This window comes from Nicotiana sylvestris, chromosome 5, assembly GCF_000393655.2.
Source record: "Nicotiana sylvestris chromosome 5, ASM39365v2, whole genome shotgun sequence".
NCBI classification, from domain to species: Eukaryota; Viridiplantae; Streptophyta; class Magnoliopsida; order Solanales; family Solanaceae; genus Nicotiana; species Nicotiana sylvestris.
Window position 1 is genome coordinate 123214642 of NC_091061.1, and position 72089 is coordinate 123286730.

The 72089-nt window shown below is 40.3% G+C and overlaps 2 protein-coding genes across 2 annotated transcripts; both read left to right on the forward strand.

The window, feature by feature from the left end:
- The first annotated feature begins 18914 nt into the window (after window positions 1–18914).
- On the forward strand, window positions 18915–19376 carry LOC104227634 (uncharacterized). The gene has a single exon (XM_009779917.2). The coding sequence runs from the start codon at window positions 18915–18917 to the stop codon at window positions 19374–19376; it is 462 nt and encodes a 153-aa protein (XP_009778219.2).
- Window positions 19377–41257: 21881 nt separating this feature from the next.
- On the forward strand, window positions 41258–44393 carry LOC138869254 (uncharacterized). The gene is made up of 3 exons (XM_070146857.1): window positions 41258–41581; window positions 41830–42672; window positions 44289–44393. Exons 1-3 carry the CDS (start codon window positions 41258–41260, stop codon window positions 44391–44393), a joined length of 1272 nt encoding a protein of 423 aa, XP_070002958.1.
- The last annotated feature ends 27696 nt before the right edge of the window (window positions 44394–72089 follow it).

The window sequence follows — 72089 nt, forward strand, 5'->3', positions numbered from 1 at the left end:
TGCACACTTTGAAGGCGGACGAACAGTTGTACCTCTACTTGGAGGTTTCTGAGGTGGCAGTAAGTGGTGTCCTAGTTCGGGAGGAAGAAGGTACACAATTTCCTATTTATTATGTTAGTAGAACCCTAGGTGATACCGAAACTAGGTATCCTCACCTAGAAAAGTTAGCGCTCCCCTTACTAAGTGCTTTCATGAAACTAAAATCGTACTTTCAGTGCCACCCCATATGTGTCGTGACCTCTTGCCCGCTAAGGAATGTCATGCATATGCCCGAGATCTCGATCCGATTGGCCAAATGGGCTGTAGAGATCAATGGGTACGATATTGAGTATAAATCTCGGCTGCCATAAAGTTTCAGATTTTGGCAGACTTTGTGGACGACTTTACACCGGCCTTGATACCCGAGGTCGAAAAAGAATTGCTCCTCACTTCGGCGGATAATTTAGGGATCTGGACCTTATTCAGGGACGATGCCTCTAATGCGAAAGGGTTTGAGCTCGGTATTGTTTTAAAACCACCTGCGGGTAGCAAAATTAGACAGTCCATTAGAACTGTAAAATTGACTAACATTGAAGCCGAGTATGAAGCTATGATTCTAGGTTTAGAACTGGCTAAGAGCCTCATGGCCGAAGTGATCGAAGCCAAATATGACTCCGCCCTCATCGTAAATCAAGTCAACAGAATGTTCGAAGTAAAAGAGGAATGGATGTGGAGGTACTTGGAAAATTACAGGTAACCCTACACCAATTCAAGGAATGGACTCTGCAGCATGTACCTCGAGATCAAAACAGTGAGGCTGATGCACTGGCCAACTTGGGGTTGTCCATCGACTATGATGAATTCAACTTGGGGGCAGTGGTGCAGTTGATAAATTCGATGGTAGAAGAAAGTCACACCGAAGTAAACTCGATAAGGTTGACTTGGTATTGGAGAAACAAATACATAGACTACCTGAAGACAAAAAAATTACCATCAGATCCAAATGAATCGAAAGCTCTGTGCACAAAAGCTTCCAGGTTTATCTTTATCGAAGGGAAAATGTTCAGAAGGCTCTTCTTCGGCCCACTGGTAAGATGATTAGGTTTGGGAGATATCGAATACACCACGAGAGAAGTCCACAATGGCACTTGCAAGAACCATTCGGGGGAAGAATCCTTGGTTCGGAAGCTAATCAGAGCCGTCTATTAGTGGAATGAAATGGAGAAGAATGTGAAAGACTTCATATGAAAATGCAATGAGTGTCAAAGTCACGGGCCGACGATTTATCTACCAGGAGAGATGCTTCACTAGGTCCTTTCGCCATGACCATTTTTGAAGTGGGGAATGGATATCATTGGTCCCTTCCATGGGCTCCCGGTAAGTTATAATATATACTACTCATGACCGACTATTTTTCCAAATAGGTTGAGGCTCAGGCGCTCAAGAAGGTCCAAGAGAAAGAAGTCATCTACTTCATCTGGGATCACATAATATGTCGGTTTGGAAAACAAAAAATAATTCGTCGGCAGCAAGGTAAGTAAGTTTTTCGAAGACCACAAGATCAAGAAGATATTACCAACGTCTTACTACCCTAGTGGGAACGGGCAAGCGGAATCAACGAAAAAAACTATACTCTAAAACCTAAAAAAAATATTGGCCGATTCAAACGGAAAGTGGAAGGATATCTTGCCCCAGTCTTGTGGGCATACCATACGACTTCGAAGTGGAATACCAGAGCGTTCCCATTCTCTCTAGTTTATAGAGCAGAGGCCTTAATACCAGTCGAGGTAGGAGAATCGAGCATCACGTTCTAGTATACTACAAAAATGTCAAACGGCAAGGCCATGACCACGAGCCTGGAATTATTGGACGAAAGGCAGAAAACAGCCCTAGTCTGGTTGGCCGCCCAGAAGCAGTGAGTAGGGAGGTACTACAACTGAAGAGCCAACCTTCGATATTTTCAAGTGGGGGACTTGGTGTTGATAAAAGTAACGCTACACACCAGGAACCCAAATAATGGGAAACTGGGCCCGAACTGTGAAGGGACATATAGAATTGCCAGAATAACCGACAAAGGCTCGTATAAACTCGAGTCAGGAAACGGTGTACAACTACTGAACAACTAGAATATGTCACACTTGGTGCTACTGATAAGGTACAAATTCAATTCCCTTTTTAATTTCGTTATATTACAGAACAACTTATGCAGATACTCGGCCAAGGGAAAATGTGACTATTAGGTCTGAAAGAACATGTTGTACTCTTTTTCCCTTGAACCGGTTTGCCCCAATTGAATATTTTGGAAAGGTTTTTAACAAGGCAATAGTAAAACGTGCTACCTTAGTCATGAAGACTGGCCTTAAACCGGAATTGTAGATCATTTGCACCAAACCAATAATATTCGAGCCCTCACAAATTCGGCCTCAAATGTTGGGGGAAATTACCCCTAGGTCCAGGCTCATAAAGTTCCCTTGCCTCGGCCTCAAACCTCTTGGATTCTTCAATCTCGACCGAAAGATCAAATTCTCGGGCATGAATTTCCTCGAGGGTCTCCCTCCGGGACAACCTCTTTACATACTCGGTTTTTATCCTTAAATGGGCCTCGGCTATGTCCACATCAGCCTTATATTGGGCCATCAGTTCCTCAACTTTGGAGGAATCAATCGAGGATTCTTCTAATTTGGACTTCAGCATAGTATATTCCTGGCCAATGGAATCCCGTTCCGAGGCAGCTGAATTTAGTTGTGCCCGGAATTTTAGCCGTGACCATTAGTCGGCCTTGTCCTTTGCCACCCCGAGCTGATCCTTGAATGATACAAGCTCCTATTTTGTAGTCTCCTTTTCCGAAGCTAACAAGTCTATCCTACCCTTCAACGCCTCGGTCATGGTCTTGATCTCATCCATCTCGGCCCGAAGCTGGTCAATCAAAATCTATCTTCTCTTGGACGTGCGAGGTTACATCTTTAGTCATCATGAATAGCTTCTCGTTTTTAGCCTCAAAGATACTTACCTTCTCAACCATATCGGCATGCTCCTGTTTCACAGATGAGGCCTCATTTTGTGCCTTTTCCAGCTCGGCTCATAGAATTAGGAGGTTCTTGAGAGCCTCGTCTTGTTGTTCACTAAGAGCCCTATATATGTCCTTCTTCCGGACCTGCTCCTTGAGCTCGAACTCAAGCTGGATAACTTATATTCAAGACCAGAGGAAGCTTTCATGGTGGAGTACCGAAGACTGAAAAACAAACTAACAAGGTCGTTAGAACATGCTTAAACTAAGCAAGATTCGCAAAGGGTGCAAGGAATAGGAAGCTTACCCGGTTCAATGCCTCGTTGAAGAGGCTCGATGTGCCTGCTTTATTTTTTTATTCCTGGCCCTCCTCAGTCACTAGGCAATGAAGATAGCTGACCATACCCACTGGAGCAAACAACATCCAGGTGTCCACTGGGATAGTAAGCACAACCGTTATTTTATGGTCGGGATCAAAACTCGGAGCAGGGAACTGCCTCACCATCTTTGGACTCGAGCTCGGCTCGCCTGCTCCTGATAGCATGTCCTTCTTCGGGACATCCAAGTGACCAAGCCTGGAGTAACCTCCAATGCTCTCACGTTCATGCCATCAAAAAACATGTTAAGGGCCTCATCTGCATCCCGTGCCATCTCATTTGATTTCTCTTTGCTGGTTTGAGCCTCATCGAACATAGACTCTATGTGAGATAGAGACTCTGTAATGTCGATGACACCGACTATTTTCCTCATAGCAGGGATAGTCTCTCGAGAGGCTGTAGCCTCTGGTTCTCCATTCGTTTCCAGAGATGAAGAAGGATCGGCCCCTCCTACTGTAGCCGCATTTCCTCCTCATCGTTGATCATCCCATGGATGACGAATTACAGGTCGTCATGTTTAGGTTAATCCTTGATCCAGAAGAGAGATTCAGAGCTCGGTACCCTTGCTCGGGTACTGCTCTTGGTGCTTTTCCGAACCTGGATCACTACCCTCTTCTTCTTGACCTTGGCGTTCGGGGAGCCAAAGTATTTATTCTTTTTCTTTTTCACTTCCCGTGCACTAGATCCGGGATGTCCCGAAGCATAGGTTTCAGCAAGTGAGGAAGGAGACGCATCCCCATCTAATGGCCGAAGATCAGTGGTCTTGTGCAAACCTAAAAAAAGAAGAGACTTAGCAGGAACAATGGAACGGGCCTACCACTTGCCCTTTGAAACACTGCACCATTCGCGCTCAAAATATGACATTTGTTTGCAGATCTCGTTGATACACTCGTGGGGGACTTCTTTAGGAACTCGGGCGACCGCTGCACAACGATAGGCACAGACAATGAGAAAAAGAACGAAGAAAGTCCCAAAATACTCAGTAACGAAAAAAAATTTAAGGTCTAAGTTCCACTTTTTAGGGAACGATAAAAATTTGGGGGGAATGAGGTCTTCGGTCTTCACCCGAATGAACCTCCCCTGCAAACCACGATCTCAATCTTCATCGATGCTCGAGAATGGTGCTTTGCCTTCTCGATGGACGACCTTAATCAACCCCCCTTGGAATACTCGGGGACTATAGAGACGAAGCAAGTGGTCAAGGGTAAATCGAGGTGCTTCAGTGTTGTTGATGAAATGACGGAGGAGGAATACGATCCTCCAAAAGAATGGGCGAATTTATCCAAGGCAAACTTCGTACCTTTTGTAGAGGCTAAGTATTACAGGGTCCACCGGGGCAATCGTAAAAGGGTAAGTGTAAACACGTAAATACCCCTCCATGTGGGTAGTAATATCCTCATTTGGCCTAAGGATAACCACATCCTTGCCCTCCGAGTATATATTCGGTCTTGCTATGGGGAGTATATCTTCTGTAATGGAGGATATGTACCTCCAAACCCCCTATCCTCGGTCTTGCTTATTGGAGGCTTTCTCGACTTTGAATTCGTTCTTGGTAGAATAGCCCCCGGGGATAGAACTCTTCAAAGGAGGCTCTGGGGCCATCTTAGGAATAGACACCTCAGCATCTGATTTGAAGTTTTTAGCCATCGGATTCTAAATATTAAGAAGGTTTGAAGGCTTGAAAATGAGGATGAAGATTTGAAGGTAGAGATGAAGGTATGAAGGTTTGACTTGAAGATTTAAAGAAAGTGTATGAGGATTTGAAGATGAAGATATGAAGATTTGGAAAACAATATATGAAAATTTGGAGAGATTAGAGTTAAGTGAGGAATTCGAGAGTAAATCAATGAGCTCTAGGATCGGAAAGTAAAAAGGTGAAAAAGAGGTTGGAGCTTTTATAGAGAAATGGTAATCAATGCATGACGTTTCACATTCAGGGACAGTTAACCAGCGGCTGACACGTATCCGAAGTAAGAATGACGTGACTGATAGGACGTTTCACTGACCCGTCAACTAGGTTGAAGCGCACGAAAGAAGGAACCAGAGGTTAAATGATCGCTTTCCATCGCTTTGATAAATCTACCCTTCGGGAAATGAAGGGACTATCTGTACACAGGTAAAATCGGGGGAAGAGCTTTCCCCGATTAGGAAACAAAGTGGAACCACGGCTCGGCGTGATCACAATTCAGGCCCTGAAACTACTCATATTGAAACCTAGGGGGAGTGACGGTGCCATTGAGACTGGGCATGGTGGGATAAAGGACTCAAACCGAGTATAGCTCGGGACCTCGGGAAACACAGAGAACGATTATGCATCGTGAGTAGAGGACCGTAATGCTCGGCCCCAACCGAATATCACGGCACGAATCCCATTCAATATCAACCGTGGATCGAGATTTATCAGAAAAAGAATTTTTTTTTACCTTATTTAGACTTGTATTAGGATTGAAATTCTATTAATATATAAATTAAAGGGTAAGGTCATCTTTATTTTGACAGATGGTTACACACAAATCAAAGCAATAAAAGTTTGTTTTTGTCTTCTAGCTATTGTTCAAAGCATTGTTCATTTGTTCTTTACTTCGCCCGCGACTGAGCTTGTACCGGGGGTCCAATTGAGGACGAATTCCATTATTCAATCTAAGATCAGGCTTGGTTACTATATTGGTATTGGTTTGATAATTTATTTTATTATTAACTCATTTAATGGTTGTTCTTGATTAATAGTATTGAATCAAACCACATATCCTTTAAACCGTATATAAATTCAATTGTTACTAATTTTTGGGATAAACAATCTATATGAAATATAAGAACATAAACCTGATATATACTCCACGTACACCAGAAATACACTCATATATACCTAATATACAGTTTACATACAATGGACATACACTTATTCGACAATCAATAACAAACACACATAAGATACAAATAATATATACTCGATATATGATTATTCTACCACTAGAAGAATTATTATATTCATCACCAAGAACCATTATAATCATCATTCCTCCCACCATATCAATACAAACACCATTTATTTACCCAAAAAAGAGTTTTGCTAGAGCTAGATTCGTCTAGATCCGATTCACCTGAGCTATTTCGTCATGGCATCGGAGGTAAGATTTTTTTGTCAGAGTTGAATCTATCCACTAGGGCGACACCACCATGTGAAGTACTAGACAAAGTCATTGCCGAGTTACAAGGATGAAGTTGGCAGTTACCAAAGTTCAGTGGCGATTGGAGTAGAGGGAGAGGATGTGACGTCGACTAAAGAGCTTAGACATCATGTGTAGGGTTAGGTGGTAGGGAGAGATTTAATATGTAAGCCTAAATTTAAGGGACCCCCTATTTCCTTAAGTTGTTATAAATGGTAAAATCTTGTTATGTTAGGTAATTAGGTGAGAATGTTTATAATAGTGGTAATTAGGAGCCTAATTTTGATAACTAGAGTAAAATTTCATGTCGCTAATTTTAGTTAACCTCTCATCCGAACTATATTAGGCAAATCGCAGAAAGTAAATTAGTCAATTATGTTTAAAAGCTAGCACCACTCTAGCTCAAATATATGCTTAGGAAGAAGCACCAATGAAGGAGAACCTTTATTATTTTGTTACATATCCTCTTTGAACCGATCAAAAGAAAGGCAATTTCTCTTATACACGAATATAGAGATCCTAGACTAAGGTTATTTTAGAGGTGTTCAATTAAATTTCTAGAATAATAATAAGTGATTCTCACTAATAGCTGAAGCGATTTTTCATTGTAGTTTTTTCTTACAAGAAAAAACTATAAACTATTTTTTTTAAGAATAAATTATCCTTATGAAAAATACACATATATCAAACTATCTCTTCTTAATTGAATCTTTTTGTCTCTTATATTATCCTATACTTCTAATTTTAACTTTATTTTTATATTTTAATTAAACAAAATAAACACTCTCTCGCAATAATACTTAAAACTATTTATCCAGTTAAATAATTAAATTGAATTGTTCATGTCCTCTTTCTTGTATTTTTTATACCTAAAAGCTATTTTCCGAAAAAATTGGATAAATATAATTTTTTCTCTAATAATGACAAGAGTGTTTCTCAAATAGTTTGACCAAGCCCGAAGTAATCCTCCAATGCGCTCACGTCCATGCTATCTAAAAACATGTTGAGGGCCTCATCCGCGTCCCGTGTCATCTCATTTGATTTCTCTTTGCCGGCTTGAGCCTCATCGAACATGACTTCGTGTGAGACGGAGACTCTGCAATGTCGATGACACCGACTATTTCTCTCAGAGCAGGGATAGCCTCTCAGGAGGTTATAGCTTCTGGTTCTCCATCCGGTTCTCGGGCTGAAGAAGGATCGTCCCCTCGGTCGCTATCTATGGTAGCCGCATGTTCCTCCTCATTGTTGATCAGCCCATGGATGATGAATTCCAGGTCATCATTTTCAGGGTAATCCTTGAGCCGGAAGAGAGATTCAGATCCCGGTGCCCTTGCCCGGGTACTCCTCTTGGTGCTTTTTCAATCCTGGATCGCTACCCTCTTCTTCTTGACTTCGGCGTCCGAGGAGCCAGAGGATATAATCTTTTTCTTTTTAAACTCACATGCACCAGCTCCGGGATGTCCCGAAGAAGAGGGTTCAACAAGTGAGGATGGAGCCGCATCCCTATCCAATGGTCGAAGCTTAGTGGTATTGGGCAAACCTAAAAAAAGAAGAGACTTAGTAGGAACAATGGAATGGGTCTCCCACTTGCCCTTTGAAAGACTGTGCCATTCATGCTCAAAATATGGCATTTGTTAGAAGATCCCCTCGACACACTTCTTGAAGCAGGGGACTGCTTTAGGAACTCGGGCGACTGCTGCACAATGATAGGCACAAGCAATGAGAAAAAGAACGAAGAAAGCGCCAAAATACTCAAAAACGAAAGAAAATTTTCGGGCTAAGTTCCATTTTTCAGGGAACGCTAAAAATTCGGGGGGAACGAGATCTTCGGTATTCACCCGAACGAACCTCCCTTGCAAACCCCAATCTCAATCTTCATCGATGCTCGAGAATGGATCTTTCCCTTCTCAATGGACGACGTTGATCAACCCCCCTGGAAAACTTGGGGACTATAGAAACGAAGCGAGTGGTCGAAGGTAAACCGAGGTGCTTCAGTGTTGTTGATGAAATGACGGAGGAGGATTACGATCCTCCAAAAGAATGGGTGAATTTGTCCAAGGCAGACCTCGTACCTTTTTCAAGGGCTGGGGATTACAGGGTCCATCGGGGCAAACATGAAGGGGTAAGTGTAAACACTTAGATACCCCTCCACGTGTGTAGTAATATCCTCATTAGGCCTAAGGACAACCACATCCTTGCCCTTCTAATTGGAGTCCAATCGGACTGTGGGGAGTGTATCTTCAGTAATGGAGGATATGTACCCCCATACCCCCTCGCCTCGGTCATGCTTATTGGAGGCTTTCTCGACTTTGAATTCGTTCTCGATAGAACAGCCCCCGAGAATAAAGATCTTCAAAGGAGGCTCTGGGGCCATCTTAGGAACAGCTACCGCGATATCTGATTTGAAGTTTTTTCCGTCGGATTCTAAAAAATATAAAGGTTCAAGGTTTGAAAATAAGGATGAAGATTTGAAGATAGGGATGTATGTATGAAGGTCTGACTTGAAGATTTAAAGAAAGGGTATGAAGATTTAAAGAAAGGGTATGAGGATTTGAAGATGAAGATATGAATATTTGAAAAAATATATATGAAGATTTGGAGAGATTAGAGTTAAGTGAGGAATTCAAGGGTAAATTAATGAGCTCTAGAATCGGAACGTAGAAAAGTGAAAAAGAGGTTGGTTATGGAGAAATGGTAATCAATACATGAAGTTTCACATTCAGGGATGGTTAACCGGCGGCTGACACATATCCGAAGTCAGAATGACGTGACTGATAGGACGTTTCACTGACCCGTCAACTCAATTGAAGTGTACGGAAGAAGGAACCAAGGGATAAATTATTGTTTTCCATCGCTTCGATAAATCTATCCTTCGGGAAATGAGGGGACTATTTGTACATGGGTAAAATCGGAGGAAGAGCTTTCCCCCATTAGGAAACAAAGTGGAAGCACGGGCTCGACGTGATCATAATCCAGGCTCTGGAACTTCTCATATCGAAACCTGGGGGGAGTGAAGGCGCCATTGAGACCGGGCATGGTGGGATAAAGGACTAGATCGAGTATAGGTTCGGGACCTCAGGAAACACGCAGAACGATTATGCATGGCGAGTAGAGGACTGTAATGCTCGACCTCAACCGGATATCACAGCGTGAATTCCGTCCAATATCAACCGCGGATCGAGATTTATCAAAAAAGAAGTTTTTTTTGCCTTATTTAGACTTGTATTAGGATTGAAATTCCTCTATTATAGGAACTAAAGGGTAAAGTTTTCTTTATTCTGACTGATGGTTACACACAAATAAAAGCAATAAAAGTTTGCTTTTGTCTTCTAGCTATTGTTCAAAGTATTGCTCATTTGTTCTTTACTTCCCCCGTGGCCGAGTTGTACCGGGGGTCCAATCGAGGAAGAATTCCATTATTCAATCTAATTCAGGCTTGGTTACTATATCGGGATTGATTCGATATTTTATTTTATCTTTAACTCATTTAATCGTTGTTCTTGATTAATCGTATTGAATCAAACCACATATCCTTTAAACCGCGCATAAATTCAATTGTTACTAACTTTTGGGATAAACAATCCATATGAAATATAAGAACATACACCTGATATATACTCCACGTACACCAGAAATACACCCATATATACCGAATATACAATGTACATACAATTGACATACACTTATTCCACAATCAATAACATATGCACATAACATACAAATAATATATACTCGATATATGATTATTCTACCACTAGAAAAATTATCATATTCATCACCAAGAACCATTATAATCATCATTCCTCCCACCATATCAATACAAACACCATTTACCTACCAAAAAAAAAAAGAGTTTCGCCAGAGCTAGATCCGTCTAGATCCGATTCACCTGAGCTATTTCGTCATGGCATCAGAGGTAAGATTTTTTTTTTGTCAGAGTTCAATCTGTCCTCTAGGGAGACGCCACCATGTGAAGTACTGGACAGAGTCATTGCCGAGTTACAAGGATGATGTCGGCAATTACCAAAGTTCAGTGGCGATTGGAGTAGAGGGAGAGGATGTGACGTCGACTAAAGAGCTTAGACATCATGTGTAGGGTTAGGTGGTAGGGAGAGATTTAATATGTAAGCCTAAATTTAAGAGACCCCATATTTCTTTAAGTTGTTATAAATGGTAAACTCTTGTTATGTTAGTTAGGTAATTAGGTGAGAATGTTTATAATAGTGGTAATTAGGAGCCTAATTTCGATAACTAGAGTAAAATTTCATGTCGCATAATTTTAGTTAACCTCTCATCCGAACTATATTAGGTCAATCGTAGAGAGTAAATTAGTCAATTATGTTTAAAAGTTAGCACCACTCTCACTCATATATATGCGTAGGAAGAAGCACCAATGAAGGAGAGCCTTTATTATTTTATTACATATCCTCTTTGAACCGATCAAAAGAAAGGCAATTTCTCTTATATACGATTATAGAGATCCTAGACTAAGGTTAGTTTAGAGGTATTCAATTAAATTTCTAGAAAAATAATATATAATTCTGACCAATAGCTGAATCGATTTTTCATTGTATATTTTTTCTTGTAAGAAGAAACTATAAACTATTTTTTTTAAGAATAAATTGTCCTTATGAAAAATATACATATACCAAACTATGTCTTCTTAATTGAATCTTTGTGTCTCTTATATTATCCTATACTTCTAATTTTAATTTTATTTTTATATTTTAATTAAATAAAATAAACACCCTCTCGCAATAAATACTTAAAACTATTTATCCAGTTAAATAATACAATAAGTAAATTGAATTGTTCATGTCCTCTTTCTTGTATTTTTTATACCTAAAAGCTATTTTCCGAAAAAATTGGATAAATATAATTTTTTCTCTAATAATGACAAGAGTGTTTCTCAAATAGTTTGACAAAAATCAAACTGCCAATCTCTCAAAATATCTTTATTTTGAACTTTTTGTTGAAAAGAAGTAATATCAGAATAAACAGATTTGAAGTTTAGACAAATAAGACTTAATTTTTGGGATCTTTGTAAATTTTGTCGGTCAACATTGTGGTATTGTTTAGTGGCACCAATGGATATTTAAAAATCGATTAAACTGATCCAACCGTACGGTATCAATAATTAGGGTATGTTTTTAATTTTATAAAAGTAAACCAAAAAATACCGAACCGTACCAAATAAATTTATATGTGAAAAATATATTTATATATTAAGCTTAAAAATAATAAAGCATTAAATTTTACCCCGCGCCTTGGAATTATGAAAATGGTAACAAGTCAACAAGTAATTAAAACTCAGATATCCTTATTCCTAAACTTATTATACTACTCCTATTGAAACCAACTTATTTCCAACATATTCACTAGCAAGACACAAGGTATTCTAGCGATTATGAGCATCAAACTACAATGTATCGAATATGTTTTATTTCGTATGATTTAAATTTATCTTTTTGAATATTTATAGCCTGTTTGACCAAGCTTCTTTTTGGCCAAAAATTGAGGTGTTTGGTCAAGCTTTTGGAAGGAAAAAAATGCTTTTGAGGAGAAACAGAAGCAGTTTTGGAGAAGCAGAAAAAAATAGCTTATCTCCAAAAATACTTTTTTGAGAAGCACTTTTGAGAAAAATACACTTAGAAGCAGTTTTTTAAAGCTTGGCCAAACACTAATTGCTGCTCAGAAGTATTTTTCAAACTAATTAGCCAAACACAAAATGCTTCTCACCAAAAGTACTTTTGAGAAAAGCACTTTTGAAAAAAAGCACTTCTCAAAATAAGCTGATTTTTACAGCTTGACAAAACGGGCTATTAATCTTTTATAGACATTAGTCTTGGGTTCCAACTTGGTTAATATGTTCAACTCGTGTGATTTATATTTTTTTTCTGTCTTTGCTTAATTTCTTTTATGTTGCTGTAGAATAGTTGATGGATCTATACTCTGGCCATATTTTACGTTTTCTTAATTCATCACCATTTAAATAGTAAAAATGTTGAGAGTATTTTGCTAAGTCCCATAAAAGTACGTATGTTTTTGCATTTTACTTCTGCTAGTGACTTTTACATTATATTTAAAATAAATTACCGACAATTAACTGAACTGTACCAATACCGAAAAGAAAATAACATGATTGGACAATTTCGAAAAGTCTAATTTTGATTATACATAATAAAATAACCGAAAAATTTATATGAATCAAATTTTATAAAATAATCGGCCGAACCGAACCGAAGCATTAATACTATTACTATCGCATAACGGAAAAATACCATTCACATTTATTAGCCCAAGAAATGCATCTTCAAGCCTTCATCGACTAATTACATCACTCCTGAAATCAAAGACCAACACATTAGCTCTCTTTTGGTCACAATTGATATCTCATTTTGTGATCCATATCAATACCACCAATCATCTGCATTTGACAATCTTAGGTCCCAGTCCAAGTGATTCTTGTCACAATCCAAAATTCACTATAAGTTGTGATGGAGCCCAACGTTGTCCTTAGGTAAGTTAACAGAGTGCTATCAAATTTGTTATTCATTTTATTATTTTTGAAATTATGAATTTTTATTTAATGGATAAACTAAGTATAAAAGATCATGAGGAAATAACGCAAAATAAGACATAAAAGTGAAACGGTAATAATCTCAAGCAAAAAACATAAACATCTACTAGAAATTTCCAAAATTGGGTGTCACAAGTGCACAAACAATCTAGTAGAATATACAAATCACTACAACTAGTGTCTGAAATGAAATAGACAGAAAAATAAAATATAACACAAAGGATACTCCGAGCGTTGCGGATAGGAGCATAGGGGAGCAACTTACCACTAAGCCCTCGGATAATGTGGATACATGCCTGAATAGATACCAGATGTACCGCCCTCAGTACCTATACAATTTGTGCAGAAGTGTAGCATGAGTACATAATCAATGTGTACCTAGTAAGTATCTAATCTAGCCTCAAAGATATAGTGACGAGGGGTCGACATCAGCACTTACTAGTGGTTAATAAATTATAAATAGACATAAAATATAACAATGACAGTGAAATAAGAATAACAAGTAACGTGATCCTTTAACAAACTATCAATTTAAAATTTCCAAATATAACATTCCATCTCAACAAATAAAAATCATCAAGTAAATATCAAACCTCAAGTCATGAAGGAAATATCAGGTATATTCGGACTCCTAATGATTTTACGCACGAGTTATTGTAACAACCCGATCGGATATTTTGAGAATTAGCATTTTCATTCGGTGGCTTAAGATCTCAAGTAGCTTTGTATTGTGTATTATGACTTATGTGTGTGGCCGAATTCAATTTTTGGATGATTCGGGATTGATTTGGAAGAATGATTCTTGTTTTAGAAGCTTAAGTGGCAAGAGTTCGGAGTTTGACTTTTGTGTAGACAACTCCAGAATAGTATTTAAATGATTCCTATAGCTTTGTATAGTGATTTTGGACTTAGGCGTATGCGGGATTTGGATTTGGAGGCCCGTATGTTGATTTGTTGCATTTTGGCGAAAGTTGGAAAGTTGAAGGTATGGAAGGTTGAGAGGTTTGATCGGGAGTTGACTTTGTTGATATCGGTTTTGTATTGCGATTTTGGGAGTTGGAATAGCTCTGTTGTGTTATTTGGGACTTGCATGCAAAAATTAACGTCATTCCGGGTTGATTTAATATGATTCAATGCGAGTTGTAGAAGTTAAAAGTTCATAGTTCATTAAGCTTGAATTGAGGTGCGATTTGTGGTTTTGATGTTATGTTTCAGGATTTGAGGCCTCGAGTATGTTCATGATATATTATGGGACTTGTTGGTATGAATTGACTGGGTCCCAAAGGGCTTGGATGTATTTTGAATCATTGGTTGAGAAAATAGTTAAGTTAAGAAATTTGGAGTTTGACCATAGTCAATATCGGGTCAAGAAGGCCTCTTTTCAATGTTTTGAATGCGCGAGCAGCTCCCTAGTATATTTTATGATTGAAATTCATGTATGGTTTGTGTCCTAGATGTTCCGTATGAGTTTCAGGGTGGTTTCAGATCATTTCAGTGAAGTTTGGGATTGCTGGTGCTGGTACTTCGCAATTGCGAACTACTGCAATTATGAACTTTTCGTCGCAATATCGAACCTTGTTCGCAACTGAAAATATGTGATCTCAATAGTGAACATCCGCAATTGTGAACCTTTGGTCGCAAATGCGAACATCCACAATTGCGAACTTTTGGTCGCAAATACGACAACTACAGGTAGGTTAAGAGTTGGAATTTTAGCTCATTCTTTCATATTTTGAACCCTAGCCTCAGTAGGAGGAGATTTGGAGAGGGTACCTTTATCTACAATCATTGTGTAAGTGATTTTGATCAATTTCTAACTATTTTACATGATTATATATGAGATTTAACATCAAAATTATGAGAATCAAAGAGAAATTTTGAGAAACTTTGTCTATGTTTTGAAAAACAAAAATTTGAGATTTGAGAGTCGAATTGGACTCAACTTTTGAAATAAATTACATGTATAGACTCGTAGGATTATGGGTAGTCAGAATCTACCCTTGGACCCGGGTTACCAAGCGAGCACGGGGTTGACTTTGTTGACTTTTGAGAAATTGTGTAAAGATCATATATTTATTTATTGGAATTAATTTCTCTTGAATTATTTGATGTTATTATGTTGCTTTTTGTTAGATTTGAGCCAAACGGAGGTGAATTATAAAGGAAAAGCTATTTTAGAGTATTGATTGAGGGCTTTTGAGGTAAGTATCTTGCCTAACTTTTTGGGGAAGGAACTACCCCATAGGAATTAGGTTGTTTGCACTATTTGAACTATGTGAAAGACATGTACATAAGATGACGAGTGTGTACACAACTTATATGTAGAAATTTGACAATTTTAGACTCTTAGATTTCTTGTGCACATTAAAATAAAGTTGCCTTATTGATGTCATGTGATAATTCCATATATTTTGACGTTATTTACCCTATTTTCTTGTTGCTTGGATGCTAATTTATGCAACAATTACGCTTAGTAGAACTTATTTCACGTGTAGAAATGTTTGGACATGAATTGGACAAAAGTTGCACGAAATGGTATCTTAGAGCTACAAAATGGATCAATAAAAGAAAACATGCAACGCAATGAAAAGTCTTGGCCATAGATAGTGCAAGGCCTTGTCCAAAGCTTTGTCATTGGAGCCCCAAAAAGTGCCTCGCGTAGAAACAATGGCGCCTCAAACAGTGCCTCGTACAGAAATATTGGTGCCCCAGACAGTGCCTCGCGTCAACGATGCTATCTGAGAAAATTTTAATTCCTCACTAGTTTTGGACATGTAGACTTCGGACCCTACCCTATAAATACCTCTTAAAGTTAGTTTTTGAAGGGGGATACATCATTAGAGGGGCAAGAGGCTACAAAACACCTTGGAAGCATGAATCACTCAAGTTTTTCTCTCTACTTTCTTTTAATTTGTAGTTCAATGCTTTTAATATTACTATGATTATTTACAAAGTTACGAGTAGCTAAACCTGTCATATAGGGTTGATGGAACTAATTGTTGGATGAAGTCTTGATTTCCTTTTGATATAGTTGAGTCATTCTTACTCTTTATATGTTTAACTATGTGTTTATTGTGATTAATTGAAGGGTCCTTGATTAATCGTGTCTAGTTATCTTGTGTTACTTGAGAAAGAACACTTGATTAAATTGTTATTGAACAACGCCACTTTCAAATAAGTTAAGAGATTAATTACTTGAATTTAAAAGCGGGATTAGAGATAACAAAGCTTTGGCGCGATATTTATGAGTTGTACGAATTGTCAACTAGAGTAGTTCGAGAGAATACTTCTAGTAAATTATCGTAAGTGATTGAGAGATAATTGTGGTAAGCAAGAACTCATCATATTTAGAGAGTGTTGCAGCGAGATTATAACTAACGTGTTAGGAATTAATTCGACAATTGAGAAAATCGTAACCTAGATCATTTTATCCTTGATTCAACCTCATTTTGTTAATTGATAGTTTTATTGTCATTTTTCCTTAGTCAAGTAATTGTTTTAATTCACAAATCAATTCTTGAACTTTGAAAGTTGTCTAAGCTTATCATTAGTAATACTTAAAAGTAGTAGCAAATAGGTTAGTTCCATGTGGGATTCGACTTCGGACTCTTGAACCGAATTATTTTTGCAGCGACCACTTAGTCATTTTTATAAGGCATAGTTGAGCGTGATCAAATTTTGGTGTTGTTTCCTGGGGAACTAACGGTGTTATTCGTTACAACTTAAAAGAATTGCTAGGATTTTTAGTTTAGATCAATTTTCTATGGTGCTAAAAATATTTCTATTGAAATTCTCATGTTTGAATTCTTTTGTGCCTTAGATGCATGCCTAGAAGCTCCTTGAGAACTGTTGAACTATTTGAAGGTCTAACAAATCCTGAGAGAGCAGTCAGGATATTGAATCGGGCTAACAAGAAGGGCAAACAGATAAAACAAAATGAACAAATCAAAATTGAAATGGGTGACGTCGAGAACGTAAACGGGAACAATATAAATAATCAAGTTGACCCAAATATTAGAGTGGTATCACCTCTGGTACCGGAGGCTGCTATATATGATTGGGCGCCACCAACTGCTGACAATCTGACTACTGCAATTGTAGTCCCTTCAATACAAGCGGATACATTTCAAATTACAAACAACACTATGCACTTGTTGCAGAATAAATGGTTGTTCTCCAGGTCGTACATCGAAGACCCATAGCAACATATGAAGAATTTCCTATCAATTTGTGTTACTCAAAGACAGTCGAATGTGACATTCGAAGCAATCAGATTGTTACTGTTTCTATTCTCAGTGACTGGGGAGGCTCAAACTTGGCTGGATTTTCTCCCAATAAACTCTATTCCTACATGGGAGGAACTAGTCAAGCAGTTCTTAAACAAGTTCTATCTACCTAATAAGACTGCGAGGCAAATTGATGAGATATTACAGTTCAGGCAGAAACCAACTAAAACTTTGCAAGAAACTAGGAGAGGTTTAAGGGCCTGTTGGCGAAGTGTCCACACCATGGCATCCCGGATCATATGCTAGGACATAGATTTTATATGGGTTTGGCTGACAGTCTAAAGGCCAATGTAGATGCTTCAGTTGGGGTGTATTGTTGAGAAAATTATTCACATAGTGTAAAATTCTTCTTGACAAGATGGCTCAAAATTCAGGTTGGATTATGAGGGATACAACACTCACTCTAATAGTGCATTCTGTTGTTCTTGACCCGAACCATATAAATGCAGAAAACATAGCCACCCTCATGACCTAGATGAGCTTGTTGACAAAGAAAATTGATGAAATGGGCACGGAATAGGTTCATATTTTTGACACAACAAATGGAGGCCTATGCACTCCCTGTATCAACCAGTCGTATGTTTGCTCATTGAGTGGAGAAATGATAACTAGGGCTTCAGAGAAGACATGAACTATGTAAATAATTTTGGGGGTCAAAGGAAAGGTGGACAATAATGGGGACCATAGAATCAGCAGTACAGACCAACCCAGCAACAGTGCAATACTAATCCTGGAGAGCACGACCACAAGGCCAAGTTATGCCCTATCAAAGGCAGCAGGGTTACAATCAGCAGCACCAATAACAATTGGCTTACCAACAGCCTCATCAATAGCATGTGGCCAGATAGGATGACAGTAATATAATATAAATCAAGGGCATGTTGCAACAAATCATTGGGACAAATGGGAAGGATGGAAGAAAAGTTAGTCGTAAATGACTTGGCTATTAAAGGCATTGAAACTCGGTTAGGCCAGTTGTCCATGGCTTTGAACAATCGCCCACAACGTTACATGCAGACACAAATATCAATCCAAAAGAGTAAAACCTGAATCAGTTAATGGTAGTGAGTCTCAGGAGAGGAAGGGATTTGGATAGAGAGCAAAACATTTCTCAATCTAATAGAAATGTAGTTCCACTTACTCTAGTGCCATTTGAGATCGATGAGTTGACGGAGCTCATAGATGTTGTAATTGAACAAGCACAAGTTGACAAAGGTAAGGAGAAAGAAAGTGAACAGTTACCAAAATAGGTAGTGGAAAAGACACAAAGTAGTAGGCAACATCTACTTCCAGCCCATTTCCCTTAAAGGTTGGAAAAGCAAAAGAAAGATGATCAATATAGGAAATTCATGGAAATGCTCAGACAGATTCAATTGAATATCCCGTTAATGGATTCTTTGAGGGAAATGCTAAGCTATGCGAAAATGATGAAGGATTTGATGTCTCAGAAGTTTTGACTTCCAGGACCTATCTACTGTAACTCTGACTCAAACTTGTAGTGCGGTAGTGACAAGACGTATGGCTCAAAAGTTGTCTGATCCCGGCAGTTTCACTATCCTATGCACAATTGAAAATTATGCTTTTGCTAAAGCATTGTGTGACTTGGGAGCCAACATTAACTTGATGCTCTTGGCAATCTACATAAATTTAGGCATTGACAGAGCTAGACCAACCTCAATGTTGCTGCAACTAGCTGATCGCACAGTGAAAAGTCCAATAGGAATTCTAGATGATGTGCTCGTCCAAGTGGGGAAGTTTGTATTTCCTGCTAATTTTGTTATACTTGACTTCCAGGTTGATGGAGAAATACCCATAATTTTGGGTAGGTCGCTCTTAGCCGCTGGGAGAGCGTTGATTGACTGTGAAACCGGAGAGTTGAAAATGAGGTTGAATAATAAAGAAATAATATTCAATGTTCAACAATTTATGAGGAGGCCAAACAAATTTGCAAATTGTCGCCAGTGGAGGCAGTTGATGTGATACTACAAGAGGAGGATGAGACTCTTAATGTCAGAGACCCATTAGAAGCTTGTTTGATGAATTTGTGAGAAGTGGATAGTGAAGAGTTGGCAAAGTAGGTTATTGCTCTCTAAGGCCAAGGGTTCTGGAAAAGGGAACCCTAATTCGAGCCACTACACTTAGAAGAAAGAGAAACACCACTTGTGATGCTGTCAATAAAAGAGCAACTAGTTGGACCTGAAACGCTTCCAACTCACCTCAGGTATGTTTTCTTAGGGCCTAACTCTACTTTACATGTTATTATCTCATCTGGTTTATTAATTGTGCAGGTAGAACAACTCCTACATGTGTTACAGAAATGTAAGACTGATATTGGTTGGACCATGCAGACATTAAGGGTATCAACCCGATCTTTTGCATGCACAAGATTCTCTTGGAAGAGGGGCACAAACCTTCTAGGGAATATCAAAGAAGATGGAACCCGAATATGAAGGAAGTGGTAAAGAAGGAAGTGATTAAGTGGTTGGATACGGGAATCATCTTTCCAATTTTAGATAGCGTCTAGGTAAGCCCAGTCCAATGTGTTTCGAAGAAAAGTGTCATGCCTGTTGTACAGAATGAGAATAATGAGTTGATGTCTACTCGTACAGTCACAGGTTGGCGAATTTGCATGGATTACAAAAAATTGAACACTACCACCTAGAAAGACCATTTTCCCCTGCCGTTCATTAACCAAAGGTTGGATAGATTGGCAGGGAGGTCTCAAATCACAATAGCACCTGAGGATAGAGAGAAAACATCATTTACTTGTCCATATGGCATCTTTTCCTTTCAAAGAATGTCGTTTGGCCTATGCAATGCACCGGCCACCTTCCAAAGGTGTATGTTAGCCATTTTCACTAATATAGTTGAAGATGTTATGGAAGTCTTTATAGATGATTTCTCAGTGGTGGGGAATTCATTCGATGATTGTCTTCACAATTTGAGAATAGTGTTGAAAAGGTGTGTGGAGACAAACCTGGCGCTGAACTAGAAAAAGTGCCATTTTATGGTACAAGAAGGTATAGTTTTGGGGCATCAAGTGTCAAGTAAGGGTATTAAGGTTGACATGATTGAGAAGTTTCCACTGCCCATTTCGGTCAAGGCAGTAAGAAGTTTCCTTGGGCACACCGGTTTCTACAGGCGATTCATAAAGGATTTCTCTAAAATTGCTAATCACTTATGTAAACTGCTTGAAAAGGATCACCCCTTTGTGTTTTCTGAGGATTGCAGGTTAGCATTTGAGGAGCTGAAGAAGATACTGGTGACTGCACCAATCATCGTTGCACTCAACTGGGAGCTGCCATTTGAGCTCATGTGTGATGCAAGTGACTATGCTATAAGAGTAGTTTTGGGGAAGCGAAAGGACAAAATGGTGCACCCAATTTACTATGCAAGTAGAACGTTAAGCGGTGCACAACTCAATTATACCGTGACTGAGAAAGTGATGTTGTCTATGGTGTTTGCATTCGACAAATTTAGGTCTTATTTTATAGGTTCAAAAATGATTGTTTATACTGATCATGCAACACTAGAGTACTTGATAGCAAAGAAAGATTCAAAGCCACACTTGATCTATCGGGTTCTTTTGCTACAAGAATTGGATTTGGATATCTACGATAGGAAAGGAACGAAGAACCAAGTGGCAGACCACTTTTCAAAGTTGGAGGGAGCTGAAAAGAAAGTAGAGGTCAAAGATATAACAGAGACATTCCCAGATGAACAATTACTAGCAGTGGAAATAGAGGAGACGCCTTGGTCTGCTGATATTGCTAACGATTTGGCAAGTGGTATTGTACCTTATGAACACTCTTCAATTCAAAAGAAAAATTTCTTTCGTGATTGTCGGTCTTATTACTAGGATTAACCTTTACTTTTTAAAATATGTGTGGATAACATGATCCAGAGGTGTATCCCCGAGATAGATCAATATTTTGTTTTGCAGGCTTGCCACACTTCACCATATGGTGGGCACTTTAGGGAATTCGGATAGCGGCGAAGGTGTTGGAGTAGGATTTATATTGGCCGACTCTATTCAAGGATTACCATGCCTGGGTGAAAAGTTGTGATGAGTACCAAAGAACTGGCAGCATATCTTGCTGTCATGAGATGCCAATGCCTACAATTCAAGAGGTGGAAGTGTTTGACATGTGGGGGATCAATTTTATAGGACCATTTGTCAGCTCGCATGGTAACAAGTACATATTGGCAGCAATTGACTATGTCTCCAAATGGGTTGAAGCGGTGGCTCTTCCAACAAATGATGCCAAAAGAGTGATAGGATTTCTAAGAAAAAATATTTTCACACGGTTTGGCACTCCGAGAGCTATAATCAGTGATGGTGGAACTCATTTCTGCAATAAAGCATTTGCAAGGCTGTTAGAAAAAGTATGGAGTTCGCAATAAGGTTGCCACACCTTACCACCCACAAACGAGTGGGTAAGTGGAAGTGTCCAATAGGAAAATTAAAAGTGTCCTAACCAAGACAGTAATGCGACTCGGACTGATTGGACAAGGAAGTTGGATGATGCATTATGGACTTACTGAACAATATTTAAAACTCCAATTGGTATGTCTCCGTACAAGTTGGTGTTTGGAGAAGCATACCATCTTCCGATGGAGCTTGAGCGTAAAGCCTTACGGGCACTGTGGCAGTTGAATTTGGATATGGAAACCGCGTGCACACGTAGAGTTATAGAGTTACATGAACTCGAGGAGTTCCAGTTCCAGATATTCGAGAGTACGAGATTGTATAAAAGAAGGATGAAGATGATGCATGATAAGCACATTCTAGATAGGAACTTCACACCCGGAGATCTAGTATTGTTATACAACTTGAGATTGAGATTATTTTCGGGTAAGTTGAAATCTAGATGGTCAGGACCATTTAGAGTTATGCAAGTGTTGCCAAGTGAGGTAGTAGAAATTGAGTTCGAAGATAGAACGAACATGTTTAAAGTGAATGGGCAAAGATTGGAACACTACCTTGAAATGATTAAAGAAAAAAGGGGAGAAAGATGTGATGTACTTGGAAGAGCCCCAATATGTGAGCGAAGTGTAATCTTGAAAGCCTGTGTCGTGACGCGACTTTAAACCAGGCGCTTCTTGGGAGACAACCCATGGTCGTGTTGTATATGGCATGCCATAACGTTAAATAAGGAGCTTATTGGGAGGCAACCCAATTCATAGCGTAAATTTCATTTAGTTTTAGTTTTTGTTTGATATTGAGGCAGACTAACAAGTGATTTTTCTGTGGATTTGTCATGTTTTATAGGTAGTGGAGCTAGGTGGAAGGAAGATGTGCTCGGGTGTCCTAAACAAGCTAAAAGGGTGCAAAACAAACAAGAAAACATCGAGCCATCGCAGGGCAAAGTCCAAATGGTAAGTTTTGCACGCCTCATGTTGCCTAGCGAGACACCGCCCCAGACCCCGCCCCGCACTATATTTTCAGTGCCCCTCACATAGTGAGGCAGTGTCCAGTGCCCTAAGGCCAGCGCGCCTGCCAGCACGCCGTGTGACCTCACTACCGCTACTCATTTTACCTTGCTTAGTCCAGCTACTGCTCCTCACGTCGCCTTGTGCCAAGGCCTAGGTAAGTCATAAATTTTTTATTTAACCCACCACAACCTAATTAAAATAACACCAACATTAAAACCCAACCCCCACTCCCTAGCATCTAAAACACAAAGAAAGAAACCCCCTCTCCCTAACTCCCAGCCCCACTGCCCCGTTCCTAGAGAGAGAGAATCCAAGTTTCTCAAGTTGCATTCCCACCCCACTGTCTCATCTCTCACTCAAGCAATGGGTATGATTTTCTCTTTCTCGCTCCTCTATTCTCTCTTTTTCTATGTAAATGCTAATGTTGGGTAATATGCTCTACAAGGTACAACAATGGTGCAATGTGCTAAAAAAATTCCAAGCCCAAATACCCCTTGTAGTGAGTGTTTCACACTCAATTCCCAAGCCAATTTGGGAGGGTGGATCAATCCTTCACCCACAAAGCAACTCACACACAAATAATGCATACAAGGTGTTCGATAAATTGCCTCATTGGCAATTTTAGTCCCAATTGGAGCCCGAGTCTTCGGGATTTGTTGTTTTGTGTTAGAAGATCATAATTGATATAAAAACATAAGTGTGGGATGACTCTAGAGAGTCGAGGTGGATTGATAAAGTGTATTTACAATGACATACGAGCTATGTTGTGAATTTAGTTTAATGCTGCTAAAGTCGCCCATGTTCTTGTATGGGCTCAATCAGTGAATCCCCTATCTTCAGCTTATGATTTTTTCTTTGAAAGGCTTGGGCTCCCTTTGGGCCTGAAACTTAAGGCTATTGTGAAACAAGGAGACTTGTAACATTGCCACCCCATTAAGCTTGTGCTCGACCCCTTTGCCTTCTGCATTAATGTGGAAGTTTTCAATAACTATTGGGCCGGCTGCCAGGCCCAGGCCTTTGAATAAATATAGAGAGGATCTCCTTTAACACTAGCTTTTTTTGATTAATGAGTCGAGTTTGAACATTAGCTGTTAAAAAATAATAATTCGAATCCCTTTAGGCTTTCTTGAGTTAATTAACTCCTTTTAAAATTAGATCCGAGGCGTGCCATATTAAGTGAGCTATAATTTATGGCCCTCAAAACCAAGTTCAGAAACCATTTAATAGAAAATTCGAGGCATGCCATGCCAAATAAAATCTCAAAACCCATGGCCCTCCATTAATTATTTTAACTCTTTAGAAATCGAGGTGTGCCGTTAGTCGAATCTTCCATGGCCCTCGCAAATCTTATCATTGTGTAGTTGCTTTAGGCGCGTAATTTAAAATAATTTCCTTAAACTCGGGTGTGCATTTCATGTGACTCAACTCCAATTCTCAACAATGTTAAATAAAATGTTTCATGAATCGTGGGTGCATTTCATGTGGTGTGGTTCAAGGCGTGTTTTAAATAACGTTGAATCTTTCCTAAAATAATTAAAAGCGGTTAATAAGTTAAAATATACCATAGCCTAAAACATGTATTAAAAAAAGATATAGGCCAATTATAATAGTTTATGCGACTGTGCTAGAACCACAGAACCCGGGATGCCTAACACCTTCTCCCGGGTTAACAGAATTCCTTACTTAGAATTTCTGGTTCGCAGACTTCAAAAATGAAAGTCGATTTTCCTCGATTTGGGATTTTAAAATAAACAGGTGACTTGGGACACCAATTAAAATATTCCAAGTGGCGACTCTGAAGAATTAAATAAATAATCCCATTTCGAATAATGTCACTTTAATTGGAAAAACTCCCCTTATCTCCCTCGGGTGGGTAAAAAGGAGGTGTGACAGCTCTGACGACTCTGCTGGGGATAACCAACCCAGAATCTCTGGTTCATGGTTCAGAATTCGAGCTTAGAATAGCTGTTATACTTGGCTTTATTTATTATCTAATTTTACATGTTTGAGCTTAATATGCTAAATGCCGCTTTTCACCGCTTTGATATTGTTTTGACTGTATATAAACTGTTACGAAACCCTTCTTCTCCCTGATTCTTTTAAATCATCTGGGAGTGTGCACTTTGTTTGACTTCTTTTCTGTTAGAGTCTTATCCCAATTTTCGAACGAGGTTCGGACAAATTGCAAAGCCGGTGAAGCTTCTGTATTCCCGATACGCTGCTCCCCCCCGGCTCGAGCTGTCCGCTCGGGTAAGCCAGGTCTAGAACAATACACCCAGGTTTTAAACCTAGTATAACAAAGCTTCATGTTGGATCCCTAGTAGGAACGTTTGTTTGCATCACGTGCATTTAACTTTGGAGACTCAACACAAGGGTTGGGTCTGTCTAGGACAGGTGTACCCGAAATGAAAAGACCTTCCAGATGCATTCTACTTGCTACTTATGTATTTATTTGCTTCGGATTTGCATGTTGACCGGCTTATGAATGATTGAGAAAAGTTGGGAAAAAAGAAAAATCGATGTGAGGGCTAAGAGAGATAATTACCCGTTTTTTTTAAAAAAATCAAAAAAAATATACCAAAACTCTGCCAAAATTTTGAAAAAAAGGAGAAAAAGAAAATCTTGTTTTTTTAAAAAAAATAAAAATATAGTTAGTGTTGTTTTATTTTGTCAAATCTGCCCGAACTACGCTAGTTTGATTCTTACTAGATGTGGGATACGGGCAACCCCCATCGGGTCCAACTTCATTTTTGCAAAAATAGCCCAAAAAGTACAAAAAAATTTATTATTTTGTCATAAATAAGTAAGGTGATGCCATTCTTGTCTAAAATAGTCGAATGTCCCCAAAAGGGCACCGGAAGGCTATTTTTGCAAGAACAACCACCTATGATCTCTTTTTCAAATTTTTTTGCCGGTTAGCAAACGCAGCCCTAAAATCTTCTTCCCCGAAGTGCTGAAGGGCCGGATTTTTATTTTTGAAATGAATTTTTTTGAAAAAATGGTGATAATTTTTTCTTGAGTCAAAATGAATCATGATCCTTTAACTAAATCACCCTAATAAATGTGCAGGATGAGCACAAATGAAAATGAACCCTTCACAGCTCTTGAGAAAATCCCCTTACAACTCCACATGTGGTGGAACGATTTAGGAAAAGGCAGTAGAGGGACCGTGGTAAAAGTTTTGGGTGGTCTCGTGGGACTTTTGAAAATCAAACCAAGATTGGATGTGATTGAAGCCTTGACATCTTTCTGGGACCCGACTCACAATGTGTTTCGCTTTTTTGATTTTGAGCTCACCCCCACGTTGGAGGAAATTGCGGGCTATGCCGGCCTTAGCAAAAACCATAGAAGTCGGTACCCGGTGTCACCAAGAACAATGTCTCCTCACAAGTTTCTATATATGTTGAGTATTAGCCGGGAGGTTCAGGATGGGAATTTATCCAAAGGGTTTTGCACTTTCCAATTCTTGTACCAGCGCTATACCAATCCCCAAGGTTTTGAAGTGTCGAATACTAGTCTGACCCATGCAGGAAACAAAGATAAATGGGAGGCACGACGGGGATTGGCCTTTATAGTAGCATTCTTGGGTGTCATTATTTGTCCGAGAAAAGGCGGCAACATAGAATTGGGTCGTGGTAATAGTTGATGTCATGATCAAGAAAGCTAATGGCACCCTGGTTCCAATGATCTTATCTAAGATTTACCGAGCTTTGGCCATCTACCGAGAAGGGAGAAAATTCTTCCAGGGCTGTAACCTACTCCTACAATTGTGGATACAAGAACATCTCTGTCACCGAGTCGAGTATATGAACTACGACATGACTGGTTTGAATTACATCGAAGAGTTTGAAAACCAAGTGGTGGGTGTTGAATTTCCAGAGGGTACAGAGGCTTGGTTTGCGCACTAGATTTTTTTAACTTCGGACAAAATTGAGTGGACTTTCGGATGGCTCCCTGTCATTGAAGTCATATACATGTCAGCCGAAATATGTTATCTTCTCCTAATGGGTCTCCGGAGCATTCAGCCATATGCTCCTCACCGGGTTTTGCGCCAACTGGGCAGGTTTCAAACTATTCCCCATGATGAAGATCTGAGCCGACAAGTCATTGAATTGGGCCCAAAGGCTGTATTTCCAGAAGGAAGAGTTCGTCAAGTTTTGAATGAGTACAGATTTCTAGAACCTAAGACTCTGGTGCGGGATCTAGCTAAGGGTGAGGTAGACCCTAATTACATAAATTGGTTTGGTAAAAGGTTTCAAATCCCTCGAGAGCCCGAAAGGCCTACTAAAATACCTCACGTCTAGCAATTCACTGACGACTCCCGGGAGCAATGGGACTGGTTGATGAAAGAAGCAAGCTATAGGGCCAAAATAAGTAAATTAGAGGGACAAATCAGGAACCTCAAGTTTGACAATATTGTCCAAGCTGCTGTAGATGAAAGAGAAAAGAAGAAGCTGGCTCAGGAAAACGAAGCCCTCAAAGCTCAGATTTAGAAAATGAGAATAGTTGCCAATAACCAGGAAAGGAGCCGAGCAGATGAAATGCTTATAAATGGTCTCAGAAATAAAGTAATCGAGTGTCAAGATGATTTAGAAAAATCTGAGGCTAGTCTAGCAAGAGTCCGAGCACAACTAGCAAAGAATGCAGAAGGGTGGGCAGAGTTTGTGCAGCAAATGAAAAGAAAATATGAGGGAACAATCATAGACTTGAAGAGAAAGCTAACTACCCTTGAAAATGAGGTGGCCAAACAGGATAGGAACTTTAAAGTCGAAAGGGAACATTGCTATGCTTTGATGGCCCAGATGGAGGAGGATAAGCAACAGTTGCAGAATCAAAATCATCATGACACCCAAGTGTTGGAAGCTCGGAATCAGCAAATCGGGCGTTTGCACCAAGAAAGGGGTATTATCCGAAAGAGGGTTAGAGCAATTGTTGACTACATCATCATGAAATGCCACGAATGTGAGGACACGACTCAATCAACTTTCTTTGCTACAGTAATGACATTTGTCTGCCAAATAATGAGTGATCTGGAGCAGCTTCTTATATTTTTAATTTCTAGCTTCTTATTTTCTTTATTGATAGTTTCTTGTTTTATTATTTTAGGATACTTTAGAATAGTATTGGATAGTGTAGTAGTTTTTGTTTTTATTTTAATTTAATAAATGGACTTTTTCCGATGATGGATCTCCTTGTTACGACCATAATTTCGGATCCGGTCGTGATGGTGCCTCTCGTGAAGACAAGGCCAGCCGACACAATCCCCCAATTTAGTTAAACAATTATAATAATTCAATTTAAGTCATTAATAAGAAATAAATCCCAAAAATTAAGTGAAATAGAACAAGTGCGGAAATAGATACAGCCCGACATCGGGGTGTCACCAGTCATGAGCATCTAACAATCGCTTAAAAGTAGGAAGGGTCTACATAGTCTGTTATAGAACTAATACAAGGAAAATAAGATAAGAGGGAAAAGCACTGGGCTGCGAACGTCGAGCAACTATCTAGTGAACTATGAACCGCCTGCTGGAAGCAATCAGCACTCGCTAGCGGGACCCGAGGTTCCTGAATCTGCACACAGGGTGCAGGGAGTAATGTGAGTACTCCGACTCAGTGAGTAATAAAAGTAAAAGCAGCTGAGAGATAAGAAAACACATAAAACACATCAATATGCTACAATGATGCAGTCTAAAACCAATACAATGCAATAAAATAGTGAAAACTGATAAAACACCTTGGTTCAGTGAAAACCTTTTTAAAACATCTTTTAGCAGTTTAAACGAGTGAATGAAAAATAGTGAGAAGAGATAAACACATAAAACCAGCCCCTCGAGCAAAGTACCAATAGAATCAGCCCCTCGGGCTATCTCACAATCACTCGTATCAGCCCCTCGGGAAATAACATGGAACAACATGAGCCCCTCGGGCTATATCACATATCATACTGGGTACCCGCACTAACTGGGGGTGTACAGACTCAGGGAGGGTCCCCTTACGGTCCAAGCGCAATATCAAGCCATCTCGTGGCATAATCAATAGGCTCTCAGCCTTATATCAAGCCACCTTGTGGCGTACAACTCAGGCCATCGACCTCATAATCTTGAATTAGCTCAGTACCGTTGTGGCGCGTAGCCCGCTCCCATAATAACCTTACAACACAGTCCCTCAGCCATACTCAGTCAGAAATCTCTAAAAGCAACTTGGGCACAATAAAATATTATGCTCAGCTCAAAATATCATTTAAGATGTTAAAACAGAGTAAACATGGCTGAGTTATGAAAACAGTAGAATATAGCATGACTGAGTACAAGTATAAAGTCAAAACAGTGAGAAATAATAGTAAAAATCCCCTAAGGGTTCAATCAGTTAGCACGAGGCTCAAATATGGTATTTAGCCCAAAACATGATGATACCAAACAATTCTCAATCAAATACGCAGTAAAATAGTCATACGGGACGGACTAAGTCACAATCCCCAACGGTGCACGACCCCACGCTCGTCATCTAACGTGTGTGTCACCTCATAATAGCACAACAATGAGAAGTCCGGGGTTTCATACCCTCAGGACAGCATTTACAATCATTACTCACCTCTATCTGGTTCAAGCTCTACCCCGCGATGCCTTTGCTTCTCGAATCGGCCTCCAGATGCTCCAAATCAATCCAAAATCAGTACATAACCATCAAAATATGCTAAGGGAACAAATCCCACTTGAAAGAAATCAAATTACAACATGAATCCCGAAATTAACCAAAACTCGACCTCCGGGCCCACATCATCCGACAAAATTTACATCAATGAAATCCTTATCACTCCACGAGTTCATTTATATCAAAAGTCCCAAATCCAGTCACAAATGATCCCTCAAACCCTCACTCAAAGGTCTCTAACACCAAGCCCTAATTCCCACTTTTTAACCCTTAATTTCCATTAATTTTAAGCCAAATCAGTGAAATAATGCCGTAGAAACGAGTTTAGGGTCCAAAAACCTTACCTCTATGAAATCCCTATTCAAAATCTCCCAAAAAGCTCCAAGGCCGACTTAAAAATGGTGGAATAACAAAATATTCGCGAAGCAAATCTTTTGTACTTTCTGGCCTAGGGTTTTCGCACCTGCGGCCCTTTTCCCGCTCCTGCGGTCCCGCTTCTGCGTCCTAGCCCACCGCACCTGCGGTTTTCACTTAAAGTCCAAGTCCCGCATCTGCAATGAAAATCCCGCACCTGCGATAGCGCAGGTGCGCTTCCTTAACTGCTTCTGTGGTTCCAGCTGATGCCCTCCATGGCCGCTTTTGCGGCTTGCTTCCGCATCTTCAGAGGGTCGCACCTGCAGCCTCCCAACCGCAGATGCGGTTATGATAGCAGTCCTAAAACTTCAGCTGCAAAAATCCCCCCAACTCAAATCTTCCGTTAACCGTCCGAAATCACCCCGAGGCCCCCGGGATCTCAACCAAAAGCATAAACAAGACATATACCACTATACAAACTTGTACCAATCTTCAAAACACCTCAAACAACCTCGAATTAACCAAATCACATCGAATTCAAGCCTAAGGTTCCAAAATCTTCCGAATTCTGCTTTCGATCAAAACGTTTATCAAACCATGTCCGAATGACCTGAAATTTTGCACACACATCCTAAATGACACAACAGACATATTGCAACTTCTGCAATTCCATTCCGACCCCTATATCAAAATCTCACCTATCAACCGAAAAACGCCGAAATTCTAATTTCACCAATTCAAGCCTAAATCTACTTCGGACTTCCAAAACACATTCCGATCACATTACTAAGTCCCAAATCATCTCGCGAAGCTATCCGAACCTTCGTAATTCACATCCAAGCCCTTTATCATATAAGTTAACATCTAGTTGACTTTTCTAACTTAAGCTTACTCAAAAGAGACTAAGTGTCTCAAACCTTACCAAAAGCTCTCCGAACCCGAGCCAACCAACCCGATAACACATAATACCAATAAACACAACAATAAAAAGAAAAATGGGGGAAACAGAGCGATAACTCATGAGATGACTAGCCGGGTCGTCACATCCTCCCCCTCTTAAACAAACGTTCATCCTCGAAAGAGTCAAGAAACATACCTGAAGCCTCAAATAGGTGAGGATATCTACCCCGCATCTCCCACTCGGTCTCCCAGATAGCCTCCTCCATGGGCCAACCTCTCTACTGCACTTTCACTAAAGCTATATCCTTTGACCTCAACTTTCGAACCTGATGCTCCAAAATAGCTACTGGCCACATCATAAGTCATATCATCATCCAACTAAACCGTGCTGAAATTCAAAACATGAGACGGATCACCAATATACTTTCAGAGCATAAAAATATGAAATATCGGATGCACACTCGACAAGCTGGGTGGAAAAGCAAGCTCGTAAGCCACCTCCCCAATCCTCTGAAGCACCTCAAAAGGCCCAATGAACCGAGGACTCAATTTACCCTTCTTCCTGAATCTCATAACACCCTTCGTGGGTGAAACCTTCAATAGAACCTTCTAACCAACCATGTAGGACACATCCCGAACCTTCTTGTCAGCATAACTCTTTTTCCTTGACTGCGCTGTACGAAGCCTCTCCTGAATCACCTTCACCTTATCCAAAGCATCCTGCACCAAGTTTGTACCCAATAGCCTGACCTTGCCCGACTCAAACAACCAACTAAAGATCTACACCGCCTCTCATACAAACCTCATATGGAGCTATTTGAATACTCGACTGGTAGCTCTTACTATAAGCAAACTCTGCAAGCGGTAGAAATTGGTCCCATGACCCTCCAAAACAAGCACGCAACATATCCTTCAATATTTGAATAGTGTGCTCGGACTGCCCGTCCATCTGAGGGTGAAAAACTGTGCTTAACTCAACCTGAGTACCCAACTCTCTCTGCACGGCCCTTGAAAACTACAAAGTAAACTGAGTACCTCTATCTGAAATGATGGAAACTAGAACACCATGCAGACGAACAATCTCTCGGATATAGATCCCTACCAACCACTCTGAAGAATAGGTAGTACATACCGGAATGAAGTGCGCGGACTTGGTCAGCCGATCCACAATCGCCCAAATAGCGTCAAACTTCTTCAAAGTCCGTGGGATCCCACCTATAAAGTTCATGGTGATCTGCTCCCACTTCCACTCTGGAATATCCATCTGTTGAAGCAAGGCACCCGGTCTTTGATGCTTATATTTCACCAGCTGACAATTGAGACACCAAGTTACAAATCCCACAATGTCCTTCTTTATTCTCCTCCACCAATAATACTGTCTCAGATCTTGATATATCTTCGCGGCTCCCGGATGAATGGAATACCGCGATCTATGGGCCTCCTCCAGAATCAACTCCCGAAGTCCATCTACATTGGGCACACATATCCGGCCCTGCATCCTCAACACCCCATCATCACCAATAGTCACATCTCTGGCATCATTGTGCTAAACTCTGTCCTTAAGGACAAGCAAATGAGGATTATCATACTGGTGCTCTCTGATGCGATCATATAAGGAAGACCGAGAAATCACACAAGCAAATACCTGACTGGGCTCCGAAATATCTAACCTCACGAACCGATTGGCCAAGGCTTAAACATCAACTACAAGAGGTCTCTCCCCAACTGGAATATATGCCAAACTCCCAATACTCGCCGCCTTCCTACTCAAGGCATCGGCCACCACATTGGCCTTTCCCAGATAGTACAAAATAGTAATATCATAATCCTTTAGCAACTCCAACCATCTCCGCTGCCTCAAATTGAGATCCTTCTATTTGAACAAGTGTTGGAGGCTACGATGATCAGTAAACACCTCACCATACATGTGAGCATGTGATTTTTGCCTCACATGAATTACTCCTACAGAATTCCAAAGAACTAGATTCTTCTTTTAATTAATTGTTATTTTAGGAATTATTGTTGAATTTTTCTGATTATTTGCATTTTTGTGTGCATGTTTAATTTTATTTAATTCAGGAAAAATACAAAAATACATTGCATTTGCATTTAGATTAATTAATAAATTAGTTGTTTTATAAAAATGGAAAAAATCACAAAAAATAGCTCTTTTTGGCATTTTAACTCTTTGATTTTGAATTTTATAAGTTCTTCTTTAAATTTAGGACTTAATTAATTGTTGAAAATATTATGTTGAGTATTTAATATAATTTGATAGGTTAAGAATTAATTTCGATTTTTATTTTTAATTTGGAAAAGAAAACAAATTAGAAAGAAAAAAAGAAAAGGAAATAAAAGAAGGTCTGGTTTTGGGCCATTCTAGTTAAATACCCCAGGCCCAAATGAATTGTACCCAAGCCCGTCTCAAAATCCGGCCCAGACCACCCTATACCCGGTACGCCCCTTGAATTGACCAAACGACGCCGTTTTCAATCCCTAATCGAAGCCGTTGATCTCTCTTGATCAAACGGTCAAGAACTGGCTCGTTTGACAATATATAATTGTCTGAATGGATCGACCCCCACCCCCCCCCCATTTCCATCTCTCTCACTCATCTTCTCTTCAGAAACCTTCAAAGAAACCCTAGCACCACCATTAAAATCCCCAACCCTCTCCGGTGCCGGCGGCGCCTCAAATCGGCCCAAAATTTACACCACATAGCCCTTCATCTTTCCATAACCCAAAAACACATCCTTCGAAGCCCTCTACATCTCGTCGAATTTCAAATCTGAGGTGGAAACCCTAAATCCCAAATCTTCCAAATTGGTAGTTTCAGCGAAGGATTTGAGGCTGAAGTTGATTTTATTCGTGCGTTTTCATTGAGAACCCACAATTAATGTCCATTTCGGCCAAAATCAAGAGTTCCAGGAATCGTTCAAGATCTTGTCTGCCTGGGTTTAGGTATTTCAATTTCTCTTTTTTTTCATTTTTCTTTTCGTTTTCATTCCTATTCCTTCATCTTCTTCTGTTTCTTTTCCTTTTCTTTCCTTTTTATTTTAAAATCTTTTCTGCATGTCGATAATTCTAACCAGTATATTTTGTTTCTTTTGTTTTAGTTCTCGCTTAAATTTGCCTCCTGTTTGTTTTGCTTTATTTGGAATCTTTAGTTCCACTAGTTCACATAACTCCGAGTTTCCTTTTCTTGAATCTCTCTATTGGTTTTCGATTGAATTGGGCTCTGTTAATTAGAGGCCCAAAGAAAAGGGGATTAGCTCGGGTTTGGTAAACCCAAGTATGGTTAGTCTTGGGTCCAAATTGACCCATATCTATGTTGGGGTAATTAACAGGGGTTACAAGGGTAATTCAGGGTTTTAAGGTTAGAGAATCTCTCATAACTGATTGGGAAACTTCTAGGAAGATGGGGTTTGGGACTGTTTTAAAAAACAGAATTTAAATGTAGGGACTAACTAGCAAAAATGAGAATTTAAAAAGGAGTAAAGGGCAATAACTTGACTCATTTCTGCTGCCCTAAAGCTTTCCTATAAAAGGGTGTAACTTCTTAATCAAGAGAGAATGATTAGAGACTGATATACTGAAAATTTTAGAAGCAGCTGAGTCTGAAGTTATTAATTTTTTTTTACAATTTTGGTGAAGAATCTGGTTTTGGTTTCCTATTTCTTTCTCAAATCTCCATAGTGGAACTTTCCTCAATAACGGTTGTTCATTATGGGTTCAAAATTTTAAAAGTTTGGTTTGTTGCTGTTTGATTTTGCTGGAGCTATTGTTTCCCCTCTTGTTGAGTTACTATTGTTACTTCTTCATAACCTCAGGCTGTTGTGTTGTTTATTTGATGTACTCAGGTACATATCTTTGATTCTGAACATGTATGAATGGCTCGTTTGGCTTGAAGAAATGAAGATCTCCACATTTACTCGATGCTTTCTCTTTTCTTTTCATTCAACTTGTTAATTCATTTATTTTGTTTTAGCATGCTAAAAAGTGATATTATGCCATGAACATTTGAGACTTATGCTGAGGGTTGTATTTGGACTCTTATTTGTGCTCGTAATTTCAGCTTGTTTTGAATACATTCTCCTGAATTTTGGATAGTTATACAGTCATGCATGAGCTCAATGTGAGATAGTTAATACCACTTTAGGTTTTCTTTAGAGTAAGATGTTGCATTCTTAGTGATATTCGATTTCAGGTTATTCTTCACAAATGACTAAGTAAATGATTTAGTCTGTTTCGAGCTCATGTTGAAGGGTTTACTTTTTTTTTTCTTTTTTTTTTGAATAATATATGACCTGGAGGTTTAGTATATTTAATAATGCAGTCTTTAACGTGTATGTTGGGATTGATAGAAGTTTAATAGTTTGTTACATGTCACAATATTAATTTTAGATGATTTAAGGTTGGTCGTGGCATGTTTTGAATGTTATATTGCCTTACGTGAAGGCTGATTGCCTATGGCTTATTGTGAATTTAGTTTAATGCTGTTAAAGTCGCCCATGTTCTTGTATGGGCTCGATCAGTGAATCCCCTATCTTCAGCTTACGATTTTTTCTTTGAAAGGCTTGGGCTCCCTTTGGGCCTGAAACTTAAGGCTATTGTGAAACAAGGAGACTTGTAACCTTGCCACCCCGTTAAGCTTGTGCTCGACCCCTTTGCCTTCTGCATTAATGTGGAAGTTTTCAATAACTATTAGGCCGGCTGCGAGGCCCAGGCCTTTGAATAAATATAGAGCGGATCTCCTTTAACACTAGCTTTTTTTTGATTAATGAGTCGAGTTTGAACTTTAGCTGTTAAAAAATAATAATTCGAATCCCTTTAGGCTTTCTTGAGTTAATTAACTCCTTTTAAAATTAGATCCGAGGCGTGCCATATTAAGTGAGCTATAATTTATGGCCCTCAAAACCAAGTTCAGAAACCATTTAATAGAAAATTCGAGGCATGCCATGCCAAATAAAATCTCAAAACCCATGGCCCTCCATTAATTATTTTAACTCTTTAGAAATCGAGGTGTGCCGTTAGTCGAATCCTCCATGGCCCTCGCAAACCTTATCATTGTGTAGTTGCTTTAGGCGCGTAATTTAAAATAATTTCCTTAAACTCGGGTGTGCATTTCATATGACTCAACTCCAATTCTCAACAATGTTAAATAAAATGTTTCATGAATCGTGGGTGCATTTCATGTGGCGTGGTTCAAGGCGTGTTTTAAATAACGTTGAATCTTTCCTTAAATAATTAAAAGCGGTTAATAAGTTAAAATATACCATAGGCTAAAACATGTATTAAAAAAAGATATAGGCCAATTATAATAGTTTATGCGACTGTGCTAGAACCACAGAACCCGGGATGCCTAACACCTTCTCCCAGGTTAACAGAATTCCTTACTTAAAATTTCTGGTTCGCAGACTTCAAAAATGAAAGCCGATTTTCCTCGATTTGGGATTTTAAAATAAACCGGTGACTTGGGACACCAATTAAAATCTTCCAAGTGGCGACTCTGAAGAATTAAATAAATAATCCCATTTCGAATAATGTCACTTTAATTGAAAAAACTCCCCTTATCTCCCTCGGGTGGGTAAAAAGGAGGTGTGACAGCTCTGACGACTCTGCTGGGGATAACCAACCCAGAATCTCTGGTTCAGGGTTCAGAATACGAGCTTAGAATAACTGTTATACTTGGCTTTATTTATTATCTAATTTTACATGTTTGAGCTTAATATGCTAAATGCCGCTTTTCACCGCTTTGATATTGTTTTGACTGTATATAAACTGTTACGAAACCCTTCTTCTCCCTGATTCTTTTAAATCATCTGGGAGTGTGCACTTTGTTTGACTTCTTTTCTGTTAGAGTCTTATCCCAATTTTAGAACGAGGTTCGGACAAATTGCAAAGCCGGTGAAGCTTCTGTATTCCCGATACGCTGCTCCCCCCGGCTCGAGCTGTCCGCTCGGGTAAGCCAGGTCTAGAACAATACACCCAGGTTTTAAACCTAGTATAACAAAGCTTCATGTTGGATCCCTAGTAGGAACGTTTGTTTTTATCACGTGCATTTAACTTTGGAGACTCAACACAAGGGTTGGGTCTGTCTAGGACAGGTGTACCCGAAATGAAAAGACCATCCTGATGCATTCTACTTGCTACTTATGTATTTATTTGATTCGGATTTGCATGTTGAACGGCTTATGAATGATTGAGAAAAGTTGGGAAAAAAGAAAAATCGATGTGAGGGCTAAGAGAGATAATTACCCGATTTTTTTAAAAAAATCAAAAAAAAAATATACCAAAACTCTGCCCAAATTTTGAAAAAAGGGAGAAAAAGAAAATCTTGTTTTTAAAATAAAAATAAAAATATAGTTAGTGTTGTTTTATTTTGTCAAATCTGCCCGAACTACGCTAGTTTGATTCTTACCAGATGTGGGATACGGGCAACCCCCATCGGGTCCAACTTCATTTTTGCAAAAATAGCCCAAAAAGAACAAAAAAATTTATTGTTTTGTCATAAATAAGTAAGGTGATGTCATTCTTGTCAAAAATAGTCGAATGTCCCCAAAAGGGCACCAGAAGGCTGTTTTTGCAAGAACAACCACCTATGATCTCTTTTTCAAATTTTTTTGCCGGTTAGCAAACACAGCCCTAAAATCTTCTTCCCCGAAGTGCTGAAGGGCCGGATTTTTATTTTTGAAATGAAATTTTTTGAAAAAATGGTGATAATTTTTTCTTGAGTCAAAATGAATCATGATCCTTTAACTAAATCACCCTAATAAATGTGCAGGATGAGCACAAATGAAAATGAACCCTTCACAGCTCTTGAGAAAATCCCCTTACAACTCCACATGTGGTGGAACGATTTAGGAAAAGGCAGTAGAGGGACAGTGGTAAAAGTTTTGGGTGGTCTCGTGGGACTTTTGAAAATCAAACCAAGATTGGATGTGATTGAAGCCTTGACAGCTTTCTGGGACCCGACTCACAATGTGTTTCGCTTTTTTGATTTTGAGCTCACCCCCACGTTGGAGGAAATTGCGGGCTATGCCGGCCTTAGTAAAAACCATAGAAGTCGGTACCCGGTGTCACCAAGAACAGTGTCTCCTCACAAGTTTCTATATATGTTGAGTATTAGCCGGGAGGTTCAGGATGGGAATTTATCCAAAGGGTTTTGCACTTTCCAATTCTTGTACCAGCGCTATGCCAATCCCCAAGGTTTTGAAGTGCCGAATACTAGTCTGACCCATGCAGGAAACAAAGATAAATGGGAGGCACGACGGGGCTTGGCCTTTATAGTAGCATTCTTGGGTGTCATTATTTGTCCGAGAAAAGGCGGCAACATAGAATTGGGTCGTGGTAATAGTTGATGTCATGATCAAGAAAGCTAATGGAACCCTGGTTCCAATGATCTTATCTAAGATTTACCGAGCTTTGGCCATCTACCGAGAAGGGAGAAAATTCTTCCAGGGCTGTAACCTACTCCTACAATTGTGGATACAAGAACATCTCTGTCACCGAGTCGAGTATATGAACTACGACATGACTGGTTTGAATTACATCGAAGAGTTTGAAAACCAAGTGGTGGGTGTTGAATTTCCAGAGGGTACAGAAGCTTGGTTTGCGCACTAGAATTTTTTAACTTCGGACAAAATTGAGTGGACTTTCGGATGGCTCCCTGTCATTGAAGTCATATACATGTCAGCCGAAATGTGCTATCTTCTCCTAATGGGTCTCCGGAGCATTCAGCCATATGCTCCTCACCGGGTTCTGCACCAACTGGGCAAGTTTCAAACTATTCCCCATGATGAAGATCTGAGCCGACAAGTCGTTGAATTGGGCCCAAAGGCTGTATTTCCAGAAGGAAGAGTTCGTCAAGTTTTGAATGAGTACAGATTTCTAGAACCTAAGACTCTGGTGCGGGATCTAGCTAAGGGTGAGGTAGACCCTAATTACATAAATTGGTTTGGTAAAAGGTTTCAAATCCCTCGAGAGCCCGAAAGGCCTACTAAAATACCTCACGTCTAGCAATTCACTGACGACTCCCGGGAGCAATGGGACTGGTTGATGAAAGAAGGAAGCTATAAAGCCAAAATAAGTAAATTAGAGGGACAAATCAGGAACCTCAAGTTTGACAATATTGTCCAAGCTGCTGTAGATGAATGAGAAAAGAAGAAGCTGGCTCAGGAAAACGAAGCCCTCAAAGCTCAGATTCAGAAAATGAGAATAGTTGCCAATAACCAGGAAAGGAGCCGAGCAGATGAAATGCTTATAAATGGTCTCAGAAATAAAGTAATCGAGTGTCAAGATGATTTAGAAAAATCTGAGGCTAGTCTAGTAAGAGTCCGAGCACAACTAGCAAAGAATGCAGAAGGGTGGGCAGAGTTTGTGCAGCAAATGAAAAGAAAATATGAGGTAACAATCATAGACTTGAAGAGAAAGCTAACTACCCTTGAAAATGAGGTGGCCAAACAGGCTAGGAACTTTAAAGTCGAAAGGGAACATTGCTATGCTTTGATGGCCCAGATGGAGGAGGATAAGCAACAGTTGCAGAATCAAAATCATCATGACACCCAAGTGTTGGAAGCTCGGAATCAGCAAATCGGGCGTTTGCACCAAGAAAAGGGTATTATCCGAGAGAGGGTTAGAGCAATTGTCGACTACATCGTCATGAAATGCCACGAATGTGAGGACACGACTTAAACCACTTTCTTTGCTACAGTAATGACATTTGTCTGCCAAATAATGAGTGATATGGAGCGACTTCAAGGGCATCTTGCACATAGGCCCGTGGCAAGACTGAATGATGTCCCACGAGCCCCAGGAGTCGAAGCACTTATGTACTTTTGATTTTTCATTTATCGAGTCTGTATTTCAGTTTTTAGTTTTCTTTTGAGTTTGTTTGTAGTTTTTAAAATTTCAAGAAATGAGTATGATGGAGTCTTTTGTAATATAAAAGTTTAGGAGTTTTTATTAATGAAAATTGAAAATTCCCAGAAATTGTATCCTTATTTTTCATACACATTCCTTGAACTACGTAATGATCAAATTTATGCGGTGTCGTGATACGTAGGTAATCCTCATCGGATTCGGTCATAATATTTGTAAATAACTCAAATAAAAGAGGGATGTGGAAGGAAAGAACCAAAAGAAAAACCAAAAAGAAAGAAAAGAGCCAAAGGAAAACCAAGAGAAAAACGAAAAAAGAAGAAGAAGAAAGCAAGGAAAGAAAAGGAAATAGGAATGAGAGGAGAGGAATCAAAGAGGCAAAGTGGAAAGAAAAGAAAATTGGGGAATAAGCAAAGCCGGGATGGAACATGCAACTATTGCGAAACATGTAGAAACACATTTAACTGTATAGGTGCATCACACCCCAACGTGCGATTATCTATGTGTTAATTGCTTCAAACTGACTGGTTTGTTGTCTACTGTTAAGTACAGGTTTTATATTAAGGTGATTGGTTTTGTGGTAATCTGGCTTCACATCTGTACTTCACAAGGTCGAAAGGAAGTGTTGAAATGTCTTCGGAAAGTCAGCTGCCGATAATCCCTATGCCAGAGGATAGCCCGATCTCGGCCATCCCAACTTCTGAGTCAGTGACTGCTGAGGAAAATAGAATTCTGTGTCTCTGCATGATGGAAATGTGGGACGCCTGGGCCAATGGCCGAGAACCACCAAGTGCGATACCTAGATTACCTGAGCTATTTCCCAGGGCGAGTGGGACTTCCAACATCCCCATAAGTTATCCAAATACCCCACTGGGATATCCTACCATCTCAGCCCACTTTGCTGGAACACCTTATGAGGCTCGCCCCCAGGTGTTAATGTTAGGTGCGACCTCAAACATATTCACTGCGCCACCTTGTTCAGCTACGGCACAACCCACTCTACCCAGGCCTAGCTTCGATCTGTCTTCCTTCACCTTTCAAGCACCATATTTCCCAATGGAACCAACCCAGTTTACAACTATTGCTTACCCTCAGCTGCCCCAGTACGAGTTTACTGCGGGGCGGGAGAAAACCACAACAAACCCTGAATAAGAGGAGATTACCAGAAAGATGAGGAGCATGGAGTAGAGTCTCAAAAATATACAGGGTTTGAGCGAGCAAAAGAGTGTATCCTATGTTGACCTGTGTATGTTCCCACACGTACATTTACCCTTGGGTTTCAAAACCTCGAAGTTTGAAAAGTATGACAGTCATGGGGATTCTATAGCCCACCTTAAAAGGTACTGCAGCCAATTGCGGGGAGCAGGCGGAAAAAAGGAGCTTTTCATGGCTTATTTTGTAGAGAACCTAGTCGGCATTGATTTTGAATGGTACATGGATCAGGATATATCTCGGTGTCATATTTGGGACGACCTGGCTTGGGACTTTGTCAGGCAATTTCAATACAACATCGACATTACCCCTAACAGGAATTCATTGTCAAATTTAAAGAAGAAGTCCTCGGAAAGCTTCCGAGAGTATGCTATCAAATGGTGCGAACAAGCGGCCAGAGTCAAACCTCCAATGGGCGAAACAAAGATGGTTAGTGTTTTTCTTCAAGCCCAAGAGGCTGATTATTATCAGAACATGATGTCTGTGATGGGGAATCCATTTGCCGAAGCCATAAAAATCGGTGAAATGGTTGTGAATGGGTTGAAGATAGGGCGCATCTTGAGTCAGCCTGCTATAAGTTCTACCTCCCAAGCAATTCAAGGCGAGTCTGGAGGTGTAGCAAACCGAAAGAAGAAGGAAGAAACAGCAATGGCAACTTCAAGTGTAAGAAAGCCCTGTTCACCCAGACCTTATTTTCTTGAAAGAACCCCACAACATTACTATCTCCATCAGGATGTGGCTTATGCTATGGTTCCTTAGCCATACATAGTGATGAATTTCCAACCCTACGTTAGGCCACAACAACAATTCAATTAAAACCGAGCTCCATTTCCTAGAAATCAATTTCCTCCCAAGCTCAGTATAATCCCCGACCTCCACAGAACAACTTCCCCTACAATTCATGTGCCCGGGAACCACCCAAGATGGCAAACTTCACACCCATTGGCGAGTCATATTCCAGCCTTTTCCCTAAATTTGTCTAGATGGGTTTGTTGCAGCCTGTACCCCAAACCAGCCAGAACCTAGCGTCGCCCGCTTACAGAGCCGGTACTCGATGTGCTTACCACTCGGGGGTGGAAGAGCATGATACAAATGACTATTGGACCCTGAAAAGGGCTGTGAAAAACCTCATAAAACAAAAGAGGATAGCGCTGAAGGACGAAGACGTTCCTAATATAACCAACAATCCATTACCGGCTCATAACAACGGGCCAGTTATTGGAATGATTTGTGAAGATAGAGAGTTTGACCCAGCTCTAAAAGCCATCATTGCCATAGCCGATGTGGAAAAGAAGCGAAAGGTTGTCGCAAAACAAGACAAGGGGGAGAAGAAGAGTAAACTCACCCCTCAGAATACAGAAAAGAAAGTGGAAGCCGAAACTGGGGCAGCACCCTCAAAAGATGTCGTTCTCTATGTTCCCCGGGGCAACAAGAAAGAACAAATGTCATTGAGCCCTCTAAGAAGGTTTGAGCTAAACAAGGGGTCTAAAATGTATGTGCCTAAAGGGACCTACGTGGTGCAAGGGCCAGTAATTTCACTAAGGCTGAATGAGCCCGTGGTTATTGGCCGCACGTCGCAGAGGCCCATGACAGATCCCACTGCCTTTCCATGGAATTACAACAAGGTGGTATTAACTTACAGGGGTAAAGAGATCTTGAGAGAAGTTAAGGAAAATAACCCGGCTGAGAAATACCTCAATCTAGAGGAAGTGAATAATGCCACGAAGAAGCGTTTCCTACTCAAGAAGCCAGTGAGTGCTGAAGAAGCAGAAGAGTTCTTCCAAAAAATGAAAATGGCGGACTACGAGATAATTGACAAACTCCGGAAGTCTCCTACTCAAGTCTCTTTGTTGTCTCTGCTAATGAATTCAACTAAACATCAAAAAGTGTTGATCAAAAGTCTCAATGAAGCATATTGTCACACCCTACAATTTTAGGGTCATGTCATCCATGAGTTCTGCGCGCTACAGTGCGCCAGGACGAATGTCAGTCGCATAGGCGACGTGTGCTGACAAAGCATTGTGAAGGAACATCCGGCAGAGGGACTATGTATGAGGCAGCAACCATCAAGATATGTTGTGTTGCATGTCCTAAGGGTGCCAAGAGAACTTAGTGGGAATCTAGAGATCTCGGCTGTAGGCCTTGTTCCTAGTATGCCCTTATAAATGCGCGAAGGAAGGCCATTCTGATTCTCTGACCAGAACTGGACGATTACTGAATCTTGGGCTTTTTAATTTTAAGCATATATAAGGGGGTATAGGTGTTGAATCTCAGCCAGCCTCCCCTGTGTGTGCTGCCATCAAGCCGCACCAAGTGAGCTACCTTAGGGGAGAACCTCAAGGGCCTGCCTGGACATCTCAAAGGAGTGTCTAAGGTATCCATACGAGTTTGGGAACTCTATGGACGGCGCGACGCCTTAGGGCCAGCGTTGGGCACCAAACGGGCACTGGAGGCTTGACATGAGGGATGGTTATGCCCTGCGGGCTATCAAAATGATGGATGAAGACCTCCGTGCCGATTGGATACTTAAAGCACCTTTCTTAGGGGCCTCATGTGTCGACTTGTGAGCTTAGCTTGGGTTCAGCTAGGCGAGCAAGGGTCCGTTGGCCTAGATGTGCAGTTGTGGGGCGACACTGCACTATGTGGGATGGAAGTATGTCGCGAGGGCTATATTTGGCCATGCCTTAAGATAAGGATGGGCATGCTACGAAAGACGCACATGACAAAGGCCAAGGACTAAAGGTTGCCCTACTCGGGCGAAGCACAAGCCGGGTACGGATGCACGAGGCGAGTGTCAAGCTTGAGGATTGGGATGTGCACGCGAGAGCGATGCTCAGTGCTAGGCGAAGGACGTACGTGTCCCTAGCCGACCTCGGGTGTGCGCATGGATGATGATCCAGCAGATGAGAAGCGCCATAGCTAGTCAAGACTATGAGCCTAGACATCATATTTGGGCGGCACAGTTGGAGTGAGCCTTTTGAGCAAGCTCCACCATAGGCACAAGATCGTGCTAGAAAACCTGGGATAGGGAAGGGCTGGCCTGTAGTACGGGGTGACTACAGGCGCCGCACGGGCATTTTGGTGCCGCTAGCATCGGTGAATAGCTAGGCCCGTGACACGTGGTATCAGAGCAATGTTAGGCTATATTCTGCCATGACAAATGATATCTAAGCAGAAGTGAGATGGCGAGTGCATTTTGGATGTCAGTGTGGAGATCATATCAAAGCAGAGATTGATGTTCATATGCCACCAGAGATCGAGAACCCGATACTACTGGTCCAAAAGGAAGGGATGGGTTGCGTGAGTTATGGCTAGAATGTGCATTGGCAGCCATGAACTTCAACCTACAGAATCAGACCATGTCACAGTCGTTGTTTCCGATCGTCTTGTGTCTTGGGAGATGATTTTGGGGCATCCTAGTTTGATTGAGATATCGTAAGGGATGTCTTCCATGCAGTGGGTGCTGTTTTCAGAGGGATACTATATAGGCACAGTTGGTTTGCAAAGAGAGCCATTGTGCGATGCTGTTGGGATAATTCCACAAGAAGGGGCAGACGGTTAGCAGAAGCTCAATTGTCTTGATTGTGATGATCCGGTAGTGTGTCAGAAACTCTGTCAACAGTTGGTTAGCAGCTTTGCTAAGCAAGGCATGGTAAGGAATGTCAAACGGACTGAGAGTGTTCCTTGCGCGGGTTGAATACCGTTTGAACCATGAGGGTTCAGTAGCATTTGGAGCTCGTCAGGTTGAGGCGTTTTGTTCATGTTAAGCAACAAGTTGGAGCTGTTGGCCGTTTGATGAAGGAAATGGACAACCCCAGTTTCTTTCATAAGTCTATGCTCCAGTTGGATGTGATGATATGCCGATGAGTCGGGTGGTCAAGAAAAGGCCATGTTTGCGAGGTCGTGCAGCCATATTTCCAAGAGGGTAAGTCATGGACTATAAACAAAGGGCATGATCGTGAAGAGATCCTGCCAAGGATGTGAGAAGCGCATCAGTTGAGTGTCTTTCCTGTGGGTTAGACTTATGGACTGCCTAAGGGCGTTGAGATGTACCTAGCCATCTCAAGGGTTGCGATGAATGGCAGGAGAGTCCCTTGAGAACCGCAAAGAAGGACCTATGTCAGGATTCTTAGCGGGAGTGCATGAGTGTCACAATGGGGTGGAGTCAGCCACCAAGGTTGTGAAAAAGAGCCAAACCATTTGACGGAGAGGCATTGTGCTGAATTACTAAGGTGAGGGGACGAAATTGAAGGAAATACCGAAGCTCCAGAATTGAGCGGGATTCCAAGTTAGAAGGTGTCATTCTAGAAAGGGGTACGCCAAGTGATCGGGGACCATTAAGATGGGGCTATGTGCGTGGAACACCGAACCGGGAAGCCATGCTAGCAGAACCAAGAGGGTTCTTGTCTATAGGGCGAGTACAGAGGTACTACCGGGAGCATTAGGTACTTGCTGAGGAAGTGACAGTTGGAAAACAAAGAGCTTTGTTCTTGAATGCGGCGAAGCTATAACTTTGAGAATACAATACTCACCGAGGGTACATCCCAAAGAGCGAGATGGTTACCAATAGGGGACAGGTACATTGAGAAGTATCCTCCACATTGAGTGTGGGAGGATCCGCCTATGCAAAGGCGATGGTACAAAATTGTGAGTCCTGAAGTAAGCTAAACTTTCCAAGGCAATGAGGGCGAGTAAAGGGCTACGAGAGTTGCTGAACTGCGTGAGCTACGCCTAGGCACGCTGAGGTGCTTTTTCCATTGAGGGAAGAACTTCGGACGTATGAAGGCCGTGAGGGTCATGGTGTGGTCGACTAGTGTTAGTCGCCACAAAGTTAGACACCAGAGGGTGCAAGTGCGGAGGCACTTTCCAAGCGAACACCGATAGGAGGTGCAGTACAGAAGGCATGCTTGGAAGATACTTGGGAGGAGAAGTGCAAGGAGCACGACTCCATTTTGAGCTGGACTTTGAGAAAGTCCGACCCACAAGGATTAAGGGAGCCAGTGCGCATCCCTGAGGGGGCAGACTCCGGGTTGTCGTGGGCATTGTTGTGTCATCGGGGATGATGACAGGTTGAGTGTGGGAGGATGTCACACCCTACAATTTTAGGGTCATGTCATCCATGAGTTCTGTGCGCTACAGTGCGCCAGGACGAATGTCAGTCGCGTAGGCGACGTGTGCTGACAAAGCATTGTGAAGGAACATCCGGCAGAAGGACTATGTATGAGGCAACAACCATCAAGATATGTTGTGTTGCATGTCCTAAGGGTGCCAAGAGAACTTAGTGGGAATCTAGAGATCTCGGCCGTAGGCCTTGTTCCTAGTATGCCCTTATATATGCACGAAGGAAGGCCATTCTGATTCTCTGACCAGAACTGGACGATTACTGAATCTTGGGCTTTTTAATTTTAAGCATATATAAGGGGGGTATAGGTGTTGAAGCTCAGCCAGCCTCCCCCGTGCGTGCTGCCATCAAGCCGCACCAAGTGAGCTACCTTGGGGGAGAACCTCAAGGGCCTACCTGGACATCTCAAAGGAGTGTCTAAGGTATCCATACGAGTTTGGGAACTCTATGGACGGCGCGACGCCTTAGGGCCAGCGTTGGGCACCAAACGGGCACTGGAGGCTTGACATGAGGGATGGTTATGCCCTGCGGGCTATCGAAATGATGGATGAAGACCTCCATGCCGATTGGATACTTGAAGCACCTTTCTTGGGGGCCTCATGTGTCGACTTGTGAGCTTAGCTTGGGTTCAGCTAGGCGAGCAAGGATCCGTTGGCCTAGACGTACAGTTGTGGGGAGACACTGCACTATGTGGGATGGAAGTATGTCGCGAGGGCTATATTTGGCCATGCCTTAAGATAAGGATGGGCATGCTACGAAAGACGCACATGACAAAGGCCAAGGACTAAAGGTTTCCCTACTCGGGCGAAGCACAAGCCGGGTGCGGATGCACGAGGCGAGTGTCAAGCTTGAGGATTAGGTTGTGCACGCGAGAGCAATGCTCAGTGCTAGGCGAAGGACGTACGTGTCCCTAGCCGACCCCGGGTGTGCGCATGGATGATGATCCAGCAAATGAGAAGCGCCATAGCTAATCAAGGCTATGAGCCTAGACATCATATTTGGGCGGCACAGTTGGAGTGAGCCTTTTGAGCAAGCTCCACCACAGGCACAGGATCGTGCTAGAAAACCTGGGATAAGGAAGGGCTGGCCTGTAGTGCGGGGTGACTACAGGCACCGCACGGGCATTTTGGTGCCGCTAGCGTCGGTGAATAGCTAGGCCCGTGACAATATGTACCCATTAAAACCACTATGGAACAGTTGGAGAGGATGGCCGAAAGGTTTTTTGCAGTCAATCAAATCTCTTTCAGCAAGAATGATTTGCCCGGAAGGGTCCACCCACAACAAAGCCTTTCTCTCAAATGCGTCAATTATGGTTGCCAAGGAAATGATCAGGCATGGTTATAAACCCGGGAAGGGGCTCAGAACGTGGGGTAGGTTTCCAACCCACCCCAGCTGATGAAAAATGGGCAGCTAAACGAAAGAACAATGGTTGGGTCTTGCCTCAGCCGGTTCCGCATATTTATAGAACATTTGTCAGGCCTAAGTACAATGAGGAAGAGGAAGATGAGGCCTTCACGACCGAGGAAATTGAAGAAATCTATGGGGCTATGAGGCAGATACTGTATGAAACCCACATGGTCTAACCGGGAGAAGGCTCAAGCACCGCTGAGGTGCTGTATATGGGGTCCAATACCAAATTGCAAAATTGGAAAGCTACTCCATTCCCAAACAAGTGGGATTCCCGGCAGTCCATCCCTACTACCTTTTCTACATCATGAGTTATCTCATGGTGTAACTCGGATGTTTTTTTCCTGTCTTTAATTTCCAATGTAAACCCTGTTATCTTCAAAATTCAAAGAAATGAAATCAATATTTCATCGTTCATCCCTCTTTATCCTTTCTGATTTTTGTTACTTTTTCTTATTTCTTCTTTAAGTTCTAATAATGCGGCTTTAAATAATATGACTTGCTTGCGGACTTTATGCCCAGATCCAAACACACTGTCTAATTGTGAAATAATAAACCAAGAACCAGAATATGATGAAGAAGAGGCCTTTAGGGAAATAAATCGAGAATTGGAACAATTTGAGAATAAACCTAAGCCGAACTTAAATGATACCAAGCCGGTTAATTTGGGTAGTTCTGAAGAAGTCAAAGAAACCAAGACAAGTATTCACACAGATGAAACAACCTGGGCCGCATTGATCCAACTTTTGTTTGAATTCAAAGATGTGTTTGCTTGGTCATACGATGACATGCCAGGACTAAGTGTCGATTTGGTGGTTCACAAGTTGCCAACCTACCCCGATTATCCCCATGTCCAGCAAAAGCAAAGAAAGTTCAAAACTAATATCAGTGACAAGATTAAAGAAGAGTTCACAAAACAGTTGAAAGCGGGGGTGATCCAAGTGGTTCGATACACCACATGGTTAGCCAATGTAGTTCCAGTGCCAAAGAAAGATGGGAAAAATCGAGTGTGTGTGGACTATAGAGATCTGAACAAAGCATGTCCCAAGGATAATTTCCCTTTGCCGAACATCCACATCCTTGTTGATAACTGCGCCAAACATGAGATACAGTCCTTCGTGGATTGTTATGCAGGATATCACCAAGTGTTGATGGATGAAGAGGATGCGGAAAAAACAGCTTTCACCACACCCTGTGGCACCTATTGTTACAGGGTCATGCCTTTTGGTCTGAAGAACGTCGTGGCAACCTATATGAGGGCCATGACTGCCCTTTTTCATGACATGATGCACCAAGAAATTGAGGTGTATATAGATGATGTGATCATTAAATCCAAGACCCAGAAGCCAATGCCCATAGGGAGGTTAGCAAAGTGGCAGATTCTACTCATTGAATTAGACATAGTCTACGTCACTCGCACGACAATGAAAGCCCAAGCTTTAGCAGATCACCTGACTGAAAACCCTGTTGACAACAAATACCAGCCTTTGAGCACCTACTTCCCGGATGAAGAGGTAAATTCAGTTGAGATAACATCAGAAGACACCAATGCTTGGAAAATGTTCTTTGATGGAGCTGTAAACGCAAAGGGCATTGGAATTGGGGAAATCTTAATCTCACCCACCGGTCAGCATTATCTGGCCACAGCCCGACTTTAGTTTTTCTGCACAAACAACACTGCTGAGTATGAGCCTACATTATATGCATGAACATGGTAATCGACCAAGATGTCGAAGAATTGTTGATCATAGGAGATTCAGATTTGATTATCCGACAAGATCAAGGAGAATAGGAAACTCGAGATGTCAAACTTATTCCATAGAGGCAACATGTGGAAGATCATAGCAGGCGGTTCAAGTTAGTTGAGTTCAGGTACATTTCTCGTTTTCACAATGAGTTATCCAATGCTCTCGCTACTTTGGCATCGATGCTGCCATACCCAAGCCATGCCCACATTGACCAGTTAGAAATCCAAATCCGGGAAAGGCACGGTTACTGCAATATAGTTGAGGCAGAACCAAATATTCAGCTATGGTATCATGATATCAAGATATTTCTAAAAACTAAAGAATATCCCGAGCAAGCAAGTAGAGACCAAAAGAGAACCATTAGACGGCTCGCAAGTGGTTTCTTCTTGAGCGATTATGTCTTGTACAAAAGGACTCTGGATCTCAACTTATTAAGATGTGTAGATGCCGAAGAGGCCGGAAGAATCATGTATGAAGTGCACACAGAAGTGTGCGGACCCCATATGAACGGGTATGTTTTCGCAAAGAAGATTCTTCGAGCAGGCTATTATTGATGACTATGGAAAATGATTGCTTCAGTTTTGTCCGAAAATGTCATCAGTGTCAGGTGCACGGTGATCTGATTCATGCACCACCTACAGAACTGCATCCCATGTCATCACCTTGGCCATTTGTTGCATGGGGTATGGACGTTATTGGGCCAATCGAGCTAAAAGCTTCAAATGGGCATAGATTCATATTGGTCGCTATCGACTACTTCACAAAGGGGGTTGAAGCAATTACTCTCAAATCTGTCACCAAGAAAGTCATGGTAGACTTCGTGCATTCCAATCTCATCTGCCGTTTTGGTATCCATGCGACTATCATTACGGATAATGCTGCGAACTTGAATAGTCATTTGATGAGGGAGATATGCGAACAATTCAAGATAACACATCAAAACTCCACCTCTTATCGGCCCAAAGCCAATGGTGTCGTCGAAGCAGCAAACAAGAACATCAAAAAGATTTTGAGAAAGATGATTCAAAGTTCCAGGCAGTGGCATGAAAAGTTGCCATTTGTATTGTTGGGATATCGCACTACTGTGAGCACGTCAGTAGGAGCAACCTCGTATCTTTTGGTTTATGGCACTGAAGCCGTAATACCCGCAGAAGTTGAAATCCCTTCTCTTCGGATCATTGTTGAAGCTGAAATTGAAGACAGTGAGTGGGTCAAAACCCGTCTGGAATAGTTAACCCTGATCGATGAAAAGTGAATGGCCGCAGTTTGCCACTGGCAGTTGTATCAACAAAGAATGGCCCGTGCATACAACAAGAAAGTGCGGCCTAGAAACTTTGAAGTGGGGAAACTCATTTTAAGGCGCATTCTCCCCCATCATCAGGAAGCAAAAGGAAAGTTTGCTCCTAACTGGAAAGGACCATACATTATTAGAAAATTGTTGCTAAAAGGGGCGTTATACCTAGGAAACATCGAAGGGAATGACCCCGAAACAGCTATAAATGCAGACGCATTCAAAAGATACTATGTCTAATCCTTCTGCAGCAATAATATTATCCGATTAGGATGATGAAGGCTTTCATTATCGCTACCCTAAACACTCCAATCCTTTGCTAACCCTTTAGCCGGTTACCTTTCTTTCATTACCCTCTTTGGAACTTGAAGACGTTTGTAAAAAAAGAGAGAAAAAGAAAAAAAAAGAAAAAGAAAAATAACAAAACAACAAAAAACAAAATGTTTCCCTGAACTACGTTCGACTTGATTCCGAAAGGATACGTAGGTAGCCTCTCTCTAGGGTTCAGTCAGACAAAAAAAATCCAATTTCCCCCCAAAAAGTGAAACTGGGCAGATGTTATAATGGTTCGGCGATGATCCCGCCTGAACGGTTCCAAAGTTGCAATTCGATCCAAGTTCTTTTTACCCAAACCTTGTTCAAGTCCTTCCGATCAATCGATGAAAGGTGTTCAAAATCGGAGAACGCAGTTGTTTGGATTCGATGCAATCAAGATGAGAAAAATAAACTGAGAGAGTTTTATTGGTGAAAACCTACGGGCACCGTAAGGGGATAGCGAGCAGAGAAACTGAAAATGAGAGAGTCTTATTAGTGAAAACTCATAAAGAGCACTATAAGGCGATGGTGAGAAGAGAAATGAGAGAGGTCGATTGGCGAAAGCCCGCAAAGGGCGCCGTTGATCGAAAAGAAGAAATCCCTCAGCACCATTGGCACCGAAAGAGTCCTGGCAAGGTTTCTCGGTTTTAAAACACGGGTTGCAATGGGTTTATGAGAAGTTGGATAGTTGTGCAGATCGGGTATCCAGTCCAAGAAGCATGCCATGTCTATTGAAGTCTGCACGCACTCCATATAAGTCCTTTTTTCCTCCCCGAAAGGGACACTTCTCCTTAAATTCACTTTCTTGTCCTTTGTTTACTTTTCATTGAATCCCTTTTAGTCTAACTCTGTTCCTAAACTAATACAAAGAAAAGGTGGCAAGATTGGTTTTACAGGGTTCTGCTTAATAAAAATCAAGTCCAAAGAAAAGTACCCAGCCTCAGCAGGTGCATCAAGTCGATCCCGACTGGCCATGATGGCCGATGCTCTGAAATCAAAGTTATTGAAAATGAAAAAAAATCCAAAGTCAAAAGCCCCTAGAGGCAGAATAAGGTGAAAGGACCAAAGCCCCACACGAGTGAACTGTCATCTAGAAAGTTTGGAAATTTGAGTTCCTCGATTTTAGGAGAGAGATCAATCTTCAGAAAAGCCAGCAAGCAGCAGAGGTTCTCACCAAAAGAGTTGGGCCGAGATCGAGTGATAAAAAACAATCAAGGCCACAAAACCAACCACCGTTTCAAACTAACAATTGTTCTTTGTTTGAAAATTTGAAACAGGTGCAACCCAAAACAACCGTGCAAGAAGCAGGTGCAACCAAAAAGGAAAAAGAAATGTGCAAGTGCTAGAAAAAGCCTTGGAGCAACAATCCATAAAAAGGGAAGTCCCCTCTAATTTTTCTTTCCCGCATTTACTCATTCCTTGAAATAAAAAAAGAAGAGAAAGGAAGACAATTTGAAAAAAAAAGGCAAGAAAAAAATTCAAAAGATGGTAGTTTAGAATCCTCAATCTCAATCTTTTACGCTTTTCCAACATAGGGTCCCCAACCCCTAGTTGAGATTTTTTAGACATAGGGTCTCCGTCCCCTAGTCGCCTTTTGCCAACATAGAGTCTCCAACCCCTTGTTGAGATTTTTAGACATAGGGTCTCCATTCCATAGTCGTCTTTTGCCAACATAGGGTCTCCAACCCCTAATTGAGATTTTTTAGACATAGGGTCTCCATCCCCTAGTCGCCCTTTTGCCAGCATAGAGTCTCTAACCCCTAGTTGAGATTTTTAGACATAGGGTCTCCATCCCCTAGTTGCCTTTTGCCAACATAGGGTCTCCAACCCCTAGTTGAGATTTTTAGACATAGGGTATCCATCCCCTAGTGTCCTTTTGCCAACACAGGGTCTCCATCCCCTAGTTGCATTTTGCCAACATAGGATCTCCAACCCCTAGTTGAGATTTTTATACATAAGATCTCCATCTCCTAGTCGCCTTTTGCCAACATAAGGTCTCCAACCCCTAGTTGAGATTTTTTAGACATAGGGTCTCCATCCCCTAGTTGCCTTTTTCCAACATAGGGTCTCCAACCCCTAGTTGAGATTTTTAGACATAGGGGTTGAGATTTTTAGACATAGGGTCTCCATCCCCTAGTCGCATTTTGCCAACATAGGGTCTCCAACCCCTAGTTGAGATTTTTAGACAAAAGGGTCTCCATGCCCTAGTCACCTTTTGCCAACATAGGGTCTCCAAACCCTAGTTGAGATTTTTAGACATAGGGTCTCCATCCCCTAGTCGCCTTTTGCCAACATAGGGTCTCCAACCCCTAGTTGAGATTTTAGACATAGTGTCTCCATCCCCTAGTCGCCTTTTGCTAACATAGGGTCTCCAACCCCTAGTTGAGATTTTTAGACATAGGGTCTCCATCCCCTAGTCGTCTCTCGCCAACATAGGGTCTCCAACCCCTAGTTGAGATTTTTTAGACATTGGGTCTCCATCCCCTAGTCTCCTTTCGCCAACATAGGGTCTCCAACCCCTAGTTGAGATTTTTAGACATAGGGTCTCCATTCCCTAGTCGTCTTTTGCCAACATAGGGTCTCCAACCCCTAGTTGAGATTTTAGACATAGGGTCTCCATCCCATAGTCACCTTTTGCCAACATAGGGTCTCCAACTCCTAGTTGAGATTTTTTAGACATAGGGTCTCCATCTCCTAGTCGCCCTTTTGCCAACATAGGGTCTCCAACCCCTAGTTGAGATTTTTAGAGATAGGGTCTCCATCCCCTAGTCGCCTTTTGCCAACACAGGGTCTCCAACCCCTAGTTGAGATTTTAAACATAGGGTCTCCATCCCCTAGTAGCTTTTTGCCAACATAGGGTCTCCAACCCCTAGTTGAGATTTTTTAGACATAGGGTCTCCATCACCTAGTTGCCTTTTGCCAACATAGGGTCTCCAATCCTTAGTTGAGATTTTAGACATAGGGTCTCCATCCCCTAGTCGCCTTTTTCCAACATAGGGTCTCCAAACCCTAGTTGAGATTTTTATACATAGGGTCTCCATCCTCTAGTCGCCTTTTTGCCAACATAGGGTCTCCAATACCTAGTTGAGATTTTAGACATAGGGCCTCCACCCCCTAGTCGCCTTTTTGCCAACATAGGGTCTCCAATCTCTAGTTGAGATTTTAGACATAGGGCCTCCACCCCCTAGTCGCATTTTCCAACACAGGGTATCCACTCCCTATTTTAGTTTTTATAGATATAGGGCTCCACTCCCTAATCTCTTTCTTCTAAAGACACATGATCCTTATTTTATTGCTTTCAGTAGAGAGATATTATAGGGTTTTTGTTACAATAACTCACGAAATTTTCCTAGTGAAAACTAGGGCAAAATTTTTTTGTTCATTTATTTGTTTTGGTGTCAAAGCAGGTTTGACCTCAAGACACAGGGTTCGAGATGACCAAAAGAATGAGTCTCAATCCAAAATAAAGAAAAGAAGAAAAAGAGCAAAAAGAAATGAACTCAAAGTGCTGAAGTGGAGAAGGATGCGGATCGCTCAAGATATGATTGAAGTCACGAGATTCGCGTGTCCCATGTTGATCCAAAGCTGAAGAAGGAACCAGCGGTTTATAGCTAATGAGCATCAAGATTCAGATCATAGTCTACAGTAAGAACCAGCCAAGACTCAAGATCAGGCTTCAGAAGATTTATAGATAGGAATCTTGTAACTCGCAGTCGATAGGCTTAGCTAGTTTAGTATTTATTTTTCATTTTGGTGTAATAAGGAGTTCAGCAAGCAGTAGCAGCAACAACAACAGTGAAATCATAGCTTCCTGGTAGTCCTAGCTACCAAAACTTCCAGAACTACACCGACCTAATTCCTTTATATCCAAGGATATGCAGGCAACCTCTGAAGCAGGGTTCGGTCAAGGCTCTTTTTGAAAATGCTTCTCATGGAGTTTCAAACGGGCAAAAATCCCTCATAATTGCTCATTTTATCTTTGTTTTCTCCAAGCAAAGAGGGGCAGATGTGAGCACGCGATTTTTGCCTCACAGGAATTACTCCTACAGAATTCCAAAAACTAGATTCTTCTTTTAATTATTTGTTATTTTAGGAATTATTGTAGAATTTTTCAGATTATTTGCATTTTTGTGTGCATGTTTAATTTTATTTAATTCATGCAAAATACAAAATATATTGCAATTGCATTTAGGATTTAATTTTGCATTTAGATTAATCAGCAAATTAGTTGTTTTATAAAAATGAAAAAAAAACACAAAAAACAGCTCATTTTTGGCATTTTAACTCTTTGATTTTGAATTTTATAAGTTCTTCTTTAAATTTAGGACTTACTTAATTGTTGTAAATATTATGTTGAGTATTTAATATAATTTGATAGGTTAAGAATTAATTTTGGTTTTTATTTTTAATTTGGAAAAGAAAAGAAAATTAGAAATTGAAAGAAAAAAATAAAAGGAAATAAAGGAAGGTCTGGTTTTGGGCCATTCTAGTTAAATACCCCAAGCCCAAATGAATTGTACCCAAACCCGTCTCAAAATCCAGCCCAGACCACCCATACCCGGTCCGCCCCTTCAATTGACCAAACAACGCCGTTTTCAATCCCTAATCAGAGTCGTTGATCTCTCTTGATCAAACGGTCGAGAACCGGCTCGTTTTACAATATATAATTGTCTGAATGGATCGACCCCCCTTTCTATCTCTCTCACTCATCTCCTCTTCAGAAACCTCCAAAGAAACCCTAGCATCGCCATTAAAATCCCCAACCCTCTCCGGTGGCGGCGCCGCCTCAAATCGGCCCCAAATTTACACCACATAGCCCTTAGCCCATCCTCTTTCCATAACCCAAAAACACATTCTTCTAAGCCCTCTACATCTCGTCGAATTTCAAATCTGAGGTGGAAACCCTAAATCCCAAATCTTCCAAATTGGTAGTTTCAACGAAGGATTTGAGGCTGAAGTTGATTTTATTCGTGCGTTTTCATTGAGAACACACGATTAATGTCCATTTCATCAAAATCGAGAGATGCAGGAATCATTCAAGATCTTGTTTGCCTGGGTTTAGGTATTTCAGTTTCTCTTTCTTTCATTTTTCTTTTCATTTTCATCCCTAGTTCTTCATCTTCTTCTGTTTCTTTTCCTTCTCTTTCCTTTTTATTTTAAATTTTTTTCTGCATGTCTGTAATTCTAACCAGTATATTTTGTTTCTTTTGTTTTAGTTCTCGCTTAAATTTCCCTCCTGTTTGTTTTGCTTTATTTGGAATCTTTAGTTCCAGGAGTTCACATAACTCCAAGTTGTTCCTTTTCTTGAATCTCTCTGTTGGATTTCGATTGAATTGGGCTATGTTAATTAGAGGCCCAGAAAAAGGGGATTAGCTCTAGTTTGGTAAACCCATGTTTGGTTAGTCTTGGGTCCAAATTGACCCATATTTATGCTGGGGTAATTAATAGGGGTTACAAGGGTAATTCAGGATTTTTAGGTTAGAGAATCTCTCATAATTAATTGGGAAACTTCTAGGAAGATAGGGTTTGGGACTGTTTTAAAAAATAGAATTTAAATGTAAGGACTAACTAGCAAAAATGAGAATTTAAAAAGGAGTAAAGGGCAATAACTTGACTCATTTCTGGTGCCCTAAAGCGTTTCTATAAAAGGGTGTAACTTCTTAATCAAGAGAGAATGATTAGAGATTGAAAAATACTGAAAATTTTAGAAGTAGCTGAGTCAGAAATTATTAAAAAATTCTTACAATTTTGGTGAAGAATCTGGTTCTGGTTTCCTATTTTTTTCTCAAATCTCTATAGTCGAACTTTCCTCAATAATGGTTGTTCATTCTGGGTTCAAAATGGTTTAAAGTTTGGTTTGTTGCTGTTTGGTTTTGCTGGAGTTACTGTTGTCGTTTCCCCTCTTGTTGAGTTACTACTGCTGCTTTTTCATAACCTCATGTTGTTGTGTTGTTTATTTTCCGTACTCAGGTACATATCTCTGATTCTGAACATGTAAGAATGGCTCGTTTGGCTTGAAGAAATGAAGATCTCCTCATTTACTCGATGCTTTCTCTTATCCTTTCATTCAACTTGTTAATTCATTTCTTCTGTTTTAGCATGCTAAAAAGTGATGTTATGCCATGAACATTTGAGACTTATGCCGAGGGTTGTATTTGGACTCTTATTTGTGCTCGTAATTTTAGCTTGTTTTGAATACTTTCTCCTGAATTTTGGATAGTTATACAGTCATGCATGAGCTCAATGTGAGATAGTTAATACCACTTTAGGTTTTCTTTTGAGTAAGATGTTGCATTCTTAGTGATATTCGATTTCAGGTCATTCTTCACAAATGACCAAGTAAATGATTTAGACTGTTTCAAGCTCATGTTGAAAGGTTTATTCTTTTTTTTCTTTTTGTTTGAATAATATATGAACTGGATGTTTAGTATGTTTAATAATACAGTCTTTAACATGTATGTTGGGATTGATAGAAGTTTAATAGTTTGTTACATGTCGCAATATTAATTTTAGATGATTTAAGGTTGGTCGTGGCATGTTTTAAATGTTATATTACCTTACATGAAGGTTGATTGCCTATGGCTTATTGTGAATTCAGTTTAATGCTGTTAAAATTAAAAATGTCACCCATGTTCTTATATGGGCTTGATCTATGAATCCCTTATCTTTAGCTTACGAGTTTTTCTTTGTAAGGCTTGAGCTCCCTTTGGGCCTGAACCTTAAGGCTATTGTGAAACATGGAGACTTGTAACCTTGCCACCCCGTTAAGCTTGTGCTCGACCCTTTGCCTTCTGCATTAATATGGAAGTTTTCAATAACTATTGGGCCGGCCGGCAGGCCCAGGCCTTTGAATAAATATAGAGCGAATCTCCTTTAACACTAGCTTTTTCTGATTAATGAGTCGAGTTTGAACATTAGCTGTTAAAAAATAATAATTCAAATCCCTTTAGGCTTTCGTGAGTTAATTAACTCCTTTTAAAATTAGATCCGAGGCATGCCATATTAAGTGAGTTATAATTTATGGCCCTCAAAACCAAGTTCAGAAACCTTTTAACAGAAAAGTTCGAGGCGTGCCATGCCAAATAAAATCTCAAAACTCATGGCCCTCCATTAATTATTTTAACTCTTTAGAAACCGAGGTGTGTCGTTAGTCGAATATTTCATAGCCCTCGCAGACCTTATCAATGCATAGTTGCTTTAGACGCATTATTTAAAATAATTTCCTTAAACCTGGGTATGCATTTCATGTGACCCAGCTCCAATTTTCAACAACGTTAAATAAAATGTGTCGTGGACCGCGGGTGCATTTCATGTGGCATAGTTCAAGGCGTATTTTAAATAACGTTGAATCTTTCCTGAAATAATTAAAAGCGGTTAATAAGTTAAAATATACCATAGGCTAAAACATGTATTAAAATCAGATATAGGCCAATTATAATAGTTTAAGCGATCGTGCTAGAACCATGGAACCCGAGAATGCCTAACACCTTTTTCCGGGTTAACAGAATTCCTTACTTAGAATTTCTGGTTCACAGACTTCAAAAATGAAAGTCGATTTTCCTTGATTTGGGATTTTAAAATAAACCCGTGACTTGGGACACCAATTAAAATATTCCAAGTGGCGACTCTGAAGAATTAAATAAATAATCTCATTTCGAATAATGTCACTTTAATTGGAAAAACTCCCATTATCCCCCTCGGATGGGTAAAAAGGAGGTGTGACAAGACACACCATATAAATAATGCCTCCAAATCTTTAATGCGTGAACAATGGCAGCCAACTCCAAATCATGAACAGGGTAGTTCTTCTCATGGGGCTTCAACTAACGAGAAGCATAAGCAATAACTCTACCCTCCTATATCAACACACACCCAAAACCAACTCTCGAAGCATCACAATATACTGTATATGAACCTTAAGCTGATAGTAAAACTAACACTAGAGTTGTGGTCAAGGCAGTCTTGAGCTTCTGATAACTCTCCTCACACTCGTCCGACCACATGAATGGAGCACGATTCTGAGTCAACTTGGTTAAGGGCGATGCGATAGATGAGAATCCCTAAACAAATCGGCGGTAATAACCCGCCAAACCAAGAAAGTTGCGAATCTCTATGGTTGAGGACGATATGGGCCAACTCTGAACTGCCTCTATCTTCTTCGGATCAACCTGAATACCCTTGCTGGACACCACGTATCCCAAGAAAGCCACTGAACTGAGCCAAAACTCGCACTTGGAGAACTTTGCATAAAGCTTCTCTTCCCTCAATCTCTACAACACAACTATCAAATGCTCTACGTGCTCCCCCTGACTACGCGAATACACCAGAATATCATCAATGAAGACTATGGCAAACAAGTCGAGATAAGGCTGAAACACGTTGTTCATCAAATGCATGAACGCTGTTGGGGCATTGGTCAGCCCAAAAGACATCACCAAGAACTCATAATGACCATATCGGGTCTTGAAAGTCGTCTTAAGAATATCCGAGTCCCTGATCTTCAATTGGTGATAACCTGAATGGAGATCAATCTTGGAGAACACTCCCGCTCCCTGAAGTTGGTCAAACAAATCATCGATACGAGGCAAAGGATACTTGTTCTTTATTGTTACTTTGTTCAACTGCCTGTAATCAATACACATCCTCATCGTTCCATCCTTCTTCTTCACAAATAAAACAAGCGCACCCCAAGGCGACACACTATGCCGAATGAACCCCTTATCAAGGAGTTCCTAAATCTGCTCCTTCAACACTTTCAACTCCGTTGGTGCCATACGATACGATGGAATAGAAATGGGTTGAGTGTCCGGCACCAAATCAATACCAAAATCAATATCCCTGTCTGGTGGCATGCCCCGCAAGTCTGTAGGAAATACATCAAGAAAATCCCTTACAATATGAACAAAATCAATACTTGAAGTCTCTGCACCGACATCCCTCACAAAGGCTAAATATGAAAGACAACCCTTCCCAACCATATGTTGGGCCTTCAAGAATGAAATCACCCTACTGGGGACAAAATCAGTCAAACCTCGCCACTCAATCTGTGGCACACCCGACATAGCCAAAGTGACTGTCTTAGAATGACAGTCCAAAATAGCAGGACACAGAGATACCAATCCATGTCCAATATCATATCAAAGTCCACCATACATAGTAATAACAGATCCACTCGGGTCTCCAGACCCTCAATAGTCACTACACACGACCAGTAAACACGGTCCACAACAATAGTATTGCCCACCGGAGTAGATACACAAATAAATGAAACAAAAGACTCACGGGGCGTATCCAAATAACGAGCAAAATATGATGACACATAAGAAAAAGTGGAATCGGGATCAAATAATATAAAGGCATCTCTGTGGCAGACTGAGACAATACCTGTAATTACAGCATCTGAAGTAATAGCATCGGGTCTAGCTGGGAGTGCATAGAAATGGGCCTGACCACCACCTGACCGACCTCCCTCTCTAGGGAGGCCCCTAGTTGACTGTCCTCCACCCCTAGCTGGCTGGGTGGGTGATGGTGAAGTAACTGGCGCTGAAGTCGATGGTTGACTCCTCTATTGAGATGAACCCCCAAGACGACGAGGACACTGCCTCCACATATGACCCAACTCTCCACACTCATAGTAACTCCCGGGTGCTGGAGAAGGGGACTGAAGGGAACCCCTAGCACTGGAATGACTAGCAGATGCACCTGGTATAGAAGAGCCCTAAACTGATGAAGCACGGGATAAACTCTGAGCTAGAAGGGCACTAAGTGATGAATGACCCTGATGAGAACTATGAGAACCATGACACGATGATGCCTCATGATAACCTGGGCTAGCTGACTAAGCATGCCTAAATGGACGACCTCTACCGTGCTGAAATTGACCTCTTGAAAGAGCATCACCATAACTACCAGATCCCCGAGGCCTCTTGGCCTCCCTCTTATCTCGCTCCTGACGACGAACTGACTCAATCTCACGAAGCAATGTCTACAACCTCCTCAAAAGTATCACCAGACACCCTCTCCCCAATCATGAGAATACGAAGCTAATATGTGAGGCCATCAACGAACCTTCTAATCCTCTCTCTCTCTCTCCATAGGAACCAACCAAATAGCATGACGTGCTAAATCCGAGAACCTCATCTCATACTGCGTCACAGTCACCTCTCTCTGACGCAACCACTCAAACTGCCACCATAGCTCCTCTCTACGAGACTGTGGTACATACTTCTCCAAAAAGAGAACGGAGAACTGCTGCCAGGTAAGGGGTGCTACACCAATAGGCCTACGCCTCTCATAAGCCTCCCACCAAGTGAAGGCAGCTCCAGAAAACTGAAAAGTAGTGAAAGCGACCCCGCTGGTCTCCAGAATACCTGTTGTACGAAGAATCCTCTGACACTTGTCTAACTCGCCCTTTGCACCACTGAAAGTCTGAGGCTGAAGTCTACCAAACCTCTCTAACTTATGTTGCTCGTCCTCTGGCATAGCAGGAGCTACATAGTCCTGAAAAATTGCAACCGGCTGGGCTGGAGGTGCCCCCGATGTCTAAAGTCCCTGCACGACCTGCTCAGGTGTGCGAGCGGTGGGAGTCTGAGTGTGATAACAACAAGGTCGGGAATCCAAATTAGAGTAAAAATTTGAGAAGTAAATGCGGAAGCAATAACAACAAGGAATTGAACAACTAGAATTAAAGAGATGAAAATAAAGGATATGGGAAGAATTCAAGGAAAGAATTCCAAGAACTTCCAAGAACGCAAGTTCTATAGCCTTGACAAGATCAAAGTAACAACGTCTTGATTTATGGAAGAAATCAAACGCCTTTACTTAAAAAGCAAATCAAAACAATAGATTCGGATCTTGACCACTTTACGAGTAACTTGAGACAACAATTAATAACTAGTATTAATCGCCTTCTAAGAATACCACAAAGGAATCAAAGATATCATAAAAGAGAAGTAATCTTACTACCTTGAACTAAGAACTAGTAAAGGTTGAAAGATAAATCTCAAAGCACAAGTAACAAAGGTTCAAAAGAACTCTCAAAGTATGATATACTTAATCAATAAATGTTGTGTCTTATGAATGAGAAGAACTCCTTATTTATAGGAGTTAAAAGCACTTAAAATAATGTAGGGGGTTGCTAAAAAGTCATCTAAATTAGGTAGGGGGCTGCTAGGGGTCACAATAGCCATCAAACTTAGGTAGGTGGCTCCTAAGGGGTAACAAAAGCCATCAAAATTAAGTGGGGGGCGGCCAAATCCTTTTGGGGCAGATTTGGGCCTTAAAACTATTAGTTTGGGCCATTGGTTTGGACTCCAATTGGGCTCCTTTTGAAACACCCCCTTTTGGACCTCTTTTAAGGTCATTTTGAGCCCTATTGGTGGACTTCAAGGGCTGATTTGGTAACCCAATCTTCCTCCTCTTGGACTTCAATTTGGACTACCAAATAATTGTAAAACTTGGACAATTCATCTCCTTTGGGCTTGAGCTCTTCCTCTACAATTAAAAGCTTCTTTATTTGCCATTGAAGTCTAGCAACCTTAGTTTGCAACTCTTTAGCTTGAGATCTTGTATATGGCCTTGGAGCTTCCAAAACTCTATCCTTGTCCTTGATGCTATCACCTAGCCAATTCACATCCTTTATCCTTGAGCTCTTCCTCCCAATTAATAACTTCTTCATTTGCACTTGAAGTCTAATGATCTTGTTTTGTAATTCTTTAGCTTGAACTCTTATTAAAGGCCATCTTTGAGATTCAAAAGCTTCATCCATGTCCTTGAATAGAGTTGAGCTTCCTAGGATGCTATCATTCCCCTCTTCTTGAAGAAAATTCGTCCTCGAATTTTGACCTTGCAAGAAAAAGAAAACACGCACTAGTAAATGGTATCCACTAATCTGAAAAAATAGTAGAAATAAAATAAGATAGTGACAATGTGTCCATTTAACCCAATCAATCCTAATAGGTATAAACACTCCCTTATAAAGCATATGGACATCAACAACAACAACAACAACGACCCAGTATAATCCCACAAGTGGGGTCTGGGGAGAGTAATATGTACGCAGACCTTACCCCTAGCCCGAAGGGTAGAGAGGCTGTTTCCAGGAGACCCTCGGCTCAAAAAAAGCAACAGGAGCCGATATATTAGTACCATAAAAATGCATAATAAAATAACAGCAATATAAGAGATATGAAATACAGAATACGAAATACGAAATAGATGGCTGGTATAGTAAAACTAGCAGGTAAAGCCCTGCATCAATAGACGACCAATGACATTCTTAGTCTAACTCCTAACTGGCTAGTCTCACTCTATTGTGCTGTAGAAATATTCACAACTTTCCCCTAACCTACAACCTTAATGCTCGACCTCCATAATTCCCTGTCAAGGGCCATGTCCTCAGTAATCCTAAGTCGCGCCATGTCCTGTCTGATCACCTCTCCCCAATACTTCTTAGGTCGCCCTCTACCTCTCCGCGTGCCCACTACAGCCAGTCGCTCACACCTCCTCACCGGTGCATCAGTGCTCCTCCTCTGAATGTGCCCGAACCATCTGAGTCTTACTTCCCGCATCTTGTCCTCCATATGGACGTCATCATCCCAATAAAATTTATGTCTACCTAGATTAATACAATAAAAACCTCTCTTAGATGCACCATGCAATGGAACTTGCAATTCGATCTTGTCGGTACGGCAGTCCATGAGTATACATGACAAAGAAATTATAAAAGATTGACTACACATCCATTTAATATAAGTACCTTTACCACATTTATCAAACAATATACATTCATGACATAGACTAGTAACTACAATTACAAATCTCATGGATTCCTCTATATGAAAGAGTATTTGATCACCAGTATTACAACAATCATGCATATCCTCTATACTAGAAACAAATACTTTTACAAGCTTACAATGAACATGACTTGAAGAATGACTCCCCATCACATAACAAAGATCACATTCTTTAGCACATGAAAACTCATTAGCCACTTGAATAAGATAAGAAGAAATATTTAACTCATTTGCAAGCCTCTTCACAGAAATTCCATGCCTCTTTCCACCAAGTTGGAATAAGTAATCATCTATGTCATACACAATTTCAAAAGGAAGCGAATTACTCTTACACATTAACTTAGATATTATAGTTAATGACTTGATGTGCATCAAAATATCATCATCTACAAAAATTATAAAGTCACCAATATAAGAAATAAGAGTGTAATTCATTACCTCCAAAAATACCTTAGGTGTTCTAGAAAGACCAAGAATGCAAATAAACCAATTATACATACCATACTTGGACTTATTTACCAATGGAACATCATCACCTTGTATTCTTTTATGCAATGGCTCCACCTTAGCAATGCTTTTAGGCAACTCCATGTCATAACCCTGTAAATAAGAATCGAAATAGTCAAAAGGTTTAATAACAAAGAATTTAATCAAGCTTTTGTCTTCCACCATCCAACAAGAATTGATATTGCCGAATTTATGTTGGAATCCAATTGGATCTTTTGCCACCATCTCTTGCGCCTCACCACTCCTTTCAAAAGGTATTTCATCATGTGGCTGCACAAAATCACAAGAACTAAAACAAGAAAGAGTTAATGGGTTAGGAAGTAAAGAAACTTTTTTCTTACTTACACTCTCTTTGGCTTTTATCGCAAGACTAATGTTTTCCTCACCCTTAGCCTCTTTTCTCTCACTAAAGAGTTCTTTTCCTTCACTCAATCTCTCTTGTTTTTCTCTCTCTACCTCACAGACTTTGTTTCTCTTATTGCTTTCTCTCTTTTCTTTTTTCTCAAGATCATTTTTTACATCACTTGACATCCCACTCTTTTTACTCAAGACAACCTCTCCTTTTTCCTCTCTTGGAATGTCAACATGCACTACCTTACTCCTTTCATTCTTTTCTCTCTTGTATTTTTCCATATTCTCTTTAACAATCTTTTCATCTGCACAAATTTGTGAGGGAGTCAAAGGTCCAAGACTGAGTTTCTTCCCATTAACCTCAAAAGAGTATCTATTTTTTTCGATACTATATGAAGCACTTCTATAGATATTCCATGGCCTTCCCAACAAGATATGAAAACGATTCATGGGAATGACATCACACCAAATCACATCCTCATACCTTCCAATAGAGAATGGTAATAACACTCTTTTATCTACCTTTACTCCTTTCAACATGTAGGGATCAATATGTTCAACACAAGGCAAGTTCAATTTCTCAACCATATAAGTGCTAATTAAGTTATAGTTAAATGCTTTGTCAATTCTAAGGGTATAAATTGTAGACATCACTTTAGCTCTTGTTTGAAAAATAACTTTACCATTGTCTTCTTTCCATTCGATATATTGTAATATCGACCTTTCAAGTTGTTGAGTCATAGATCTACTCCTTCCACTGCAACTACCTATTTGAGATATCTTGACATAGATTAAAGGAACTATGTATCTCTCAAATTTGGCTTCTTTGTTTTTTTTTCAATTGTTCTCTCACACACTTTACCCTTTTTTTTCTCTCGAAATAACCTTTGAACAAAATACTTTGTAAATTTATAGTTAAACCAACTCGTACGAAGTTCTTAGTAGTAAAATTCAGATTTTTGGGGAACTAATGAAAGAAAAACCAAATCCTAGAACTATTAGGCTCGGTTGAAATATGACGCGAACAAATAGGAAAGGATTATATGTTTAGATTAGAAAGAGTAAGAAAATCTAGGATCCGCTCTTCTTGTTTCCTTTGTTAATTTTTGGTAACAAATTAGATACAAAAGAAATATCCCGGAGAGCACGCAATTCTATTTTTTGTTCTAAAAACTGATTTTCGTTTTTTTCTAATTTTTTTTTCTTTTCTTTTCTTTACTCTTAGTATTCAAGAAATCCCAAGACTTACCAAGAACGAAATCTTGATAAAATCGCTCTGATACCACTTGATAACAACTAGGTCGGGAATCCAAATTAGAGTAAAAATTTGAGAAGTAAATGCGGAAGCAATAACAACAAGGAATTGAACAACTAGAATTAAAGAGATGAAAATAAAGGATATGGGAAGAATTCAAGGAAAGAATTCCAAGAACTTCCAAGAATGCAAGTTCTATAGCCTTGACAAGATCAAAGTAACAACGTCTTGATTTATGGAAGAAATCAAAAGCCTTTACTTAAAAAGCAAATCAAAACAATAGATTCGGATCTTGACCACTTTACGAGTAACTTGAGACAACAATTAATAACTAGTATTAATCGCCTTCTAAGAATACCACAAAGGAATCAAAGATATCATAAAAGAGAAGTAATCTTACTACCTTGAACTAAGAACTAGTAAAGGTTGAAAGATAAATCTCAAAGCACAAGTAACAAAGGTTCAAAAGAACTCTCAAAGTATGATATACTTAATCAATAAATGTTGTGTCTTATGAATGAGAAGAACTCCTTATTTATAAGAGTTAAAAGCACTTAAAATAATGTAGGGGGTTGCTAAAAAGTCATCTAAATTAGGTAGGGGGCTGCTAGGGGTCACAATAGCCATCAAACTTAGGTAGGTGGCTCCTAAGGGGTAACAAAAGCCATCAAAATTAAGTGGGGGGCGGCCAAATCCTTTTGGGGCAGATTTGGGCCTTAAAACTATTAGTTTGGGCCATTGGTTTGGACTCCAATTGGGCTCCTTTTGAAACACCCCCTTTTGGACCTCTTTTAAGGTCATTTTGAGCCCTATTGGTGGACTTCAAGGGCTGATTTGGTAACCCAATCTTCCTCCTCTTGGACTTCAATTTGGACTACCAAATAATTGTAAAACTTGGACAATTCATCTCCTTTGGGCTTGAGCTCTTCCTCTACAATTAAAAGCTTCTTTATTTGCCATTGAAGTCTAGCAACCTTAGTTTGCAACTCTTTAGCTTGAGATCTTGTATATGGCCTTGGAGCTTCCAAAACTCTATCCTTGTCCTTGATGCTATCACCTAGCCAATTCACATCCTTTATCCTTGAGCTCTTCCTCCCAATTAATAACTTCTTCATTTGCACTTGAAGTCTAATGATCTTGTTTTGTAATTCTTTAGCTTGAACTCTTATTAAAGGCCATCTTTGAGATTCAAAAGCTTCATCCATGTCCTTGAATAGAGTTGAGCTTCCTAGGATGCTATCATTCCCCTCTTCTTGAAGAAAATTCGTCCTCGAATTTTGACCTTGCAAGAAAAAGAAAACACGCACTAGTAAATGGTATCCACTAATCTGAAAAAATAGTAGGAATAAAATAAGATAGTGACAATGTGTCCATTTAACCCAATCAATCCTAATAGGTATAAATACTCCCTTATAAAGAATATGGACATCATCATCCCAATAAAATTTATGTCTACCTAGATTAATACAATAAAAACCTCTCTTAGATGCACCATGCAATGGAACTTGCAATTCGATCTTGTCGGTACGGCAGTCCATGAGTATACATGATAAAGAAATTATAAGAGAGTAACTACACATCCATTTAATATAAGTACCTTTACCACATTTAACAAACAAGATACATTCATGATATAGACTACTAACTACAATTACAAATCTCATGGATTCCTCTACATGAAAGAGTATTTGATCACCAGTATTACAACAATCATGCATATCCTCTTGGGATGGCGCCTCTCGTGAAGACAAGGACAGCCGACACAAACCCCCAATTTAGTTAAACAATTTTAATAATTCAATTTAAGTCATTAATAAGAAATAAATCCCAAAAATTAAGTGAAATAAAACAAGTGCGGAAATAGATACAGCCTGACATTGGGGTGTCACCAGTCATGAGCATCTAACAACCGTTTAAAAGTAGAAAGGGTCTACATAGTCTATTACAGAACTAATATAAGGAAAATAAGATAAGATAGAGAAGCACGGGGCTGCGAATGCCGAGCAGCTACCTAGTGAACTTCGAACTACCTGCTGGAAGCAATCAACACTTGCTAGTAGGACTTGGGGTCCCTGAATCTGCACACAGGGTGCATGGAGTAATGTGAGTACTCCGACTCAGTGAGTAATTAAAGTAAAAGCAGCTGAGAGATAAGAAAACACGTAAAACACAGCAATATGCTACAACGAGGCAGTCTAAAACCAATACAATGCAATAAAATAGTGAAAACTGGTAAAACACCTTGGTTCAGTGAAAACCTTTTTAAAACATCTTTTGGCAATTTAAACGAGTGAATGAAAAATAGTGAGAAGAGATAAACACATAAAACTAGCCACTTGTCACACCTCCTTTTTCACCTGCACCACCGCAAAGGGGCGTAGAGGGAGTTTTTCCAATTAAAGGACAATCGAAATGGGATTTTATTTAAAGATTCAGAGTCACCACTTGGGAGATTTACGGTGTCCCAAGTCACCGGTTGAATCCCGAATCGAGGAAAAGATTGACTCTGTATTACAGTCCGCGAACCAGAAATCCGAGTAAGGAATTCTGTTAACCCGGGAGAAGGTGTTAGGCATTCCCGAGTTCCGTGGTTCTAGCACGGTCACTCAACTGTCATATTCGGCTTAATTATCTGATTTTTATACAATTATGAACCTATGTGCAAATTTTAAATTTTAACCACTTTTATTATTATCATTATTATTTTAACAGAGAATTGCAACGTCGTGAAAACGTATCTCGAACCACGTCACATCAATGTACCCGTGTTTATCGACACATTTCGACTCCGTTGAGATTTGGATTTGGGTCACATAAATGTGCACCCGAGTTTAAGAAAGTAAATTATTAAAGGCGCGCCTAAAGCGACTAGCGTATCATCATTTTGGGGAAGGCTGTGAACTTTTGATAAACGGCCCATCCCAAAGTCTAAGGAAATTTTTATAAATACTTAATGAGGGCCCCGCAGCTTATGTATTTCGTCGTCGAGGCTCGTCTCATTCATTATTAAAAAAGAATTGCAACGTCATGGAAATGCATCTCGAACCACGTCATAATCAATGTACCCGTGATTATCGACATATTTCGACTTCGTTGAGATTGGGATTTGGGTCACATAAATGTGCACCCGGGTTTAAGAAGGTAATGTTATTAAAGTACGCGCCTAACAGTGACTAACGCGTTATTACTTTGGGGAAGGCCATGAAATCTGCTAAACGGCCCATCCCGAATTCTATGTATTCATGCTATTCCTTTATTGAGGGCCCCGCAGCTTGTGTGTTTTATTTGGCGAGGCTCATCTCCTTTTTTATTTTTAAAAAAGTAAGCCTAAAGCAACTATAATTTGCTATTTTTATTGTCTCTAAAGTAAAAAAGAAGTCCTAATTAATTTGTTTTAAGAGCTACTTCCCCTTTAAGAAAGAAACTTATAATTAATCCGCATCGGGCCTCCAAGGCCTACCCGTGGGACAGCCGGCTTTCATCTCCAAATCCAAGCACAACTTTCCTAATCAGTTAACTAATTAACAATGGTTACAATTATTAGTTTAATAACACATTACCATTAATTTCCAATCTCGTGTTAACTATTGACCATTGTCTATTACTATCAAATTGAAAACGTGTACCATAACATTATTATTACAACTAAAATATATTACTTGTCTAAACTATGACGATACAAGTTTACGCATTACAAAATATTCTCTAAAACTTGTCTAAAGTCACTAATGGCAATATTGTCTAAAACTTACATAAATATACGCATTATAAAATATATATAAAAAAAGAATTTTACGAGAATACATAGATACAAGTTTAATTCTTAACAAAATATGAATAACGGATGCACTCTTAATTAATAACCATATTTAAACTCATACTTGCTGATTTCAGCTCAATTTTATTAGTGCAGGCGAAATGCGTGAATTCGAAAAACACTTTCCTGTTTCAGCTTGCAGCTTGCTTCTTATTTCAAAATTATACTACAAAACAACACAAAACCAATATGACTATTACATAATCATATTCCAAAATCCAAACAGTCCCAGAATCAAGCAGCCCAACAATTTATAAATAGTCCTAATTATACAGTCGTCTATTATTCATGTAATATAAACAGTCCTAGTTCAAATCTGTGCAGTCCATATCATATCAACAAGCCAACTAGTAAAAAAACTAAATAAATACAACCTTTAACGAACTATAACTACAAGTATTCAAATGAACTCGACTCTGGCATAAAACTACATTTTTCACTCCAAGGTTGAACTTACATCAAGGGAATTCGAAGCATGTACCTGGTATTGACAATACAAGAATAGGAAGAAGAGGATCAGCAGCAGCAGTAGTAACAAACAACAGTTGCAACAGCAGTGCAACAACAAATAACCAGCAGCTATAAACGACTCCAAGTATAGAGCAGAAGTAAAAGGAAGAAAGGTTCTAGCTATTTCAGATCCTAAGCGAGGCAATGAAAACAGTAGCTATTCTTTTTCAACTACCCCAAGCTCTCCAAAAATCAATCTCCTCCTCAGTCCTAATCCTCATCCTATTTATCCAGACCTGCTCTTTCTTTTAAAACTTAACTACCTGACCCCCTTCCCCACTAAAAATCTGCATTTTTTCACTTAAAACCCCACTAAGGAAAGTTTTTTCCTTATTTTCAGCCCCCATTCCCTCTTGTTCCCCACTACCTTATTAATTTAAGGACATTTAATACCCCACTAACAAGTCACTAACACTAAAATATTTCCCTAACTGTTCCATTCCCAAATCACCCCTGAAACCCCTTAATATTACTGCCCCAATACAATATATTCATCTGCATTAAAACCTTTAAACTCTAAAATCTGTTCAAGCTAACAATTATCTAAAACTAATTCTGATTAACAGCTATAACCAACTTACTTCTGACAACTGAATGACTGAGGTTAAATTTCAATTGAAACAAATGAACTGAAATTAAATCAAAACCAAACTAACACAACACAGAACTCAACAGAATCCTTAAAGCTGAAACTGAAAATTGAATCAAAATCAACATGAACGCAGGATCATTGTCAGCCTATTGACAATACCCTGAAGCTAAGTGTCCACAGATCATCACACACAATAACCATTTGACGAACTTATTGGTCCTCAAACAAGAACGAATTAATCGACGAAAACTAATTAACCGATTGCCTACAACAATTGACAGCAATCAATCAGAAATAGATAATCAGGCAATTCAAGCAGTATTGACAAGAACAGGGATTTGTAATAAGACTTAACTAATCGTCGAAACTTATTCGAATCGATTAAATAGCCTATAATTATACACAACAACGAGCATAAACAAATTCGACCAAATAGAAAGGTCTGAGGGAGAAGAACAGAACAATCGACAAAAATTAAAAAAATAATAATATAACAATACTAAACAAATAAACAGACGTTTAAAACATCAAAATAGAATAAAAGGAAAGAAGGAAAAATACCTTAAACGGAACAGACAACAAACTGACTTGAATCGACTCGGACTTGAACTTTTTGAGGTCAAACGGACCTTAATCGAGTGTTCTCAACTGAGAACACTTCGACTAAGGTCAGTTAAACACCCAAATCCCCTTAAACTTCGGATAGAAACCAGTTTTGGTTTTCTAGGGTTCTTATGTTTCGATTTGGGGTTCGAGTGTTTCTAGCCAGATTCGAACCAAACCAACAGTGGTTTGGTCATGAGGGAGGTCAAGGGGTTCCAGGGTGTGAGTTCAGGGCGAATTGGGGTAGGTCCAGGTTTTGCTCGAATCTTCAAATGAAGATTCGAGAAGTTTGAGGATGATTCGAAGCAAATGGGTACTGGATTTGGATTGGGAGTGGTTAGGAGGTTCACATGTGTTATTTTGGCGGTCATCGGAGACGGAGCTGCTGGGTTTCAGGCGAAGGAGTGGAGGGGCGGCTAAGGTTTCGGAGAAGGAGCTTCGTCTCTGAGAAACGATGATGAACAGGGTTTTGGCTTGGGGGGCTGGGTATGAGACTGCATTTATATAGTGGGGGGGTTGTTTGATCTTGGTCGTTCGATCAAGAGAGATCGAGGGTCCAGATCATTTCACTTAGCTCAAACGGTGTTGTTTGGTCTTATTAAGAGATCGGGTTGACCTGGGTTGAAATGGACCGGGTTATGGGGAAAGGTTGGGACCGTTAGATCACTGGGAACGGACGGCTTGGATCAATTGGCCTGATACGGTGTCGTTTCGGTTAGTCTGAGGGCAGGCTGGACCGTTTGATCTTGGGAGATCAATGGTTCAGATTTTGCACAACAAAACGACGTCGTTTGGGTGGTCTTGGTGATAGACCAAATTGGACCGGGTGAGGGGTGTTGAATTGGGCCTGATTTTGGGTTGTTTTGGACGATTTTGTGTTTAGGCTGGGGATTTTTGGCCCAGATCTTGTTTCCTCTCTTTTATTAATTCTCTCTTTATTTTC

Coding starts and splice junctions, on each gene's coding strand:
- LOC104227634 (XM_009779917.2), top strand. CDS start 18,915: ATGGCTCAAAAGTTGTCTGATCCCGGCAGTTTCACTATCCTATGCACA.
- LOC138869254 (XM_070146857.1), top strand. CDS start 41,258: ATGGTTAGTGTTTTTCTTCAAGCCCAAGAGGCTGATTATTATCAGAAC. Junction 41,582..41,829: donor AGGATGTGGCTTATGCTATG/GTTCCTTAGCCA, acceptor GGTTTGTTGCAG/CCTGTACCCCAAACCAGCCA. Junction 42,673..44,288: donor TCCGGAAGTCTCCTACTCAA/GTCTCTTTGTTG, acceptor TCTTCCATGCAG/TGGGTGCTGTTTTCAGAGGG.